At 31.8% G+C, this 72,089-nt stretch overlaps 3 protein-coding genes and 2 long non-coding RNA genes across 5 annotated transcripts; 2 read left to right on the top strand and 3 right to left on the bottom strand.

Moving 5' to 3' along the window:
• Positions 1–21,256: 21,256 nt before the first annotated feature.
• Positions 21,257–26,564, bottom strand: LOC141537925 (uncharacterized). Its single transcript, XM_074259131.1, has 2 exons — positions 22,685–26,564; positions 21,257–22,626 (listed from the first exon to the last, which is right to left on the bottom strand). The coding sequence occupies exons 1-2, from the start codon at positions 26,562–26,564 to the stop codon at positions 21,257–21,259; spliced, it is 5,250 nt and encodes a 1,749-aa protein (XP_074115232.1).
• Positions 26,565–33,356: 6,792 nt separating this feature from the next.
• Positions 33,357–34,364, top strand: LOC141538200 (uncharacterized). Its single transcript, XR_012481028.1, has 3 exons — positions 33,357–33,710; positions 33,790–33,967; positions 34,032–34,364. It is a non-coding gene; the product is annotated as an uncharacterized LOC141538200 (long non-coding RNA).
• A 5,762-nt stretch (positions 34,365–40,126) lies between these two features.
• Positions 40,127–41,304, bottom strand: LOC141538224 (uncharacterized). Its single transcript, XR_012481032.1, has 3 exons — positions 41,051–41,304; positions 40,426–40,477; positions 40,127–40,335 (listed from the first exon to the last, which is right to left on the bottom strand). It is a non-coding gene; the product is annotated as an uncharacterized LOC141538224 (long non-coding RNA).
• A 14,645-nt stretch (positions 41,305–55,949) lies between these two features.
• LOC141537924 (uncharacterized) lies at positions 55,950–58,480 on the bottom strand. Its single transcript, XM_074259130.1, has 4 exons — positions 57,222–58,480; positions 56,833–57,153; positions 56,650–56,763; positions 55,950–56,071 (listed from the first exon to the last, which is right to left on the bottom strand). The coding sequence occupies exons 1-4, from the start codon at positions 57,667–57,669 to the stop codon at positions 55,950–55,952; spliced, it is 1,005 nt and encodes a 334-aa protein (XP_074115231.1). The 5' UTR covers positions 57,670–58,480.
• A 4,474-nt stretch (positions 58,481–62,954) lies between these two features.
• Positions 62,955–63,948, top strand: LOC141537857 (uncharacterized). Its single transcript, XM_074259043.1, has 3 exons — positions 62,955–63,060; positions 63,453–63,674; positions 63,781–63,948. Exons 1-3 carry the CDS (start codon positions 62,978–62,980, stop codon positions 63,941–63,943), a joined length of 468 nt encoding a protein of 155 aa, XP_074115144.1. The 5' UTR covers positions 62,955–62,977; the 3' UTR covers positions 63,944–63,948.
• Positions 63,949–72,089: the final 8,141 nt, after the last annotated feature.

The raw sequence follows: 72,089 nt of genomic DNA, 5'->3' as shown, positions 1-72,089 counted from the left end.
TGAAATCATTGACAGTAGATTATCACGTAGCTTGCCTATTCGCGAGGCTCCATTTACTATTGCAGCAAGAGCTAAAAAGAATCTGGCAGAAGCTAATAAAGATACTCCAATAGCTCAGCAGTCCAGTAGTGCTTCAACTGTTCCAGTTGATGCGCCAATGAACGATCATGATGGGGAGTTTATAAAAAATTATCGAGCCGCAGTATTAAATCGACCGCTTAAAGAGTATAAAGATAATATTTTAGGTAAACGCAGTTTATTGGATGATCTAACGATTTCTCGCTTCTTGCTAATGTTGGAAAACAGAAATTTTACAATAGATTTACCTATAACTGCTGTAAACCCCTTCAGCAATCAACTTCAGACAATGAAGTAGTGATCATTGGTGGACAGGCAGATAATGAGCATTGGTGTTGTTTCCACTATAATGGTCGTCACGTTGCTATTTATGATAGCATGAACCGAAATAATTCAGATCTGTTGTCTGACATGGAAAGAAGATACCTACAGGTTCGATATCCACAACAATATAAACGAAAGGAAATATTTTTCAAAGTTGTAACTCGACAACCTGACAATACTACGTGTGGAGTGTATGCTGCTGCATACGCTACTACTATTGCATTAGATGGAAATCCATGTACGATAAATTATTCTAGAGATGCTGCAGCGATGCGAAAGCATCTTTTTCAAATAATTTCTCAGAATCAATTAGTACAATTTCCTCGTATATCCTAATGTTGAACCTATCGTTAAGCAATCAAAATTATACAACTTCTCTACAGATATTTTATTCATAAATTTTGTTTAAAAGTTCATCATGGAATTATTTTCATGTATATCAGATGTATTAATATACATTTATACAAAAAATTTAAGACAATTTTTATAATAATTGGACTTCTAAACGTAGATTGCTGTAGCGTTTATGATGAAAAACGATTATTATTGTTCTGTACCGTCTATAGATTTGAAACTAGATAGCTATATTTCAGTTTTCATGTAGAAATCACCTATAGACCAATTTAACTGCTACATGGAGTAGTGAGAGTTATATATGTGATAGGTCAACTCCAATATGCTCGATGAAGCGATTATCTTACCTCTCACATGTGCTCTTATTCATACCTGTTTTAATGAATAAAAATTTTCATCTCCATTTTCACAGGCGTACTGGGCCGTAGCAATGACATTAAGGCCTAGTTAACGAGTGTGTGTCATTGCCTACACGAAACGCCTTTCCCCTCAAAAATTTCCTTTGTCTCCTTTGTCTTCCACTCCTATTACCTTTGTCGCTTTCACATTTTCCATCATCTTTTAGTAGTTTAATGTGAATCTTGAAATAGTTCAAATTCACTATTCACAGTTATGCTATAACGGTGACCCTAACGTAGGGTTGCTTCTCTCAGAATCGTAGATAATTAGAAGAACCCATAAGATGCACAAATCGCTAATTACAACTTTGTTTCTCAAGAGGGGAGTTCTGTGGTAGTTTGGCTCTAACATGTTAGATGGAGCAAATATCGCGGTTCTCACATGCCTGTTTAAATATTGAAAAATTTCCATCTCCCACTCCACAGGCGTATTGGGCCGTAGCAATGATGTAAAGGCCTAGCTGACGAGCGTGTGTCATTGCTTACACGCAACGCCTTCATCCTCACCTATTTCTCGTACATCGCTAGTTTTTCTATCTCTCTCGGTTTCACAACCTTCAATCATATCTTAGTAGTTCACTGTAAATTTTACAATCATAGCAATAGACTATTTACAACAACTCTAAATATAAATACATATTCGGGTATGCCAAAATTCAATTTCCATGAAAAACCTTTCAAAATCGAATTGTTGAGTTCTATTTTTAACAGGAGCTGTGTTCGGGAATTTCTTGAGACACTGTGGGTTGAGACGATTTATTTCATGGTTATAGAATTTTTAACAGAAGCTTAGTTTGGGCACTTCCGGCCTAAATGCGGAAATTTGAACCGAAATGCCATTGAAACTTTGCTACTATTTTTGTCATTATTCGAAAAAAATATATATTATAAATTGCGTGTGAAATTTATATAATCAACTCAATTATAATCTGTAAGGAATATTCGGAGGACTTGAAATTATGTGTATTTCAAATAAAATTGTATAATTTTCAATCAAAAAATTTAATTCAATCGTTCGATACTTGATTTTTTATTAAAAATTTTGTCTTCAAATAAATAATTATTCTTTTAACTTTCCGCCAAAGGGAAATTGAAAAATTTTTTTAATTCTAGAAGTTATTGGTTTTACTCCGTTTTGAGAAAATTAGATTTTTATCAGATCTCAACGTTTTGAGTTCCTACAAAGCTGTCCTAACTATTCCCGCGATGGTATCCATGTGGTTGTGTGTGTGTGAGTGTGTGTGGGGGGGTATGTGTGTGTAAACCTCTCATAACTTTTGAACAGCTTTACCGTACAGATCAGGATAAGTGGCGATCCAAAGCATATCATTACCTTTAAATTTCGTGAAAATTTTAATTTATTCCGTTCGCTAGATTTTGAGCATCTAGGTATTAAATGAGCGGGAAGTTGCACGATGGCCTTTACGGTCTACCGTTTTTCTAATTTTTTTTTTTTGGATAGTTTTTGATGAAATGAAATAATTATTAAAGACCAATAAACCATCTCGATCGCAACCAAAAATGAAAAATCAGTTGATTAGTCACTGAGTTATCCTTGTCGAAAATATTTGGAAAAAGAGAATTTTTACAATTTCTATAAAATTTTTGATTTAATCAGTTTGTTCTCATAAGCATAACATAAAAATAGAAAACTACGTAGAACACTGCGGACCACGTGAAAATCAAACCACTCATTCAGAAGTCATAGCAGTTTGAAAATTCAAAATAACAGCTTACTTTTTGAGCTCGGAAAGCTCAAAATAATATATAAATTATATTTTTGAGCTCGAGGTACAATTTTGAGCACTCAGGTATGGAATTAGGGCGTTGTACACGGAAAAACGTAAACTGTAGAAAAAAAAATTTACTATTTATGCACGCAATTTTACAATTTACGATTAGAAAAAATACGATATTACTATTGTAAAAAGTCAGATTTAAAATTTTCAGTGCTGCCTCTATATCTTTCCAATAGAACTAGAAAAAATTTTACAATAGTTGAATTGGAATGTTTCTCAATTAGTGTGAGTGATGGCCGTGCACAGCGCTAGACTCTGAGCTTATGTAAATGTTAAAGAACAGAGGTGCCAGCTTGCTTCGGATAGCGTAGAGGAAGAGTATCTGGCTGCCAACAAAGAGGTCTGGATTCGAATCCTGGATTGGGACGAAAATATCCCATGTTTTTTTTCAGTCGCTATACTAGTACTCATTAGTCCAATCTTCTATCTCTCTCCCTCGCTAAAATTTCTTTTAAGAAAACCGACAGTGATTTTTTACAATAGTTGAATTGTAAAGTTCACAAGCACTTATTGTATAATTTGCTCTATAGTATTCGACTCCTTTAGATTCTTGCTAGTCTTGTTTGTTGGATAAAATTTACAATAGTGGATTGTAAAAATTAAAAAATAAGAAGTATAGTCTACCACTACTATTTTATTCATTAAAAATTACAATAGTGAAATAGTAAAAACTCCTTCAATTTTCTTTCCGTGTATAAAAAAAAAATTTGAACGGTGGCGAAATTCCGGGCCCTAGACTGGTCACCTCTTTTTTAGTTTCTTGCTCGCGCTTTAGCGAGTCAGGCTATACGGGTGACTATAGTCTAGGGATCAATTACAAATGAAAATGCAACAGATGGAATGAAAATGTTGCTGTAGGAACCAAGTATGATGAGATATTTTCAAACAACTGAATAATGCAGTTCTCAGCTACTTAAAAAAGTGTTTAATTAATACAAAAAAGTATAAAATTTCAACGCAATTTTTTGACGCAATGACGCAAAATTTTTTACTGTGTATAAGAGACGATGAATGGGCCGAGCTTCTGTTGATCGAGTTTTGCTCAAAGAGAAGGTAAATTATACATTTATTTTATCCGTATCAAATAATATCGTAATTTTATATAAATCCGTTAAATTCATTGATAAAGCATTAAAAATTTCAGAAACTACTTGGAATTTTCATTGGACATTGAAAAAAGGAGATTATGGAGAATGTAAGCCAGTCAAAGTGGGCTCAAGAAATTTAGCAACCGTCCCTGAATAAAAAAGGTATTGAGACAAAAAAAAAAGTATTGAAAAGTATTCGATTGACTAGAAGACCAATACGTTTCAATATTGTTTTCTTTGTCTCAATACTTATTCTTTATCAGGGGTAAGAATCAATGCTGTGATATTCTACTGTAATCTAATCAATGACTTTTCGACGCGGACACCGTTAACATTATCCGAGAAACAACTTACAATCATTATATGTTATTGTTACTTTATTATAAGCTTTACAGTTCCCAGATTAGAATTAATTTTTTTTTTGCTGGAACAAATTTCATGTACTAAATTTCTTTTTCTCAGTCTCATATTGATTTGAGTGAAAAGAAACATTTTTTTTCATCAGTATAAAAGTTCTAGAAGAAAATTTTTTGTCAATATATACACGGAAAGAAAAATATAGGAACTATTCCCATAATATTATGGGAACTATTCCCATAATATAATGGGAAATATTCCCATAATGATATAGTAATGGTTCCTATATTATTGTGGGAACTATTCCTATAATGGTATAGGAAGGATTCCTAGAATATTATAGGAATCGTTCCCATACCATTATGGGAATCATTCTCAAAATACCATAAAGCAAAATCTTCGTGCGGAGTGAGTTCGAAATGATTCCTATAATATATAGGATTTAAACCTATACATAGATATTGTGGAAATCATTCCCATAAATTTTAGGAATAGTTTTCGTAATCATACATAATCAAGAAATGACCTTGTATCTCGTAATGTATTGACATTATTTAAGATAATCTATTGACATTATCTATTGACATTATTTAATAAGCTTATTCCGATGTTGCACTCATCGAGACCTTTCATTTGAGCACCCACATCAATTTTTCATATATTTATATATATTATATATATGTATATATGAAAAAAATATCAAAAATGCATGTGGGTACTCAAATAAAAGCTCTTGATAAGTGTAACATCAGGATGAGCTTACATCTTTAAAAATATCAATAATTAAGAAATGACCTTGTATTTTGTGAACTATTGACATTTTTGAAAACATAAGCTCGTTCCGATGTTACACTCATCGAGTCCTTTCATTTGAGCACCCACATCCATTTTTCATATATTTATATATATTATATATATGTATATATAATAAATATTTCAACAATGCATGTGGGTACTCAAATGAAAGCTCTTCATGAGTGTAACATCAGGATGAGCTTACATCTTTAAAAATATCAATAATTAAAAAATGACCTTGTATCTTGTGAACTATTGACATTTCTTAAGATATAAGCTCATCTTGATGTTACACACATCAAGACCTTTCATTTGAGCACCCACATCAATTTTACATATATTTATATATATTATATATATGTATATATGATAAATATATCAAAAATGCATGTGGGTACTCAAATGAAAACTCTTGATGAGTGTAACATCAGGATGGGCTTACATCTTTAAAAATATCAATAATTAAGAAATGACCTTGTATTTTGTGAACTATTGACATTTTTCAAGATATAAGCTCCCCCCGACATTTCATTCATCGAGACCTTTCATTTGAGTACCCACATCAATTTCTCATATATATATATATATATATATATATATATATATATATATATATATATATATATATATATATATATATATATATATATAAAAATTTATGATGTTACACTCATCAAGACCTTTCATTTGAGCACCCACATCAATTTTACATATATTTATATATATTATATTGTAACGGATAATTTTTGAGTGTTTTTAAATAATAAAAAGCACTATAAAATGATACTACTGCGACACGAACGTCCCCGTTGCTCGAATCTGAAGCTCGCCGAAGTCCAGGGTCAAACGGGGATTACCAAAAATATACCAAGATATAAAGTAAAAGCCAAACACAAACTCAGTTAGATGTAAATAACATAAATAGAGTAACTAAATCTAAAATAAACTCCAAAAGTCCAACAGGTTATGATAAAGAATATAATAGATAAATTTATTTATCAAAATCATTTAAATAAATTGTGGACAAGATTTACAAAAACTCACGTGATACAAATTTAGGTTATATTAAATCCCAAAAGCTAAATAAAAAAAAAGCAAACAATCTCCAAAATAAACTTTCGTCGGTAATCGCAAGGATCCGATTAAAACTGTCAAAACTGGTCTTTTCAAGACAATTCTACACACATTCTTGCTCCCGTGAGCGTCCCAAAATCGCGAGCTAAAACTCCAACAACTAAATACCCGCTCCCCAGGAGACTAGCCGTCACCCCTGGGCCTAAACAGCTACCCTGAGAGCGAATGGAGAATGTCCTCTTCGCCCCCACCTACACGGCTTATGATCACCTACTGGATTTTTGACGGATGGTCAAAAATCCAGGGAAGTCAAGTCTTGTCAAGAGTTTCAGAAGTACTTACCAATGCTCTAGGCGAGCCAAGGTAATGTCCCTCCAGGAGTTATTGGCGGAAGAATATTCACCACAATAACACTCTGTCCCAAGACTTACTTTTCCCTGATAAAATTTTGGGACTTTATCATTTTCCAAACAAAACTCTTACCACAAACCGGAATGATCGTTTTTGCCATCTATACAATGTTTACAAACTATTATTCTAATTGGCAATTCTTCCATTATCTATTCATTCGGTTCGTCAAATTCTAAGTTTTTCATTTTGACTTTGAAGATTAAATATCGAATGCATTCGATCACTTCAACATATTACATACAAATTCGACAGAATACATTCCCATACTAAATTGGCTCGGGACTTAGAATAATTTATAAATTGGAAATTTACCATAATTTGGTTCCAAAATTAAGTTACATTAATTTTCTTTCAATAAATTTTTACACAAACAAAAAAAAACATAATCACAAATAATAATCATCGCAGACCAACTCATACTTTATGATTAACTAATTATTAACTCATCTGAACTATTAAACATTAATTGTTTTGAACAGAACGATATTAACTAAAAAAAAAATATATTTCTGAATATTTATAATCAAAACTAAATTAAATAACTAAATATTTCCACACGTCTTTAGTGAATAATAACTTTTCAATAGTAATAATTATTAAAATAATAATACTGCACTCGTAAACAACAACTTAAATCAAGAAAAATGAATTATTTACAATGTTAAATAATAATTTAGCCAGAAAATACGCCCGTCGACGTATCAGGCGAACATAAGTAACGAAGAGTAGGTAGCCGTTGTCGCTTCCCTCTTTGCTCCGTTCACCTCTCGTCCTCCCTTCTCCAAACATCAGTCCCTTTCCCCACTCCCAATTTTCCTAGCCCTATTCCTCCGCTGTCTCTGTCTCACAACCTTGGTCATAATATATATGTATATACGATCAATATATCAAAAATGCATGTGCGTACTCAAATGAAAACTCTTGATGGGTGTAACGTCGGGATAAGCTTATATCTTTAATTAAAAACGACCTTCGTTAAAAAAAGTACAGTGCAATTTAAAGAAACTCATTATTCCATGAGGGAAAATTATATTTATTTATAGTTTATAGGTCACGACAGTCACATAATAACTGCATGATCGCTAATAATAATCATAATAATAATAATAATGTGGTGGTGGACATGAACTGAAAATTAAAATTAATTTTTTTTTTTATTCTAATTAATATTAGAAATAATTTTTATTTAATATAAATATCAATTTGATGAAAGAAATAAATAAATAAATAAATAAATACAGTGTAATCTCATGTCATTATGGGAACTATTCCTATAATAGTATAGGAATGATTCCTACAGCATTATGGGAACTATTCCCATAATCGTATAGGAGTCATTCCTATACTATTATAGGAACCGTTCCTATACTATTATGGGATTAGTTTCCATAATGATATGGGAATAGTTCCCATAATAGTATAGGAATCATTCGTATACCATTATGAGAACCATTTCCATAATGGTATAGGAATAGTTCCCATAATTTTCTTTCCGTGTATAGTAAAAAATTCATATTGAAAAAAAAAAAAACAAATTATTTTCTTTTCAGTATTGAAAATCACGCATAAAGATTGAATTTTTAAAGAAAAAGAACTGAATTAGAAGAATGTCTCATTTTCAAAAAAATTAAAATTTTATAAAAAAACTAAGTTTGTCAAATATTAAAATTTTGTAAAATATTAAAATTTTTATAAAAATTCAAAATTAAGAATGCTTTGTTAAAAAGATATTTTGATTATTATTTACAAGTGAAATCAATCCCATCTAGGGCCGTAAGTGGGTGAAAAATTAACATTTTTTATTATTCTTATTTTTGCTTGTTTTTACGGCGGATTGATGACAAAACATATCTCAAAAGCGAAAAATAAAGATTTCAATAGCTTTTTTGTCTTTAAAAATTGGAAAAAATATTGGCTTTCATGTTTTCGTATAAAATGGCTAGTTCTTCGTTTTTAATGTTTTTGATGGATTTTTTTTTTTTTTAAAGAACATCAAAAACAAACAATTATAAATAAATTGTTCAATTTAATAAAAGAAAAAAATTCACTCCTTCAATTTAATTATTAATATTAATTAAATCTGTCTTGGAGTGATAGCCATTTCTGCCAGAGTCCAATCAATTAAAAATTATCCACTCTGCATTGGCTCTCAAATCACTCCGCATTCATTTTGAAAACTTTTTACATTATTTATTTTGCAATACTATAATTTTCGATGTGATTATAATTTTTGTACTGTATATATTAAACTGACTATAAACCAAAATACTGCGTTCCTTCACAGCTATTATCATACAGGTGACTGTAAGTATTCGTTATTTTTTTTAGTCAGACGAAAACTATAAAAAAATTTTCAAGTGCAATTGCAAAAGAACTATCACAAACAGGAATCACTGGAAACAAAATTTCCATAAAACTTTATCCGTCTGTAAAGTACAAATTGTTCGGGTTCGCTTAAAGTTATTAACATTTTTTCTAAAATATTTTCAATAAGTTTCATTTCCTCTTATTATCCAAAAATTTAAATGGCAGTCACATTTTTAACTTCCCGCTAAGAAAATCGAAGATTATCATAAATCGGGAAGTTATTGGTTATACCCCGTTTTGAAAATCGAGTTTTCATCTGATTTCGACGGTTTGAGGTCCGAGGAAGCTTCCCTGAATGTTTTCACGATGATGTCCGTACGTCTGTCTGTCTGTGTGTATATATATATATATATATATATATATATATATATATATATATATATATATATATATATATATATATATATGTGTGTGTGTGTGTGTGTGTGTGTGTGTGTGTGTGTGTGTGTGTGTGTGTGTGTGTGTGTGTGTGTGTGTGTGTGTGTGTGTGTGTGTGTGTGTGTGTGTGTGTGTGTGTGTGAACCTCTTGTAACTTTTGAACGGTTTAACCGATTTTATTGCGGTTGGTGCCATTCGAAAGGGCTTGACCAAACTTAGATTTCGAGACCTTCTGAGACCGATTTGTATAGATAGATTTTGATAAATCTCCAAAAAACTGAAAAAAAAATTTTTTTCAATTGTGTTTTTTTTGGAATAACTCTTGAACAGCTTCATGGATCATTTCAAAAAAGTAAACAGCTCTCGAGCTCAAAAAACTACGTCTTGTGCAGCCAATCCGGTCAGAATCGATTGATTTGTCCAAGAGATATCGTGCGGAAAAGAAAACCCAAAAAAATGTTTTTTCCACATAACTTTAACATTACTTATCAGATCATTTTTGGTAAAATAAATCAATTTTTATAGCTCAAAAAATTGCGTCGATCGCCGCCTAAAACGTGAAAATCGTTCGATTGGTTCGAGAGATATCCTCGACAAAATGTTTGGAAACAAGTGTTTTTTACCATAACTCTGAAATTTTTTGGAATAACTGTCAAATTGCTTCACTGATCAATTCTAAAAATTAATCATCTTTTAACATAAAAAAACCACGTCAATCGTCGCCAACCGAGTAGCAATCGGTTTATTCATTCAAAAGTTATTGCGGTTTAAAAATTTTTTAAATTGTATTTGATCAAATTTCTATCAGACTTTTGAGCTTGAAGAGCTCAAAAGCATTAAAATAATATCTCTTTACTCTCGGAGAACTCAAAATAATATATCAATGGTTTTTTTGAGCTCGGAAAGCTCAAAACCATCAATAGTGCAATTTTAAGCACCTAGGTACACTAATAGAAAATTTAACTTGACTCAAGAGCAAAACTGTTGAACCAAAAACATCAATTGGAAGAAAATGAATTTTTTGAGCCAAGAGGAAAAATTCTTGAGTCAAAATATATTTTCTTAAACCAAGAATTATATCTTGACTTAAGAATTTTTCCTCTTGGCTCAAGAAATTCATTTTCTTCTAATTGATGTTCTTGGTTCAACAGTTTTGCTCTTGAGTCGTTAAATTTTTTATCAGTGTACGAAATGAGCGCGAAATTGCACGGATGGCTTTCAGGGTCTACCTTTTTTCTAATTTTTAATGTAAAAATCTTATTTATAATTCTTCAGAGCTTCTAAAGATGAAATTTTTAAATAAAATTTTCTTGTTGTATACAACAATCATTTGTAATTGATTTGTTACAAAAATTCTTAAAATTACCAGATATCTCTCAATATCAGTATTATTCAATTACTTACATTATTCATATCAATTTCTTTTTTTAATGATATATAACTTTTTTTTTTAAATCATACGAGAAAACATTTTTTTTTGTATCCCCCTGGTGGTTTAGTGACTTAAGCTCTATTGTTGAATCAGCTGCTAGCAATCAGAATGAGACAACCATTTTTGGACAGCTAACAGCAACATCGTTTATGAAAAAAATTAACTTTAACTGTCGGCACATTTTTATCATTTGCAACATTGCTGATTTATTGATTATTTGGTAAGTAAAAATTTATATAGCGTATATAATAAAATCTAGGCACAATATATATATATATATATATATATATATATATATATATATATATATATATATATATATATATATATATATATATATACATTTATATATAACCTCATTTTCAATGCGAGTTCTGAAAATACTACAGACTTAGTGAATAGAAATAAAATTGTTTGTAAAATAATCTAAAATGGCAAGTAAAATTAATTTTTTAACGACGGTAAGAATAATTATAATAATTTCCGTTTCTATTAAAATTTCATAATCATACCTTTAATAATAGAATCAGTATAAAATAAAATTATTTTCCAATAAATGAGAATAACAATTTACAAATAATTTTGATTTTAATGTGTTGATTTCGAAAATAATGAAAGTAATAGGCTGAAGATTGTGATTATATTGTAGGATTGGAGTTGAGTGAGGACACATATTTTTAGTTAGTTATTTTGATGCATTATCTTAAAAAACATGCAATTGACTAAGAATATTACTATAATGTTCAGTATTAAAAATGATGTAAATTATTATTTTGATTATTATAGAGAATAAAAATCGGCTGTAATTCTGGTAAAGGTAATATAATAATAAATAAAATTATGTAGAAGTAAATATGGACAAAAGCAATATCAAATTAATTTTTTTATGAGTTGAACTTGCTATTAGTAGAAAATAGATATTTGATTCTTTGTCTGTAATAAATGCAGTTTTATTTTTAATAACTAATAGTTAAAGGTAAAAAAAAATTGAATAGGCAACTTTTTATCAGTAATGCCAAAAGCTTTAGTTAGAACAACGAACTTATATTTCAAATATACCGCGGACATACTTTTTGTACAACACGCGCGCCATCATAGATACGAGAGTAAAGCGAGAACCAACGGAAACGTATGAAGTTAGAAGAAAGAGTGCGGTCCACAAAACACTTAACATAACCTTCAAATATCTTGTGAGTTATTATTTTAAAAATAAAAATTAAATGTATTTATAATAGCGCAACACTTTTTAAAAATAATTTATTACTCGAAGTGAATTTTTATGTGAATTATAAATTAATAGTGGCAGTGTGCAGTTTTGTTTATGCCGAATGTCTTCTGTAATAGAATGTAAGTTCTCAAAATTAATGATAGAATTTTTATTAATTAATATCTCCAATTATGTTGGTTTTGGAAAAATTAAACTTATTTTTTAAAAAATCAGCAATCTGAAGAATAATATTGACTTTAAATTGCCAAATTATTCTACATCTTCTTATGAGTCCTCTTTTGTTGTTACTGCCATACGATTATGGGAAGAACTTCCTGCTGACTTATTGCGTGCGGCCGACATCGGGATTTTCAAAAATAAAATGTTCGACTACCTTTTTAATTTAGATCTCAATTAGAAAATTTTGCCGAGCTTTTCTCAGAACAAATTGTCTAAAGTCATTAAGTTCTAATGTTTCATTCAATTCCTACGGTACAGTTAAATCCAATCTTTAAATAAAACCTAATCCTTAAATAAAACTAATTTTAATTTAATCACTTAAAGCCAACCTATTTCCGAAACTTGCAAATATGACTGAATTTTTATTGTTTAAATTAATCATAAAATTTGTATTTAAAAATCTCCTGTAATTTATTTTGTAACATATTTTTGTATATTATTTTGTTAATTGCCATTCGGCCATCTGGCCTTGGCATAAATAAAGTATCTATCTATCTATCTATCAATCTTAAAGGAGAAAATATTTTTTTGTAGAATGGCGGTTACAGCTAATAATAGTATTGTTGTAGTGTAAATGTAGCAAGTGTAAGTCAATTTGTATGATTGTCGAAGCAACTAAACACAATATTAACCAACTAATAGTAAGAGTGGAATCTGGAAATTTTTTACTTTCTATTAGTTGTTACATTTGTTTGATTCAATTTTTATCAAAGACTAATTGTTCATTTAAATTGCAGATTTTGGAGAGAAGGAAAAACAAACAAATATTGTAAGCCATTAACAGCCAAATATTTTTTAATCGAAAAAACGCAGTGGCTCGCTTACGTTGTAATTAATGAAAAAAATTAGTTCAAATCAGATATGCTAAGAAGGATACCAAATCCATCTCAGTAATTCTACTGAACGATTTTTAACGAGCTCGAGTATAAGATAATACCCCAAGGTACTGTAAGGACAAATTTTAAAAAGAAACTTATGGCTGAAGCGATGTTAACTGCCAAGAAAATCTTATAAAATCAGCCTAACATGATAACTTACATAGCAGCTGAAGGATTCTAATACAAAGATTATAAACATATGTCACCAAGTGGACAGCCACTGTCGTCAAGTTGAATTAACCATCCGTCTTCGCCATCAACTTGTGCTCACAGAAAAAAATTTTTTTTTATCGCTCAACACTCCAGTGCATCGAATTATGTGTTGTACAACAAATAAAGTAGCTAAGAGATCACAATTAATAATACTGTGAAGATTATTTGAGCTCACGTAATTATTCAAACGTTGAAAGAAATAAGTAAAAAAAAACTTTATGAATACCCTGAACGCGGTAAAGACAGGTAAAATCTTTTTTAATACAGCTAAACTATAAAAGAACCAAAATATTAACATTCCTCTTTTGTTTAGGTCACCAGATGTAACCAGTATTGATGAGGGATTAATCGGTATCGAAGACGCAGTGTCGTCGAAACATATGAAGATTGTCGTTTGCAGAATTAGTGGAGCTAGAACCGTAAGTCTTCTGAAAAATTTTTGATAACAAATAAGTAAATATTTTCCTATGTGAGAAGAGAAACAATTAAATAGTATGAATAATTATCATGAAAAAATAATTTAAAGAATTTTTGTGAATGCACAGCTTATGAAATGAAGAATCTCATTTAAATATATTTATTTATTGAATAAGTTTTTCAACTCATTTAACAGTAGATGTTCACTTGTAGACAGATACAGAAATTAATTTAACAAATTTCTATAGCTACGAAGATGGTGACATGAAAAAATGTAGTTAACAGTTCTTCTATTCATTTTAAAAATTTTTAAACGAAGTAAACAGTGAATATGCAATCGTAGACAAATGAACTAAGTAATGCTTAAGATTGATATTAGTAAAGAGGTAAAAAGATAGAAAATTCGATGTGAAAATCATTTATTTATTAAGAAAATGGTAATCGGTGCAATAGAATTCATTTCGACAATTTTAGTATCAAATAAACAATTAATGTACACTCACGGGCCAGTAAACAAATTAAATTTTAAAATTGATATAAGGACGGGATTGGTAAAATCAAAAATTATATTGAATAATTAACATAACTATGTAAATCATTTTAACAATTATAGACTCGAATAAACAAAAAATGTGCACTTACGGGCTGACAAAAAATGTAATTTAAAAAACTGTAACAGGTATGAAGATAATGACAGAAAAATTACAAGTAAAAATTTAATAACTTATATGGAAAATTCCGAATGTTACCAAGAAGTTGAAATGAAAAATAATATTTATAGAATATTCCGTGGACGAAATAATTTTATTTCGAGTAAAAGTGGTTCGATGAAAAATTAAATAAAAAAATTTGATCGTTTGTCGAAAAATTATGAAATAGAATAAACTATAACTAGCCACTTGTGACGACAAACAGTTAAAGAACGGAAATATCGATAGATATAAAGGTAATAAAATAGAGAAGGAAACTAAAACGCTTGTTTAGTTGGCTAGTAAATTATTCATTGTAAAAATCAATAAATTAGAATTTGCTGACGCATTAGCAAACTTTTTGAAGAAATTCTAATGAATAGAGGTAGTTAAGTGTAGAATTATATATTAAAATTTATTTATTTATTGCAAAAACTCAAGTATCAACAAAAGTTATAAAATAAAAAGTTGTCTCCCAAAAAAATGTTTCTATTTTAGAATTATTTAAATCGAATAGACGAATAATGTGCTCTTGCCAGCAGAAAACGAAATAAATTTACAAAGTTATTATGAATTTTAAGATGATGAAGTTGATGGGATTGATGAAAGTGAACATAAAATGAAAAATTTTAATCAATGATTTACGTAATATAAATTAAAAAATAATGGAAAATATGGAGGCAATAAAATGAAAATATAAAAAGTAGGAATTTGTTCATTGTAAATGTAAAGAAATTGGCATTAGAGCAAAATTAGGTAGATATAATTTTTTTTTTTTTAATTTATTTCTTTTTTGGAAAATTATTATCTCGAAATAAATCAAAAACTGTACACTTGTAGAAAGATGACCAAATAAAATGATATACTTGTGGTTGGTGGAAAAGTGATGGTGCTGAAAATCAAATTCAATAAATTTTTCCATGTATTAAAAAGTTTTTATCGGTACGAAGGTGGTAAGATAAAAAATAGTTTTTGAAAATTAAAAAATTTAATGGAAAATGGAAAAAAAATGCGTTCCCAAAACAATAACAAAATAAGATTAAAAATTACAGTAACTGGAAAAATGGTGGAACTAAAAACCGAATTCAAAATAAATTTCACGTACTAAAAATTTTAAATTCTGCTGCGGTAGTAAGACGAACAATAATATTTGAAAATCAACTAATTTATTGAGTAATTATTAAATAAAAATAAAAAATAACTGCACACCCTAGAAACTAACCTTATGAAATTAAAAATTGTAGTAGGTAAGAAAGTGGTTAAACTGAAATCAAATTTAAAGTATACTTCATGAATTACAAAATTTTAATGGCTGCGAAGGTGTTGAGTTGAAAAATTGAATTCAAAAATATTTCAAGTTTTTAAAAAGTATATTATTGTAAAAGTCTTGAGATGACAAATTATATTTGTAAAATTTAATAAGACATTGAAAAATTATTAAATATAGAAAAAATAATTGTGCACTCGCAAAATGATTCTAATGCATAATCATGTATACTAATTTTCATGATATCAGAATTTTTTTGGGGCATTACAGTTTGATAGTGGTAAATTGTATTTATAAAAATTTGAGTCGCTATCTGTGGTAAGATAGTTAGTGAGTACAGAAACCCAAAAATTTTTAACTACATTTCGAAATAAATCAACTTACTAAATCGACTTAATACTAGCGCATTACTAGAGAGAGTTATTACGCCTTCATCATAGAGAAATTATTACAAAATAATCAAATGTACATAAATTATTATTTATAACATTGATAATAGTATAAACTTTGTAGTGAAAATTTGGCAGGGGTCAAAGTGATCCCGGGAAAAAATGATCAGACCTGACCATGCCTGTTCATGTATGATCAGGCCTGAAATTAGACCTGATCATGCCTGTTCATGTATGACCAGGCCTGAAGTTATACATGATCATGCCTGATCAGTTCTGTTCATGCCTGCTCATATCTGGAGTACTAAATACGCTCAGGCCTGATCAGGCCTGTCCATGCCTGACCAGACCTATCCATGCCTGCTCATGTCTGTTCATGTCTAAAGTGTTAAATACGTTCAGGCCTGTCCATGCCTGATCAGACCTCTCCATGCCTGATCATGTCTGAAGTGTTAAATACGCTCAGGCCTGTTCATACCTGTTCATGTCTATTCATGTCTGACCATGCCTGTTTATGACTGTTCCTCTCTGACTATAGTCAGAGATAAGATAAAAATTTTTCTTTGACAAAAAAATTTTTGGTCATCACAAAAAGTGCAAAATTATTTTTAACATTACGTTTATTTAAATAATTTTGAAATAAAAAATTTATTACATTTTCTATGGGATGTTATGGTCTGCTCTGCTCCTGCCTAATATGAAAATCATTACTTATTATATTATTTAAATAAATGTGATATTATAATGAGATTCGGTTACATAAATAAATTAGGACTATCAAAATATATTATAAAACCAATTTTAACATTATATTTATCATAAACTTATTCGATACTCTATGTACTTCATAGAATTGTTACATCTAATATAGCAGCACAGAAGGCGGGAAATTCAAGGCAAACGGATAACACCAGAGTTAAACAGCATTGAGCATGGTTGGTAGTTGGATGGTTGACCGCTGGTGTTACATCCTTACAATAATATGTAATTATTTTTTTTTTTATTTTATTTTATTATAGAGAATTGCGTATGACTCTATCAAGTACTACAACCATAAAATTAAGCAAAATAATTAATTAAAAATAGTAATGGGTTTTCAGACCTGACCATGTCTGATCAGGCCTGATCAGGTCAATTCATGCCTGATCAGGCATGGTCATTTTTCATGTCTGATCAGGGCTGAAGACTCATGCCTGTTCATGTCTGATCAGGTCTGATCATTTTTTCCCGGGGAGAAATTGCTTTACATGTTATTTGTTTCTCGACATTCTTGAACAATGATTTTGAATGAAAAACGATGATAGATGCAACTTACTTCTCTTCAACAAATAATTTTGATAATAATGACAGATAAACTTGCTTAATGATTGTCATGAATAAATTTGTTCATTAATGAGAGTAGTAAGAAAGTCGCAGTTATAATAAGAAATTCAGATTATATTCATCCATCATCGACAAATACAATTTATTAAAGCTTAGAGTATAAAATAAAAATTATTCAATTCCTCTTGAAAATAAATATTGACTGAAAGAGGTGCATAATGTTAGGTTCGTATAAGCAGTTACAAAATGATTGTTTGATACTTTTAGCGTATGAAGAGATTATTTTACGAAACTAGTACCTTTTTTTTCTGTTATTTTGGCAAATAAATTATTTAATAAAAATGAAGTTGGAAATAAGTTCGTTAATGAACGTAGAATATTAAGAAATTAATTTCTTAATAAATTAAGAATATTATAATAATAAACTCTATTAGCAGTCCAATAAAACACAATATTTGAATTTTAAAACGGCAATCTTCCAATGAATGAATCAATATTCACACGGTTGGTGGCATTTGAGCACAGGAAAAAGAAATATTTGATCGAAGTAAGATTTATTTGTGCCAAAAATATAATATATTTGGATATGGCCAAAAAATATTTATTTCTGGTAAATATATAATATATCTGAGCGATTTAGTTGCGTAAAAGAAATAGATTATTCATGGTAAAGATATGGTTTATTTATGGTAAATAAATCGTAGTTGACGACAATAATGAACTTTCAAAATTTACAATAACCTTAGAGTTAGCTGTCACTTGATCAATTTTTAATTTTATTTAACCAATAAATTAGTTCTGAATAATTATTATTTGAAAATTGCATTTTTAATTTTTAAAAATTTCTACGTGTCCATTTTTTTTCTTATTTTTTGTGCCATAATTTATTTGTTAATAAAAGTTCTGAAAATTATTAAATACCTGCTAAATTAATTTTATCAATTTATCAATTTTCAGAAATGATTATGGCTTTGAAATAAAAACAAAAAAAAATTATTTTCTATTCTTTTAGTTGAATAATATTCTACGAGTCATAAAGAAATATTTAAAAACACGACTCGAATAAATTGATTTATTTGAGACAAATAAATCTTTTTTTCTGTGAGGCAGTACTTGAAGCTCCATGAAGAATTTTCAAGTTTAAATTGACTGAGCCAGAAATTTTGAAGTAATTCTAGAAAAACACTTTTTCGACAACAAGCTTTACAATGGTGAAGCCATTTAAAAGTAATTCTAAAACAACCACATTTGAAAAAATTTTTTTAAATGTGATTTTTTTTTGTTGGCCCAAAAGATTACTAGGTATAGAGTAATTATGTTTTATTTTTTTTCTGGGTCTTTTAATTATTTCATTAATCAATAATAATTAACAACAATGAAAAATAAATAACCTTGATTTTATAATTCACCACACAGATTAAAATGAAAGAAAAGAAAAAAATTTTCTAATTAATTCAGACTATTTTCGCAAATATATAAATAGTATGAAAAAAATTAAAAATATCTGATAATTTATTTGTATAAATAAATGAGAGTTTAGACGAATAATAAGAACATCAACTGGATACTCTTGTTGCGATCATGGGCAAGGCTAGAAAATTCAAAGTTAAAAAATTTTTTTTAATTTTATTAGGAATTAAAACAAAAAATTTTAGACTAGTCAATAATGATAAAGCTAAGGTATCATTTTGAACAACCATTAAACAAGAAACAATCAGCTAAATAATTGAAGTGTATATGATCGAGTTGTATCTATGTACTGCAGGCTTGAATGAGGTTTGAAATGAGAAACGCTTCAAATATCCCGCGCACATGCTTGGCGTTCGACACGCGCACTGTTGGTGAATTAATAGAAACATGTGAAGCTCGAAGAAAGAGTGCAGTCAACAAAACACAAACAACCTAACCTTCAAGTCTGTTGTGACATCTTACTTATGATTTAGTCGCTTGGAAATAATAATTTTAAAAATTAAATATAATTATTATAGATTAACACTTTTAAACGATTCTTTGATGCTCGAGGTACATTTTCATGTGAGTTATAAATTAATAGGGACAGTGTAGAGGTTTGTTTATGATGTACGTCTACTGTTATAGAATTTAAGTTTTCAAAGTAATGATGAAATTGTTATTGACAAATATGTCCGATAGTATCAGTCTAAAAGAAAACTATATTTATTTTTTATTTCTTGTAAAGCAAGAAATTTTAACAGAGGATATCTTCTTCAATAGGGTGGTGGTTAAAGTCAATACAATATAATTATTAATAGCTCAAGCTTTCATCAATTGTTACATTTATTTTTTAATTTGTTTGACAAAATTTTTATCAGAAACTAATTGTTTATGAAAATTACAGATTCTGAAGAGAAGAAACAAACAAATATTCTAAACCATTTAATGTCAAATATTTTAATTGAAAGAAGATTAACTAAACTGGCTGACTTATTTCAACGATCTGAAGTATGAGTCAATACCCTAGGATGTTAAAAGGACAAACTTTACAAAGTATCTCTTCGCTTAAGTGATATTCTCCGCAAGGAAGATCTCATTGGATATGAAGTTTATCAGCAACGAGGAAGATATCGTTCGTGGCGCGAACCGAATTGTAAAAATACCGTTGCGCATAAACGCTAAGTCGCATTGAGTGATTGTTAGGTTCATAATCAGCCTAACATGACTAATTATGATGGATATCGAAAGGTGACCACCAAAATTTTAACAAAATAAGTACTCTCCAGTTGAAGTATCCCAATACAAAGATTGGAGACACATGCCACCCAATAGACTACTTCTGTTGTCAAGCTGAATTAACCATCCACCTTCATAATCAAGCTACGCTTATAGAAAAAAAATTTTCATCAATATGAAGCACTCTCTAATGCTCTACATTATGAAAAACAAAGTTCATTATATGATGCAGTGAATATTGATGGAACATCAAAGTATTCAGATAATAGTAAAGACATTATAAATAATTAACAAGATATAAGGTGAAAATGGTAAGTATAAACAAATTAATGAAGACGCTGAAAATGATCGAAATAGGTAAAGTCTTTTCTAATACAGAATATTTATAAATGAATAAAAACACTAACATTTATTCTCTTTTTATGTCAACAGGTGCAGCAAGTATTGAAGAATGATTACACGGTATCGACGAAAGACAGTCCTCGAAACATTCGAAGACTATTGTAAAATGTATGAAATAGCGGAAAAACTCAGGATCAGGTTTAGGTCTGGATATCTCAATTAAAAAGCTTAAATTAGCATCAAAACTAACACTAGAGATTTATTTACAATAAATACACTAAATATTTAATTTATTCAATAGCGGATCGTTAATAAAAAGGCGGATTTATAATACACAGCGTGGTCAGCAAAAGCGAAGCCGATTGACACGTGGTTGATCACACTATCGGCACAGAGAAAGCGGTGAATTAGTTGCACAAATAACACAGTTTATCTGTAACAAGCTAGAGCGAAAGATTAGATTTAATTTAAGTTAATTAAATTAAATAATTAAGCGAGATGCGGTTATTATACAAAGCGAGGTTTTTTTAAGAGTTAGAAAAAGCGACTTGTTCAAACTAAAAAAATGGATGCGAGCGTCAAAAAAATTAATTAATCTTCTTCCTCGTCACTTTCGTGAAGAAGACTAATTGCGCATGTCAGCGGAGTAAGCGGCCAATCGGAAAATTCCGTCTATCGATGTCGCCATTGATAGCCAATAGGAACGATCGATACACATGGCGTGATCGTGACGTCAGAATATATATACTCAGGCGCAAGTGTACCAAAATTTGCGGAAACGAGCTGCCATCAGGCTCGGCTCATGATATTGGGCGGCCCCCAGGAGCGAGTTCATCGCTACTGGGCCTTGTTCACCGAACATTCTCCCCGGGTTGGCGGCTGCGTCGACAAGATCATCGTCTTCGTACATTAGCGGTAGTACACAGAGCTTTGTAATTGGGCGTACTAGCTCTGAGTTAACTGTCTTAACAGTTACCACGCGGACTTGCCCATCTTCTCCTGGATGGACAGCAATTACTTTGGCTAATGGCCACTTGGTTGGCGGGTGATCCTCAGTGGTGATCAGTACAACTGAACCCACTTTGATCTGGTTGCGCTGATGATGCCACTTTGAAATGGCCTGGTAGCGGTGGATACAATCCTGGTAGTAGCGGTTCCAGAAATGTTGAACCATTTGCTGGACTTGTTCCCAGTGCGAGAGCCGAGCAGGTTGTAAGTCTGTCAGCGATGGCTCTGGGACTGCGGTCAATGACTGTCCAATTAGAAAGTGACCTGGAGTTAGTACAGCCAGGTCAGCAGGATCTTCATTCAGCGGTGTAAGCGGTCTGGAATTCAATATGGCTTCAATTTGAGCCAGTAGCGTTGAATATTGCTCAAGCGTTAGTATCGATTCTCCGATGGTTCTTCGGAGGTGAAATTTGATTGATTTCACAGCGGCTTCCCATTTTCCTCCAAAATGTGGAGCTCCAGGCGGATTGAACTTCCAGTTCGTGCCATCTTGAGCTATCAAACTTGATAACTCTCGTAATGTGCGGGATCCTGCAGTAAATAGTCGTTTCAGCTCTTTATCTGCTCCTACAAAATTGGTTCCACAGTCTGAATATAGCGTGTGGCAGATACCTCGGCGACTAATGAAACGGCGATAAGCGGCGATGAAAGCGGCAGCGGTGTAGTCAGTGACTATCTCTAGATGAACAGCTGAGCTGAACAGGCATACAAATACTGTGATCCAGCCTTTGTATGTTTTTGCTCCACGTCCTTGAAACGTTTTCAGTATGATGGGTCCAGCGTAATCGAGTCCTGTATGCAAAAAGGCTCGAGTTGGCTGTACTCGTGCGGCAGGTAGTTGACCCATCAGCTGTTGAGCACGTTCTCCACGATGTCTCGTGCAGATAACACAGCGTAAGATAAATGATCTGACTGGAACACGGCCTCCAATGATCCAGACAGTCTTGCGTAAATCAGCGAGCGTAAGCTGAGTACCTCCGTGAAGCGTTTTGCGGTGCGAATCATCAATCAAAATTGATGTAAGCGGTGAGTGTCGTGGTAGGATTGCTGGACGCTTTTCTTCTAGGTCCAGCAATGCGTTTTTCAAGCGGCCACCGACCCTCAGGACCCCTGATGGTCGATGAACGGAATCAGCTTGGTGATGCTGTTATTTTTGGCAGATCATCACCATCTTGTAGCGTGTGAATCTCTCTAGCGAAGTATTGGCCCTGAGTGAACTTAATCAAGGTCAATTTAGCGCGCTCCAGGTCTGTTGGAGTTAGCGGGTAGGCCAGCGAAGATTGTGGAACTCTTTTGAAGCGGTCGATGACCCGATGCCAGATGCTGAGCTTCCTAAGTAATGGAAACAGCTGTGTGTAATGCGCTAGTAATTGTTGGAGCAGGCACTTTTCTGCTCTCCAAGTTACTAATGTCAGACCTTGGCGTTCTTCCCGATGCGTTGCGTTGTCAGTTGGAGGCTCCAGAGTGGGCCAAGAGGATTCTGGTTTATGAAGCCAGGATGGTCCATGCCACCAGAGAGCGTGTTGCTTTAATTTTAGCGTAGGTATACCTCTTGAAGCGCAGTCAGCTGGGTTTTGTTTTCCTGGAATAAATTTCCAGGAGACATCTCGAAGCGTTTCTTGGATTTTTTCCACTCTATTGCGGACGAATGTCTTCCAGCGGGTTGCTGGACTTTTAATCCATGCGAGAGTCACGGCGGAGTCAGTCCACAGGTTGATCTTGACATTTTCTAGCGACTGGACTTCTTTGACATGAAGTATCAGTTGAGTTAGCAACCAGGCGGCAGATAATTCCAAGCGAGGAATTGTCATTGTCTTCAGTGGTGCTACTTGCGTTTTTGAACACAAAAGTGAGACCTTTGTGTTCCCATCAGCGTCAGTGACTCTCAAATAAACTGCGGCAGCCATAGCGTTTTGTGAAGCGTCAGCGAACCCGTGCAATTCCGTAGTTGCTCCAGGTGCTATATTATTCCAGCGTGGAATGCGGATGGATTCGATGTTTTGAAGATCCTCGCGGTATCCAGTCCATTTGTGGATGAGGTCTGGTGACAATTGTTCGTCCCAGGACACTCTATCTAGCCACAGATCTTGCATAAAGATCTTGGCTTTGACGACCACTGGTGCGAGTAGTCCTAGCGGGTCATACAACTTAGCGATCTCTGACAAAATCGCTCTTTTTGTCTTCGGTGTCTCTGCGGGTAGCGTGTATTTGAACTGGAGAGCGTCAGTATGCGAATTCCAGTACATGCCCAGGACTTTTACTGGCGCATCACTGATTTCTTTAAGTGGTGTATCTAGCTGCTTTTCTTGAGCGACTTTAGCGAGTAGTTTTGGACTATTGCTAGCCCATTTGGCAAGCGGGAAGCAGCCTGCGGCACACAGTGCTTTTGTTTGCACTGCAACCTTGATAGCGTCTTCTTCGTTATCTGCTCCACCGTAGATGTCATCTACGTAGCGCGTATCCAACATTGGAGCAACTGCTAGCGGAAAGCGGTGTCCTTCATCCTTCACAAGTTGAATCAGGACTCGTACTGCGTCAAAAGGTGCACTAGCGGTACCGTAGGTGACTGTCTTGAGACAGTAGGCGTCTACCAGGTCATTCTCATCTGTCCAGAGAATGCACTGAAGCGGCCAATCAAGTGAGTCGATCTCAATCTGTCTGAACATCTTGGTGATGTCAGTAGCGAATAAAATTCTGTAACAGCGAATTCTCAACATCACGTCAAAAATGTCAATTTGCGTTTTGGGTCCTGCGTGGAGAATGTCATTCAATGAAATTCCTGTAGATGTTGCACAGGAACCATTGAATACTGTGCGGAGCTTCGTAGTGGTGCTATCAAGTTTCAATACCCCATGGTGAGGTAAGAAGTAAGCGTTTGCGGGCAGTTCGTTGATTGAAACTAGTACCATGTGTCCTAGTTGGATATATTCTGCCATGAACGCGCGATACATATCAGAATAATCCTTTTCTCGCAACATGCGAGTAATTAATCTGCGGAGTGACCCCATGGCTGCGTTGATAGAGTCGCCAAGTTGACTCTCGGGGGCTTTAAGCGGCAGCCTCACTACATAGCGTCCATCAGGCTGTCGATAATGCGTTTGACGAAAGTGAACTTCACATTCGTCCTCCTCAGCGATGTTGAGCGATAAATTTCCTGATGGTACTTCTTCCTGTTCCCAAAACTTAGCGATAGCGTCTTGTAATTCTGTATCAAATGACGCATGTAATGCTGCGTGTTGTGTTGAAGCGGTTTTAGCGGTGACGGCTCCATAGACAATCCAACCAAGCGTGGTGGATTGTGCAATCGGAGCATTGCGAGGTCCTCGTTGAATCTCTGCGTTCATTATCTGTGCGGCTGGTGATGCACCTAGAATAATATCTACAGGACGTGGCTGTAGATACTGCGGGTTAGCTAGTTGGAGATTCTCCAGATGCGGCCATTTCGGATCAGCGATCACGAACGATGGAAGATCTACCGTCAGCGTTGGTAGTATATGCATGCTGACATACATTGATGCGGTCGCATGCAGCGAACGAAGCTCAATTGTGCTCACACCTAGTGAGCTTCCTGCGGAGACATTGCCAATGCCCTTGAGCATGACCATGTCACGATGTAGCGGTTGTCCAAGCTTTTTGAAGAGCGTCTGTCTCATAAAAGAGAGCTCTGAGCCTTGATCAATCAAAACTCTGGCGGTAATTGGATTACCACGATGCGGGTGGACCTGGACTAAGGCGGTAGCTAGTAAAACTTGAGCGGAAAGCGGATCTTGAGCGGTGTCTGCTTGTTGCGGTGAAGCTGATTTGAGTGGTGCATCTCTGTGGATGGAAGTGTGGTGACGTTGACTGCACTTCCTGCATCCTTGAGCGGTCTTACAATCAGCTACGCGATGTGGGCCCAAGCAATTGTAACACAAGCGGTACTTTTCGACAATGTCGATTCGTTCTTGTAAAGTTGCGGCCTTGAAGGTCGGACAGAACAGCATATAGTGCTCCTCCGGGCACAGCGGGCAATATCTCTGAGGCTTGCCCTTATATTGTGTAGCGGTGTAAGAAGACTTGGGCTTCTGATGATCCTTATTGCGTGAACCTCCAGGTCTTGGACCTTCAGCGTGCTTCTTAGGCTCAGTTGAGGACTCCAGGTTCTCCCAAGCCCTGACCTTGGACTTGAGGAACTCGTGTAGCTGCGTGTAGGTTGGCATGTCATCAGTCAACCCAAGACTGGTCTCCCAGTCCTCTCTTACAGCGGGCGGTAATCGGCGAAGCGTAAGATGGATTATCATAAGGTCCCAGTGTTCAACTGGAACACCTTGGGCTTTAATAGAATCCAGTGCCTTCTGGTTTGATAACAGCAAGGCATCTAGTTTAGCGGCTGAGCGGGAGGGAACTGACTCACTGACCAAGAGGTCTTCAAGGTGAGATGCGACTACGCGGCGTGGATTGGAGTAGCGGCTCTTCAGCAGGTTCCAAGCGGGCTCAAAAGACTCATCAGTCGATGACATATTGCCTATGAGCTGGTGTGCTTCGTCTTTGGTGAAGGTCTTCAAATAATGCATCTTCTGGCTGTTTTTCAGAAGAGCATTGTCTATAACGATGTCTGAAAATAGCTGACTAAAAGATCCCCAACGTTTAAAGTCGCCTGAGAAGCAGTGGAGCTTGATTTTAGGGAGTCCAGTGCCTGATGACCCTCCCATGAAGGTTGTGCTGTTCAAGGCGATGTGTTGATGGTGTGCGGCATCTCGAGCGTCAATTTCATCCTGAAGAGCGCCTATGCGGTTGGCAATGCGGGTGTCCATGAGTCCAAAGGCGGCGTGAGCGTCAGTGTATTGATTTCCAGTATGATAATCATGCTGGAGCACCTCTTTGTAAGTTGAGAACAGTAACGAGTTCAAGTCCGTAATATCTTGCCAAAGTTTTGAGCCTTGTTTGGCTACGGACTCCAAAGCGGTCATGGACAACTTACTGATTTCTTCATCAGTCAAGCGGTTGTTCAAGGCGTACAATGCAACCAAGTACTGCTGTTGCATTGCAATTGCACTCTCGAAGTCCATATTTGCGGTTAATTAGGCCCGAAGTCGAGTTTTCAGTCTAATAAAAACGAAGTGTTCAGCGTACCGGTGTACGTATGACTACCAGGAGCAGCACCCGATGTGCTCCGCGATGCTCCTGACACTCGACCTTCCTAGCGGTAATAAAGTTCACTCAACAATACACAATTTTTAAGCGGAATAATTATTTAAATTAATTAAGATAGAGCCAGCCTGATCCGGCTCGAGGGACCAAATGTAAAATGTATGAAATAGCGGAAAAACTCAGGATCAGGTTTAGGTCTGGATATCTCAATTAAAAAGCTTAAATTAGCATCAAAACTAACACTAGAGATTTATTTACAATAAATACACTAAATATTTAATTTATTCAATAGCGGATCGTTAATAAAAAGGCGGATTTATAATACACAGCGTGGTCAGCAAAAGCGAAGCCGATTGACACGTGGTTGATCACACTATCGGCACAGAGAAAGCGGTGAATTAGTTGCACAAATAACACAGTTTATCTGTAACAAGCTAGAGCGAAAGATTAGATTTAATTTAAGTTAATTAAATTAAATAATTAAGCGAGATGCGGTTATTATACAAAGCGAGGTTTTTTTTAAGAGTTAGAAAAAGCGACTTGTTCAAACTAAAAAAAATGGATGCGAGCGTCAAAAAAAATTAATTAATCTTCTTCCTCGTCACTTTCGTGAAGAAGACTAATTGCGCATGTCAGCGGAGTAAGCGACCAATCGGAAAATTCCGTCTATCGATGTCGCCATTGATAGCCAATAGGAACGATCGATACACATGGCGTGATCGTGACGTCAGAATATATATACTCAGGCGCAAGTGTACCAAAATTTGCGGAAACGAGCTGCCATCAGGCTCGGCTCATGATATTGGGCGGCCCCCAGGAGCGAGTTCATTGCTACTGGGCCTTGTTCACCGAACAACTATCATTTATTGAATTAGTAGAGCATGAACCGTAAGTCTACTAAAACATTATTCATTACAAATAAGTGAATATTTTTTTATTGACAAAATTATTGAATCATATTATCAGTAAATGTGCGATTGTAGATGGAAACACAAATAATTAAATAAATTTTAATAACTGCAGAGATGGAAAAATGAAAAGATATAGTTAAAAATTCCGTTACTTTACAAATTATTGAATTAAATAAATGATCAAGGTGCACTTGCGGATAAATAAACTAAGTAATGTCTAGAATTATTATAATATTATATGAGTGACAGGGTGTTGAGATTGAAAATTAAAATTGAAAAATATTTATTCGTTGAGAAAATTGAAATAGGTATTAACGTAGTTAAACAAAAAAATTAATTTTTGAATTTATATGGAAAGTAAAAAAGTGTTAGAACTAAAAGTTAAATTAAAAATGTATTCCATCTATTATAAAAAATAAATTGTACGTAGGTTGTAAAGAAATTTGAAAAATTGCAGTCAATGAAAGAATGGTGTAACAGGAAGTTAAATTTAAAATTAAGTGAAAATTAGCATAGCAGAAAAATAGACAGAGCTAAAAATTGAAATTAAAATATATTTTATGTATAAAAAAATTGAATTGATGCTAAGTTGGTAACCTGAATAATTCAATGTTTAAATTAAATTACTTATTGAAATTTTGTTATATAACAAACTAAAAAAAAATTACAAATTTATATTAGTGTGGTAGTGGTGAGGTAAAAATGATCTTAGAAAATCAAATTACACATTAAAAAATTAGAAAGCCGGATAAAAAATAATTGTGCATTCAAAGGCAGATAACTAAATAAAATCAAAAAATTGTAGAAGTTGAAAAAGTGGTAGAAATTAAAATCAAATTTAAAAATTCATAATTGGTGCACAGATGATTTAATGGAAAATTATAAACTTTGATGTAATGGAAACATTAAAAATTCATATTAGTGCGGAGATATTGAGGTGAAAAAATATCTTGGAAAAATTAATTATTTATTAAAAAGTTAGGGAGTCGGATGAAAAATAATTTTGTGTTCAGAGGAAGATTACTGAATGAAATCGAAAAATTGTATAAGTTGAGAAAGTGGTGGAATTAAAAATCTAATTTATAAAATGTTCAAAAAAATTTTTAATTTTGATTGGTCCAGAGGTGGTGAAATAACAAGTGAGATTTACAAATGGAATAAATTAGTAAAAAATTTCAAAAATTAAAAAAAAAAAGTATAACAAAGCTTGCAAAAAAAAACAAACAAATTCGAAAAATTGTAGTTGGTAAAAAGATAGAGTAATAGAAAATGAAATATTATTGTTATTAAAAATAACCGTAAAAATTAGTAATTTGGAAAAAGACCGGACTAAAACTCAAAATTAAAATATGTTTCATGTATTGGAAAATGAATTGATATTAGGTAGGTGATTTGAATAGTCCAATATTTAAATTAAGTTATTTATTAAAAATTTATTATAATATTAATAATTTATTAATATTAATAATTTATTATAATATTATAAACGGCGCACACATGGCATAATGAAAAATGATGTTCAAGAAATATTAAAAATATTAAAAATTTGTATTAGTGCAGAGGTGGTGTGGTGCGACATTATCTTGGAATTTTTTAATTATGAAGAAAAAAATAGGAAGTTCGACAGAAAAAAACTGTGCATTTGTAGGCAGCTAACTTTAAATTTAAATGTAAAAATTATAAGAATTAGCATAGGTGAGAAAGAGACGAAGCTGAAGATCAAAATTGAAATATGTTTTATGTATTAAAAAATTCAATTGATGCTAAATTGGTGACCTTAATGGTTGAATTTTTTAATTGATTGATTTATTCAAAGTTTCTTATGTGTAAGAAAAATCTGCACCCTTAAAAAGACAACCAAAGAAGTTTGAAAATTATAATATGAGAAAGAGAAAGGTCTAACAGACATTCAAATTAACAAATTAATTCATGTATGAAAATATTATAATTGGTGTACACATGATATAATGAAAACTTATATTCGAGAAATATTCAAAATATTAAAAATTTACATTAGCGCGGAAGCGGCGAGGTACCAAATTTTCTTCGGAAATTTAATTATATATCGAACATTAGGAAGTTGTGTAAATTGTATAAAAAAAAATTGCGCGCTCAAAGACACGTAACTAAATCTAATCGAAATATTTTAGAAGTTGAATAAGGGGTGGAACTCGAAATCAAATTTAAAAACTATTCTATAGATTTAAAAATTTGTATTGATGCGGTGGTGGAGAGATAACAAGTAAGATCTTTAAATGAAATAAATTATTGAAAAATTTCCACAATATACAAAAAATATAACCAACCTTTAAAAAAAATAAATTCGAAAAATTGTAGTCGGTGAGAATGTGTTGTATTAGAAAATTACATTTATAATTGTTAAAAATGAATGTTAAATCTAGCTTAAGTGAGAAAAAAGCAGCGCTAGAAATGAAAATTGAAACTCATTTTATATATTGTACAACCAAAATTAATGCTAGGTGGTTGACCTTAATAGTTCAATTTTTAATTTAATTTGTTTATTACAATTTTTTAATATGTAAAAAACAATATGCACGCTTAAAGAGACAACCGAATAAATTTAAAAATTTCAGTATGTGAAAGAGCGAAGTCTAACAAAAAATTGAATTTACAAATTAATTCAAGTATCGAAATATAATAATTGGTGCACACATGATATAATAAAAGATAATATTCAAGAAATATTGTAAATGTTAAAAACTTGTATTGGTGCGGAGGTAGGGACATAATAAGTAAGAACTATACATAAAAGAAATTACAGAAAATTTTCAAAAATATAAAAAATGAAAATCAAACTTAAAAATAAAATCGAACAAATTTCAAAAAATTGTCAGTGAGAAAGTGACGTAACAGAAAATTAATATGTAATAATTATTTAAAATGAATGTAAAAATTATTATCTGTGCACACGTGGTGTAATAATGAATTATCGCTGGTTAAAAAGAAACATTGAACCTATGGTACTGTATATCTGCATTGTATGTACTTATATACAGATATACAGTTTGTATAATTCAATACTTTTTTTTAATCAAGGATATTTGAGAAATATTCAAAATGTTGAAAATTTGTATTATAGTGGAGGTGGGAAGGTGAGAAAGTTTTTCTGGAAATTTAGTTACATATCGAACTTTTGAAAATCGTTTAAAAAATAACTGAGCACTCAGAGTCAGATAACTAAATCTAATCGAAATATTGTAGAAGTTGAGTAAGGGGTGGAACTCGAAACCAAATTAAAAACCATTCTATCGATTTAAAAATTTGTATTAGTGCGGTGGCACTGAGACAACAAGTGAGATTTTTAAATGAAATAAATTATTAAAAATTTCCACAATATACAAAAATATAACCAACCTTTTACAAAAATAAATTCGAAAAATTGTAGTCGGTGAGAATGTGTTGTATTAGAAAATTACATTTATAATTGTTAAAAATGAATGTTAAAACTAGCTTAAGTGAGAAAAAAGCAGCGCTATAAATAAAAATTGAAACTCATTTTATGTATTGTACAACCAAAATTAATGCAAGGTGGTTGACCTTAATAGTTCAATTTTTAATTCAATTAATTTAAAAAAATTTTTTTAATATGTAAAAAACAATAATCTGCACACTTAAAAAAAAACCGAATAGATTTAAAAATTACAGTATGAGAACGAGATCGGTATAGCAAAAAATTGAATTCACAAATCGATTCAAGTATTAAAATATTATAATCGGTGCAAAAGTGATGTCATGAAAAATAATATTCATGAAGTGTTTAAAATGCTGAAAATCTCAAGTGGTGCGAAGGTGTTGTAGTGAAAAATTTTCTTTAGAAATTTCATCACATATCGATAAATTTGGAAGTCATATAAAAAAGTAACTATGCAATTAGAGACATATCTTGAAATAAAAAAAATTATTGATACAATTATTTTTACATCGCTCAAAAAATATATTTTAGAATTGTTAACAATGAATGTTAATATTTTAGTAAGTAAGATAAGACAACGCTGAAAATCAAAATGAAAAAATATTTCATGTTTTAGAAAACTTAGATTAATGCTAAGTGGTTGATTTTAAGAGTTATATTTTTAAATAAATTTATTCAAAGTTCTGTATATGTCGTAAAATAAGATCTGCATGCTTGAAAATACAATCGAATAAATTTCAAAAATTACAATATGAGGAAGAAAAAGGTCTAACAGGAAATTAAATTCACGAATTGATTAAAGTATTAAATTATTATTATCGGTATACAAGTGATGCGATGAAAAATTATACTTCAGAAGTTTTAAAATGTTAAATATTTGTATTGGTGCCGAGTTAATTCAGTGAAAGATTTTCTTTGCAAATGTAATTACATATCGAAAAATTAAGAAGTCGGATAAAAATAACTGTGCATTCAGGGTCAGGTAACTGAATAAAATAAAAAAATTATAAAAGTTGAGAAAATAGTGGAACTGTAAATCAAATTAAAACAATATTCATCAGTTTTAAACATTTACACTAGTGCAAAGGTAGAGAGATAATCAGTGAGATCTATAAATAAAATAAATTATAGAAAAATTTCCAAAATATAAAAAAATTAAAACCAAACTTCAAAAAAAGAATAAGTAAATAATTTCGAAAAATTATTGTCGGTGAGAAAGTGGTGTAACAGAAAATGAAATTGATGATTATTAAGAATGAATGTAAAAATTATAATTGGAGCACTTGCAATGGAATGAAATATAATATGTCAGAAATATTGAAAATATTAGTAATTTGTTTTAGTGCGGATGTGGTAAAGTGAAAGATTAACTTTTAATTATAAATCGAAAAATTAGGAAGTATGAAGTCGTATGAAAACTAATTGCGCGCTCAGTAGCACGTAAATAAATCTAATCCAAAAATTGTAGAAAATGAGAAAGTGGTGGAACTCAAAATCAAATATAAAAACTATTCTATTTCTATAGGTTTAAAAATTCAAATGTGCGGTAGAAGTGAGATAACAAGTGAGGTCTTTGAATGAAATGAATAATTGAAAAATTTACAAAATATATAAAAAAATATAACCAACCTTGCAAAGAATCAAAAATATAGTCGAAAAATTGTAGTAGGTGACAAAGTGTTGTAATAAAAAATTACATTTTTAATCGTAAAAAATAAATTTTAAAATTAACTGAAGTGAAAATCAAAATTGAAACACATTTAATGTATTGAAAAACTGAAAGTAATGTTAGGTGGTCGATCTAATAGTTCAATTTTTAATTTTATTTGTTTATCACAATTTTTAATACGTTAATAACAATAATCTGCATACTTAAAAAGACAACCGAATAAATTTAAAAACTACAGTATGTAAAAAGAAAGGTCTAGCACATAATTAAATTTACGAATTAGTTCAAGTATTAAAATATCATAATCGGTGCGAGCGTGATGAAATGGAAAATGAAAATAATATTCATGAAGTATTCAAAAAGTTGACAATTTTAAGTGGTGCGAAGGTGTTGTAGTGAAAAATTTTCTTTGGAAATTTCATTTCATATCATTACATATTAGGAAGTAATAACTGCGCAATCAGAGGCAGGTAACTAAATCTAATCGAAAAATTGTAGAAGTTCAGAAAGTGGTGAAACTCGAAATGAAATTTAAAAATTATTCTGTCGATATAAAAATTTTGATTATTGCGGTGGTACTGAGATTACAAGTGAGATGTTGAAATAAAATGAATTATTGATATAATTATTGATACATTGCTAAAATATAAAAAAAAATAATATTATAAAACTTCCAAAAAAAAAAAATTAAATAAATTCAAAAAATCGTAATCTGTGAAAATGTAGTGTAACAGAAAATAAAATTTGATAATTATTAAGAATGGATGTGAAAATTGTAATTGCTGCACACGTGATGTTATGAAAAATTTTAGTCAAGAAATATTTAAAATGTTAAAAATTTGTATTATGCGTAGGTGCTGAGGTGAAAAACATTCTTTGAAATTTGAATTATGTATTAAAAAATTAGAAAGTTGGATAAAAAATAGCTGTACATTCAGAAGCTAGTATCTAAATAATATCAAATTTAAAATTTGTTCCATGTCATAAACATGATATAACTTTAACAGATAGTATAACTTCAAAACAGGATTGAAGATCTTCTAGTGTTTTAGTTAGTACTTGTTTGTCAATATATCTTCGTTTAGCTCTTGTTTTCTATTCATGAATTTTAACTAATTTTTTTCTTTCAGGCTTATGGAATCAGAAGTCTTATCATCGCTGGCATACCTTCAATTTCCTTCTTCAATACGAATAGATATAGCCCCTAACGATATATTTATTTCACATAGAGGAAGACGCGGAATAATAACTTGTTTCGTAAAAAGTTCAATTCCACTTATGAGTTTGTTCTTCTGATAAATGCTCAAGGTAAAGATATAACAATTATGAAACTTGCAATTCAAACACACTCATAACTATTGTTAATTTGCAGGTACAAACAATGTCAATGTTATCAACTATCATTGTCACGGCTGAGCGTATATTTTCGTGCAAAGACTGGGTAGAAACAAGTATGAATTGAAGTTTATATTTCTTGGAGACTGGATTATTTTTGGTATGTAAATTTCTGGTAATTATTTGCTAGGTCATGTAGTAAATAAATATGCATGTTGTAAGAATAAATTTAAAATAAATTTTTTCCGAAACACCTTTTAGGAAACTAAAAGTGCGTTGAAAATCTATATGATATTGACACAATAGAGTGTAGGAAATTATTTAATTTTTCATTAGTTTGAGTAGCTTGATAAATTTGCATGTTGTAGAAATAAATTGAATAAATTTATTTTTCCCAAACACCTTTTAGGAAACTAAAAGTGCGTTGAAAAATCAATGTGATTTTGATACGCAGTTAAGGGAAGTATCTTAATTATCATCATTATTATTATTATTCACTGGCCTGAGTAACACGATAAATTTTGATGTGCTAAGAGTTGAAGGCAACGATTTTTTTTTCTCGAACATCTTGTAGGAAGCTAAGTATGTTGAGAAATCTGAAATAAGTTGTAAAGCCAAAATTTGATTTTGGTATACTGCTGTTTAAACAATTATGTTGTTTTTGCCTATTTATTGCTAGATATTTTGCATACTTTTGTGCAAGCTCTGGACTAAAATTCAAAATTTTTTTCTCTTGAGCATCTTTCACAAAGTTAAAAGTGCTTCGAGAGAGTGATACGATTCCAAAACAATGCCGTTCAGAAAAATGATCTACTTCTAAACAATTATTATTATTTATTCACGTTTCACAAATAACGATACTGCGAATTGTATTTGTAAATTTTTCTTCATAAACACAAAAATCAGGTTGCAAAGTATTTCCATTATAATAAAAAAATTATATTTTTACAAAAAATTCTTTGCATCGTCTGAATTTCAGTTATAAATTATCATGATGAAATTTTTCGAGAAACCTAAACATCTCGAAGAAAAAAAATTTTTTTTTTTTTTATGAAATTAAAATATACATTTTTTCACTAACGCATCATAAATTTCTCTATTTTCATTGAAATACATGTGCTACTACACACATTTGTGTTTCAAATTATTTTCATCCAAATGATATATTCGAATATTTTATTAAATTTCGACGCAATTCTGAAATCATTTTATTACTTTTATATGAAATCATTTTGATTTCCCGATATCAGTAGTAGACAAATACTTATAAACGACTTAGGTGTCGCTAATCAACAGTATTAATTTGATCCAGAAGATAATTTATTTTTAAATGAATATTTTGCCGCTGGTGGCGTTTGCTGTCATGGGTGCAAACCGAGTTACCGACAGATCACTATCCTACAGGTTCTTAATGTGTGAAAATACATTTTTCCGAATTTTCGGAAGTAAACATAACAAATTTTGTTAAAAAAATAAATTTAGTAGAAGACAATCTAAAGATTTGTAATATGTCACAATAAAAAACTCCAAGTTAGTCGGTTTTACAGTTTCATAACAACCCAAGTTAACATACGAGTCTGTGAGAAATCACTCCAAGGATGAAAAAGCTCCAGAAATAATTTTTAAGCTTTGAAATTCTATACGAGTCAATAAAAAATCTGTTTTAATTCTAAAATGTGTATTCTCTGAATAAACAAATTTTTTGCTCTTTCAAAATGAAATAGATAAATTTCCCTTGAATAAACCAATGTTCATTTATTTAATTTAATTTTTATCGATTCATGTTTGGCGTAATTATAGCTCACATATATTTAAATATTATCAAATTATATTTACCATGGTGACAGCAGGTTCTAATGCTTCAAAAATTACGTTATCTGACAAACTTTCCTTAATATTTTGTTCTTCATCAATTTTTAAGGCTTTAATCTCGATAACTGGCTTATTTCGATGATTTACAGATTGCAACAGTATCGGCTTTATTTGAGTTGATTTAATTTGTCTACAATTACGTTATTGATTACGTATTATTAAGTATTTGATAATATCATTAAAAAAGTCTGTTTTTTAAGTTCTATCTTATATTAAGAATTTAAATTGCAAGTTTCTAGAAATTATTACTCACTGACTCGATAGACGCTTTATACGCCAATCATATTTTGTTCGTTTTGGAATAGCCATTACACTCCCAAAAGTATTATATTGTTTGTAAGGACCTCGCTTTTTTTTTCGACTTGCTAATTTTACGTTTTTTGAATTATCTCCAATTTTTCTTTTTACTGACATCTTAGTAATGCAGATTTCGTAGTTTGATATAAAAACACCTAACACAGATATTCAATTTAAAGACACGCTTCTGTTTATGTGTGAAGTGAGCGTTCTTTTTTTCAAATAAAAATCAATTTTCATAACTTACGTCTGACAGCTGTCATAAAACTGTGGTTAAACTAAGTGCATCAATTTTGATTCACGAACTAATTCAACTTATATTAATCATAGGTGCCTTTTTATCAATACCTAAAATATATATTGTTTAACGTTGCCCTGGTATCCTAAAGTATATCTCTTGATCGCATAATTTATAAATAAATACATTTTACAAAGCTTGCGAAATGACTACGGTTGAATCGAAACAAATATTAGCCCTCGTACAATGGGTTGGGGGAAAATTTGATAAAACATACACTCCAGGAATTCCAATCGAGTGGATTTGTGATTTTGATGCTAAAAATTTCAATCCCTTGGAAGACAAAGAAACCTATTTAATTGAATGGCGTCACAATAAACCAATCAAACAAAAAAACGGGTGGAAAACTTTCGATGCACGTGTTGTAAAAATATCTTGTAAATAATCTGAAATATATTCATTTATTTACAATTTTTTTTGTTACAAACTATTTATTCACAGTTTAATTAATTAGAGGTTATTTATTTACAATGTATTGATTGATTTTTTCTTTTCATTTAAAGACAGCATAAAAGTATTGAACAACGAAGTTGCTCTGTTAGAGGGCAGCGTTACTCCATTAAAAAGTAAAAAAAATCCAATAAAATTTCCAAAAAAACGTATTTCAGAGAATTTTTCGGATGATGATGAGATTAGAGCATCCACTTCAACTCAATCAGTAATATTTTAGTTATTTACTTTTGATAAGTATTAACGGTAATGTTTGCCGAGTTTTTATCGCTGTGATATTATAATTTACAGCCAAGTAAAAAGTTAAAAAAAAGATCAAGCGTTGCAAAAAACCTTAAGAAGGCTGCAAGTGGACGAAATATTCCACCCCTAAGTAGTTAAACAGGGGGGTGCTACTCAATCGGCAAAACAGATTTGTGGGTTCGTATCCATACTAAGGGATCTACAATACCGACTGTAGGTTCGTGACAAGTATCATCTGTAGACGTGGATGACCTGTTTTACCGACAGTGGGTGTTGCTTGCGGTAGATATGTATGGCATTATGGATGAGGTTTTTATCGAGGTTATAGGTGACGCTGGTGGGGAATTCTGTCGCCATCTTACTATCCACCATTTTGAATCCGCCATTTGGTGGCTGCTATCTCGTGGCTGCTATCCGCCATTTTGAATTTGAGTTCAACATTTTGAGGTTAAAAAAGCATCCTCAACTATTAACCTGTCTTCGGCTCAGCCATAACAGATCAATAGTTCAGGATTACGCATTTGTAGTATGGTATATCCATGTTCTATATATTTAAAATGAAGTTATGTCAACTACTTGCGAGAAGGATTTCACGCAACGCCATCTGGTGACAGCGTGCATTACTTCTAACCGCGTAGTAGATGACTCATTCTGTTCTAGAATTTTCTAACTGCGTAGTAGATGACGTCATCAGACAGGCTTAAACCTGTTCAAGGTCATATAACTGCGCAGTAGATGACTCATTCTGTTCTAGAATTTTCTAACTGCGCAGTAGATGGCGTCATCAAACCGGTTTTGAGGTAGAGGAGTGGGGGTAACTGCGCAGTAGATGACTCATTCTTTTCTAGAATTTTCTAACTGCGCAGTAGATGGCGTCATCAAACCGGTTTTGAGGTAGAGGCGTGGGGGTAACTGCGCAGTAGATGACGTCATCAGACAGGCTTGAACCAGTTCAAGGTTGCGTAACTGCGCAGTTTTCTTTGTTCTATTTCTAACTGCGCAGTAGATGACGTCATCAAACCGTTTTTGAGGTAGATGAGTTGGGGTAACTGCGCAGTATCCTCTAGCTATAAAAGCAGCGCGCTATAACCGTACTTCACAAAAACGAAGTACATGTCTCCAGTAAAGTACGAGCTGGTGGTGACTACAAGTTGAAGTACTAGTTCTTGGTGATATACATCTTCTACCTATCAGTATTACTAATTGTAAGTATTCATTTACTGTCTAATCAAAATATGAATTGAATGAAGAATCATTCAATTAATTAAAAAAATTTTTACAGCAATCAATCATGGATCTTACCAAGATAAATGAGGTTAATTGTCTTACTGGGGTTCTTCCTGTTAAAAAAATGATCGAGTTGGAGTTTAATCGAGAATATAAGATTAACGGTATCAAAGCTATTACAACTCAGTATGGAACTAGGATTGTTGCTAATATAAACGACGAATTTAACATTTATCTACCATCAAGAACTATTCAACATCTAAAAGATGATAACTTCATGAAGAGTTTGAATGAATTAATAGATTCAAACTATCTGTTTCTGCGTTATCATGGTGGAAAATATAATAAATTTGAATTTATTAATTCTAGTCTTGATGTAAAAATGACCAGTGGAATTATTTAATCAATAAAATATTGGATATCAATATAAATAATTCATTGTTTTTATTTATAATCCCTCGTTTTAAATGTAAGTTCAATATTTATAATTCAAATGTTAATGTAGATATATCAGGGATTATATTTTTAATTTAAATTCCCGCGCCTCTTACAGTAGTGACAACTACTATTAGTTTAAATTCTACACATCTTACAACAGTCACATATACTATGTTTATTTATCGCGGGGAATGTGAGTGGCTCAAACAACCTTCTCCACCACGATCTTTTACCATGCCACCTTTAGGAGAGTAGTGAAAGGTGTTTTCCAATAGTAATAGTATGCTACCGCTGTTGGACTATATCCCCCACCCTCAACCATTTACCTATGCCCGGCGCGTCTTAATATTTAAGTTACCTCTTATTATTCAGGAATTTATTATTATTTTTTATACGTAAGCCATAATATTGTTAGAATTATAATAATCTGATTTATGATAAAAATTTTAATTATTCGATTTTATATCTTTGTTAATTTTGAAAGTCAATATTTTTCAAATATTTATAAAGAAATATATATTATTATCTCAATTAATTGATAAAGGAACACAACGTATAATTTTTCTTAAAAAAATGATTATTATTATTATAATTAGATTTATGATGAATAATTTTTAAAATTAATTTTATATCTTTATTTATTGATTTTGAAACTCAATATTTATAAAGAAATATACATTATCTTAATTAATTAAGGAACATAAAACATAAAAATTATTTAATCATCATCTTGATCATTCTCGAAAAATCCTTCATCTTCTAATACATTGTTGGTATTAACCTGCTGAATCGCTACAACAATTGCTTGTCTTTGTCGGTAGAAATTTATCATTCTTCTAAATAAACCACTTATACAATCGCCAATTGCCACATAATCATCATTGTTTATCTGGATATCTGCTTGCTTCATAAAAGTCCATGTCAAGCATTGATTGCTGATAATAATGTTTGTTGTTACTTCATCGATTATAATTTCTGAACCATCAATCTCGTAATCATCATCATGCAACAATTTTAGAGATATGTCTCGGAAAATTAAATTAATTATTTGGCTAGATGTTCTTACTCTGACCCATTCACTTGGAATTAAGATGCTGTAACAAAGCTCAGGACCCATCGAAGGATACACTGCAATAAATCAAGATGAATTTTAATGAATAGATAAAAAGTGTATAATTGTAACATATAAAAACTCACCTGGTAGATGCAGCCCATTTTGCACCACATACTAATCATAAATTTCAGGGTACATTTCAATCAATAGATCACCTGAAAATATGTACCGATTTGGTGATGGTTCAAGATCTCCAGGTTCCTTGAACCACCAGGATAACTCTTTATGACTTATATCTAGAACTGTTGCAAGGTTGTTGATAGTTATGATGGAATCATGAAATTTTTCACCTCCCAGAATTAACGCACCAAGTTCTACCACTATTAAGTCCCATAAGGTATTCGGATCAATTGTATACCATTCTACAGGGAATATAATTTCATATGATAAGATATTACCCATCTACAAAAAATTATTACTCTATTAAATAATTTTCCAGCTTTTTATACAATATTTCTTAGATTAAATAAACTCTATTATATGTTAAATTACCTTTTTACTGTTGTTGTTGTTGCTGTTGTTGGTTTCAAGTTTTGAAATATTTCTAAAAATGATAGATTAATTAACATATTCATGAATATTATCATAGTTATTAGTATTATTATTATTATTATAACCGTTATTATTAATAAATATATCTAATAATCATAGGAATTATATTTAAAACTAGCACTTATACATTGAAATTATTTTTTTATTTTTATTAAAAAATAAATATTATTATTATTATTATTAATTTGATGATTAATTTTCGTATAATTTTCAAATATTCTACATGTGAAAATTTTTGTAATAATTTATCCAATAAAAAAATTCTAAAAATTTCCAGATGTCGGCTAACTTAATTATTAATTATTGATGATTATATTATAAATGAAATAATCAAACATATGGAATAAATTTTAAACAATAATGATGTTAAATAATTGTTATTTTAATTGAACACAAGCATTGATATTTTTTTATTGAAAATTAAATTATTGTTATTAATTTGATAATTATTAGTGATTAACTTTATGACATGATTAAATAATAATGAATATAAAATATTGATAACATATAGATTGCAATTATTAATTGACGAAATTATACAATAAATAGTAAAAAAATAACTTACGTTATGAATGTTGTTAACGTTTTTACAAAACTGACGCTTTACAAGTTTTAGCTTGTCTATCTTCACATAATTTTCATCTACGCATTATTTTCTTTCTTCCTATTATAAAAAAGTTCCATAACATCGACCAATAGAAACTCTTAGGCCCAAAACGTATCATGCTGATTGGTTCTTTTATTAAACATACACTATACACAACCGGCAAGTTGGTATTTTGATGTATATGAACAATTGACAATAAACATTGTCATGTAGAAATTATTGGATATATATGATAATCATTTTCAGTATACCTAAATGCAAAATTTGTTCAAAATAGATTTATTTTTTCAATAACATATCAACCTATCAAAATTCTGCTACCGGTTAACGTTTGGCGCGCAGAAGTAGCCAGTTTGAATAATAAAAATTTTTCTCGTAACTGTTAGAATAACTCAATTTCGTATTCGAAAATATTTTTATTATTAATATTATAAATAAAATAAAAAGTTATTGTAATTTTATCAAATTAATTTAATGATAGTCGGTAAAGTTTTCATATACACTATAGTTGATGTTTAATCGATGACAAGACTCATACACTCACGCCATCTCTAGTGTCAAATAAGCATCAACTGTGGTGTATTTTGATTGCACTTGGAAAAGTTGTTTTGGAATACAGCAACATCCGCGCTTCTTCAGAGATGAATATTACTAATTATTTCTCTCAAGAACTATAGTTTCGATTCTAAAAAACGTTTTTATGAAGTAAAATTACTCGGTAAGATATAATGTCAAATCAGCGTCATCTCGTGGAGTAAAAAAAATCAATTCAGCTTAAAATTATTTGAAAATATATATTTATTTGAAAATTAAAACTACTTGATCGGGGAAAATAAAAAGATTAAATTCATATTTTAATAAATTTATTGATTATTAAGAAACCAATCTTTTAAATTTTTTACATTTTCTAGTGCACATAAATCAGTTAAATAATAATGATATTTACAGAAATTATTATTACATATTTTCATGCTTTTCAATGATGGACATTTAAAATCATCAAGATCAATTACAATTTTGTTACATTCAACGTGATTTTGAATCCATAACTTTTTCTCGATACCTTTGACATAAATAATTTTTTTATTACAAGTTAAATAATTGAGAACTTCTTTGAGCTTGTAATATGAAGTTGTTCCAGCATTCCAACCGATTCCATGATAATTTCGGATCAGCCAGGTATTCAGACGTTGATAGTTGACTGGTAACACCTTCCAGTGATATGGCGGTTGAAATAGTGTGTATGACAACTCTTCAATATTATCAATATCATGTTGAATTGTTATTGAGGCCAACTCCTTAACAATGAAGCGATTATCAGCTCCTCTGAATCCTTGAATGTTTACAATGATCTCCATTCTTACTGCTCTCGATAACGAGAAGTGACTGAATGATGACTCTTAAAGTCAACTCAACCTTTTATAACCCGATCTCTGGATTTACCCCCACCACTCGATAATCTTATTGGTCAATTATTTCTTCTTGGTTAATTGATAATTTGATTGGTTATTCAAAGTACACAGTAGATTTTTCAACTATGTAGTATATGACACTATCCAACAGTTCTGAACCTGTTCAAGGTCTCGTAGCTGTGCAGTTTTTCTTTGTTCTATTTCTGTTGGGTAGTAGATGACGTCATCTCATTTTTACAGGTTATGTTTATGCTTTCCCGCCATTTAACTCATTTTACAGGTTATGTTTATCTTATATATTTTTATACTTATTATAGTAAGGTTTATAGTTAAAAACGCAAAATTACAAAAAGTTTTTTCTTTATTTGCTATTTTTAATTACATTAAGTTTATTGATTATTTTTAATTACAATAAGTTTATTAATCAGTACAGGTTCAATAATTTTATTTAATTCTTGTATTCGTCGGCGAAATCGTTCTCCGTCTCTTGCTGCTTGTTCCCATGGACCTTTCCTCGCTTGTCTGGATGCAAAGTCCCACACATACATGTAACGTATGGTGGGCTTGGGGTCAAACTGTACCATTAAGTAAGTTTTCTCACAGTGCTGCTGATGGGATTGTACTCAACTATTCGGTCGTGAATTATTAAGCAGTAAGCAGCAGTTTGATTTGGAAACTGTGCTGACGATTCAAACTCCAGACGTATATCCACAGGTCCAGACTTGATTGACTCGTTCTGCTTGGAACAGTTAATTATATACAGAGGTGCTGTACTTAGAAATTTTTTCTTAGCCAATAGCGGTTCAGCTTCTTTCCCATAGTAAGCACTTTGTGTACATATCATACATCAAGGCATACTGATTATGCACAATGTTGAGGTTCAAATTTCCATATGGATAACTCTGAGAGTTCAAGAACAGCTTAATGTCTCTTATGCTGCAGTGATCAAACTCGCTTGCGTTTTGATTCGATTGATTCTTTCTTGGTGTTCGGAATCCAAGGATAACAAAACGAGGTTTCTCAAGCTGATTTGTTGTTTTGATTACCCAAATATGCTTGTTGGTAGCTGGTAGCAGTGGATACTCATACAATTCCCAAGTCCGGAAACTGATTGGGATAGCTGGATCGGAGGTTATGTAATTCAGCACCATAATTTTTGCTTGTCAGACATTGTTATGTATGGTACAATCCACTCAATTTTTGAATCGTAATTGAAACATTTTCATTCTCAACGGTAAGAACATAAGCATTTTGATCAGTATTTGATCTGATCAGTATCAATTCATGCTTGGCATTCACGATAATTCGTTGATAATCTTCAGCAAATCCAAGAATGAAACTCAGCGGTACTGAGACATCAAAGTAACCGCTATTATCAGTCAGCTTGTTGTCATCTTCATTAACAATCCAACCAGCATTTTCCAGAATATTTTGTTGTCCCGGACTCAGAGAAGCGTATCCTTTCATAACACTGGTGATACCAACATTCTTACATCTATCGATTTCTACACCATTGAGCTCATAACGTATCTCTTCAAACATATGACAAACAGCCATGTTGACCATCTTCGTAGTAGCACTTACAGCAGTACCATCAGCTTTCCTCATTCTTCCATAAAAATGTAATGTGCTCTTGCTAGGGAGCAAGCACAGATCTTGATGTTGAACAGCAATCCTGATTTCATCACTGTTGTTGAATATTGATGATGCATATGGTAAGTGTGAATGAGCTTCACAGTGTGCAATAGACTCATCGAAAATAAGATTTCCGCCATGGTATCACACAAGCTAGACAACAAAAATTTATTTTTATCTTGTGAATTTTCCACGTAATTTTAACCCTGGACTTTTTAGGAACTTTGCGTTCTGATATGTTAACACTTTCAGAGATTGATGTTGACTGGTAATCTTTGGACATCTTGTAAACCTTTTATACCCACTACCAGTCTTTGTCTCATATACGATACCCATTACAGACTTTTTATATGCAGTCTTATCATTATAGTCTCGCCACGGATATTTGCTATTCTCCCGTCTTGATCAACAATGCGGAGCCTCAAGTTGTGTATTGCTCGTACGGCGACTGGTAGGTAAATGATGTTTGTTGGCACTTCCACTATCTTATATCCTGCTGGAACCCTCGGGAAAAATTCATGGATTGTGTGATTCTTCTCACCATTGATGTACGATCCAGTAGTTATATTGCACTCGACTCTCAGAGCATTGATTTTCAATATTTTGACTGGTAAATCAGATTTATGTGCTGTGTTAGGTTCAAGCACGCGGTTGGTAAATCCAAGTAATGATCCAATGGAATCTTCAGGCTCAAAATTTATATATTGATCACATCTTATTTCACTTCTCAACTCATTGTTGTTTGCTTTTAAAGTGAAACTTAGTTCAGGTAATGTCTTGTTTATATAAGTTTCAATATCTTTAATTTCATAACTCCCTGTTGGTATAGTTATTTCTTGAAATCTCTTGATTGTACTTCTTTTGGATCTTTTTGATGACACATAAAATTTATTAGCACCAACATCAATATTTGGTATTGAATTAAATGTCAGGAGCTTAACGAGTCCAAGTACATAATTTTTGTTGGTGATAGCTCAATCGGCGGAAAATAATTTGCCTCCAGTATGGAGGAGTTTCCGGATAGTGTCAAGGTGAATGACTCTGCCATGACTGACGCTTGTTGTCCCGACTCACTTCAATTTATAGTTGTCCAGCCAGGAATTTTAAGCACAAATGTCCACATATGATTGTATCAAAGTCTTGATATCTTTTATGATTGTACTTTACGCTACCTACATCGAGATATTTCATCAAGTCTTGTGGGGGTTGTAGATTACCAAAACTGTCAAAGTAAATTACTTGATTATGATTCTTCTTGTATGCAACCCAGTGAGTTCCAGGTCCAAGTTTATCATCTAAATTTATTATTGCTGATTCGTTTGTCTTTGGTCCAGATTTTGGAAAATCATTTCTCATAAAAACTCCTCGAAAATTTGGAATTTTAAGCAGCTTGACATATTTTAATAAGTCGATGTTAGTCAGTGCTCGATGTGGTAGCTCTACTGGTTTTTTGACTTCTTGCAGCCAGCTCCTTCTGGGTATTGTTTCAGATAAAGTCCCATACCACTGCGGTAAGGTTTGAGGTATAATCCTCTACCTACAGCTATTTCCTCAATCTTCAAGTTGTGACGCTTCTTTTCAGCTAATTGATTTTTGGCTGCGCTGGCATCGTTCACAGCTTTTGCAACACCTGCAGCTCCACCTATTAGAGCACCAACCGCTGATAACCCTGCAAACAGGGGAATCAAGAATGGAAGTACTCCACCAATCTTTGATGGAACTGGTAGAATACGAGGCAATCGAACGTTTTTCTTCCCACCAACTTTCTTGACAGCTTTGCGGGCACCTCCAAGAGCTGTTTTAACTGGATCTCCACCAGGCTGCATAGACTTTTTAGCTTCATCAACAATCTGTCTCAGAGCAACATCCTTCTTCTTGGTTGTCTTTCTTTTGACTGTCTTACGCTTCATTGTTTTTCTTTTAATTGTCTTATGCTTTGTAATAGGTTTTTCTTTTTTAAGACCCATACCGAAACGTCTTTTCAACTTCATGATTTTATTCACACTCCAAGCAGCAGCTTTTTCACCAATAGCAGCGTCTCTTGCTTGAAATCGTTGCCACGCTTTCTCAGCAAGGATTTTATCAGCCTCGTGACGGGCTTCCAAATTTTCACGATTTTTAGAGTAAGCTATATCGTGTTCCTTACACGCAGAGTCCAAAGGATTTATGCCTGGATCACCTCGAGCTAACCTTTTGGCTAACTTTGTTCCCGGACCACAATACTGATATCCTGGTATGTGAAGTTCAAGTGGAAGCTTATTGATTATGTTTTTGAATAAACCTTCACCACGTCTGCTCTCAGACATGTCACATCAAAGACTGACTCGCTTATCTATATAAGCCGGTATATATACCTCTTGAGCTCAAAATCTAATCAGCAGTCATGGGCAGCAAATCAAGAGCTCAGTTGCCAGTTATCAATTTTGATCAAATTGTTCAAGGGACCGGTGTGAAACTCAAACGACACGGTGCATTACTTCCCAACAGTATCCGTGCAGTGTTTTGCGGACCATCAAACTGTGGAAAGACCAACGCTCTACTATCCCTTATTGTACATCCAAACGGTTTGAGGTTTGAGAATATATATCTTTACTCAAAGTCTCTTAACCAACCAAAGTATCAGTTCCTGGAGACGCTGCTTAAACAGATTGATGGTATTGGATTCTTCACATTCAGTGAGCATGAAGCTGTAATCAAGCCTGAAGATGCTAAACCTAACGCCCTGATGATATTTGATGATGTTGCTTGTGAAAAACAAGATCACATCAAGGCTTTTTTCTGCATGGGTCGACACAAGGATGTAGACAGCTTTTATCTCTGTCAAACTTATACACGAATACCGAAGCATCTGATTAGAGATAATGCAAACTTTCTCGTGCTATTCCGTCAAGATGAAATGAATCTGAAGCATATTTATAATGATCATGTCAATACAGACATGTCGTACAACTCATTCAGAGATTTATGCTCGGCATGTTGGAATAAATATGGGTTTGTGGTAATAGATAAAGACAGTGAATTGAACAGTGGTAGGTATCGCAAAGGATTCGACTGCTTCATTAGTATAAATTGAGGTACTTTAGAGTGTGATAGTCATACATGCTGTAGACGTTAACCTGTCAACATGAAGCCTGAAGAAATATCAAAGCAGAAAGATATTCTGCATCAGATATCTCAAGCCAGCAATGCCATCCGACGGAAGCACAAGATGTTGAAGTTGGGTAAAGATACAGCTGAGAAAGCTATGGAGGAAATGTTCAAGCCTATTGTGACACCACTCCAGAGTATAGTTGAATCTTCAAAGTTGAAAGGGGAAAATATTAAAAAGAAGAAAAACCACAGGTTGAAAAACAAGAGGTTGAAAAATCTTTATATGATGATCCAGAAGTATACAACAGTTTAATAACAGATAATGAAAGTTCATTTGAGAATACAGCACTTGCTATTACTCAGCCACCACCATCAACAAGTACTCCAGCTCGTAGAAATCCTCTTCTCACTAATTATCTACAACGTTTAAGTAAAAACATAAAGATAATGATATGAGATATGGTGTACGCAGAAAACGCGGTGAAATGCATATGGGTGATTCACCTATTTCATTTGCAAATGATACAATAACTGTCAAAGAAAAAAATTATCCAATAACTCCTGGGTTGTTGGAATTATTATTTAGAAAATCACCAGAGGATGCACTCATCACCCCAGATGATAAGAAAAAGTACTTGGACATAATTCAACATACCAACGCTCATAGGAAAAATTATGACCCAAATCGTACTATTTATGAAGATACAACAATCAAGTTCAATAAATACATTGCTGATTTTATCACCAAGTTCGGTAAAGGGTTACCAAAATATATGATTGCAAGAAAACAGAGATTACCAATGGACTATGTTTACTGGGATGATCCAAATGAACTAGTTGATCGTTTGCGACTACTTATGGCATCTCAAGCTGCTGGAAATCCAAGTCACACGAATGAAATCATATCAATTATTGAAGAGCTTAGGGAGGCTGGAGTTATATATTAAAAGCTTCTGAAATATTAAATCATTCACACGCTGACAGTCAAAGTGTTCATAACCATGAGCATCGATATATTTGGACGTCCACTGGACAATAACTTAGGTCAACGAGGGCCAGCTGGTAGAGGTTTCAATGTAACTTCTGATGGAAACTATAACATTGAGAATAAAAGGCTGTGCAATCTCGGTAATCCTTCAAATGAACATGATGCGGCGACAGTGCAGTTTGTACTGAGACAGATGTCTGAACTGAATAAAAGTATAGACAGTGAACAGAAAGAGATTATTTCACATTTACACTCTTAAATAGTAATACTGAAAGCTGCTGTGGGAAATTTGCAGACGACTATTGAGGAAGTTAAAGCAGTACTTTCCTCTCACCAAAATAATATCAAATATCTCACTGAGAAACTCAATGAACGACAAAAAGACAGTGATAGCTGAAGAGCTTCACAAACCAGCTCGCAGGAACTATAAACGTCGTCATGTTGACATCCGCGGTCTCGACGAGACTTGGCAAGCCGACTTGGTTGAGATGATTCCATATGCAACAGTCAATAAAGGATACAAGTATCTGCTTACAATCATAGACATATTTTCTAAATATGCCTGGGCAGTTCCAATTAAATCAAAGAGTGGTGGAGATGTCACTAGTGCTATGAAGTCTGTACTCCAGCAAGGTCGTGTTCCTAAGAATCTCCATGTTGATCAGGAGTTTTACAACAAAGAATTCAAAGATCTGATGAAGCAGTACAAGATAAATCTGTATTCAACATTCAGCAATCTCAAAGCATCCATATGTGAACGTTTCAATAGAACACTCAAGAATAAAATGTGGCGAGAATTTACAGCTCGTGGCAGCTACAAGTGGACTGATATACTTGATGACTTGGTGAATACTTACAACAACACCAAACACAGTACCATCAAAATGAAACCTGTTGATGTTACCGCTGCTCAGGAGAAACAACTATTGGAAAATATATATCAACCACTGAAAACCAAATCGAAGCAGAAGTTCAAAGTTGGAGACAAAGTCCGAATCAGCAAGTACAAGCATGTTTTTGACAAAGGATACACGTCAAACTGGACAACCGAGATGTTTACCATCAAGTCGGTGCAGAACACGAATCCAACGACGTACAAGCTCGTGGACTATCAGGATCAACCAATTGAAGGCGGATTTTACAACGAAGAACTCAGCAAAGTCAAATATCCAGATGTATATCTTGTTGAAAAAGTAATTAGAAAACGTGGAAATAAATACTATGTTAAATGGCTAGGTTTTGATACTAAGCATAATAGTTGGATCAATAAATCTGATATGTAAAACACAAATTATATATTGTTTTTATTTACAGAACCTTAAAACTATATTTACATTGTTTTTAATATTACAAAACTTTTTGTCTCTTATTATTATTTTCATCATCTACAATCTTTCTTTTCTTAAAAACTAGTGAGCCTTTATAACCCCAAGGCACAGTATCCGTGCTTGCCTCAATGAGTTGACGTTTGTCATCAGCCCAACTGAGAGCAAGTTTCTCTTGCTTTACTGTGTGCACTTGATGATTTTTACTTTTTATCATATACTGCTCTTTTCTTAACAATACATTTTCAAACAGACATCGTTTGAAGTCATCAAACGTGATGGTCTTCAAGGCTGATCCTCCGATACCCTTTGCTCGTTTCTTGATCCGATCTCTTTCCTTCTCAGGATCATGGATTTCGAAGGCGTACAGCTTGGCTCTGAGACCCACGAACTCGGACATGATTTTTCCATTGTTCTCGTCCTTCATGAGTCCCAGAACCTTTTTATTGACAAGAGGTATGTTGAAGACATTGTCGAGTGGGTAATCGGAGGTATCAAACCTTGAAATATCACGTTTGATGTCTTCATAGATGTTGGGTACATTAAATTGGTAAATTAAACTGTCAGTGTCAGTGTACAATAATTTAGAGGTTTTTGCATAATTTTCAAGCACATAATTATAGTGGAAGTCATAAATAAAAGTCTTGGATAAATCTAATATACTAAAGCCTACATATATTGGTTTGTTGAAGCAGACTCTAGCTTTTTTAAGTTCTACTATAACCATGTCTTCATCGAAAATTGTAAGGCTGTGGAAGTTAGGTCTACATACTAAATCGGATACATTATATCGACCTTGCCACTTCGTTCTCAAATATACATCTTTATATTTTCTTACATTTTCCATCGTCTTTCCGAAAACTGCGTTATTCATTAATTTATAAAAATTTTTTTCAAACTCATTTTTGATAGACCGGGAGCAGTATAGAAATGAAGTGCATCGAGATTGTACGTCTTGAAACAACTAAGTCTAAAGTTTTCAAAGACATCAGCCAGGAGAAGTACATCAGTCTTCAAGTACAAGTCTGAGTACTCACCTAACGTATTGATACCGATTTCATTCCAAACTACTTGAGCAAAAGCATAATTATCATCAGAAATAGTTGAGTTTTTTAATTTTGAATAAAATGATTCTTGGTCAGGTAATTGTCTCTCATCTAGTCTGTCAATGCTGTCAATGTACTCATACGGGAATACACCCTTACGTATTGCTAATTTAAATTTGTTAGGGTCAGGGTAGTGTAGTCGCGTAATCTGTTTGTCTTTGTCATCAAGGTATGAAGCTAATTTCTCTAAACTGGAGGTCATGAATCTAAAAGAGTCAATAAATCTTAAAGAGACTGAAGTATTTTTAACTGATTTTGTGAAAGAAATGTAACGCTCTTTATTGATTGGTAATAATGAAATTTCACCCTCAAATACTGTAGCTAAGGACTTAATTATGAAGTGTGAGTCGTAGCCGGATAAATTATGAAAGACAATTGGGATAATTGTAGATTTTTGATAATTAACGTTACATGATTTATGAGCTGCGTTTCTATAGTTACCGGTAAAGTGACAATGATCATAGACTTTATCTGTCGTAGAAGTGATTGGTTTTTCACAGATGTGACACTCAGTTGTCTGGTTGTGTCTATCTTGTTGCTCTCTGGTTAGGGGTTTCATTTTAATGGGATTCTTTAGAATTTTTCAAAGTCTAGAGCTAACGACTCTAATTGTTTAACGAACCAGTTGATGCAATCAGGAGAACGGTTTAATTGGAATCTAGACAGTGTGTTGTCATAGCTGCAATGCACATAGTAAGCAATACTGTGTGGAACATGTTTATGAACTATCTTTTCATCATCTCCTGGGGGTTCGAGTGTGCATTCAAGATCCACGTAAACTACAAACGGTACAGTATCTTTGGACTTAAAATCTTTGAATTTCAAAATTTTATTTTTTTCACTGGGAAATTCCATGCGGACTTTGTTAGATTTAAAACAATCTGCTCGGTGTTCTAAATAACATTTTTCTAATTTGAAATGATTCAAACAACGATCACAAATGTACAATTTATGTCTACCTAGAGTTATTTGACTTTTAATTAGTCCAGAAAGATTATGTATCAATGCAAAGTAATAGACTGACTCAATATTATCTAAATTATCAGTATAATTTACACTTTTTTTAATCATTAATAAATGAATTGTCGGTATTTCTGACTCGAAGTTACTTAAATATAACGGGATGATAGTACTTTTTTCAGACTTTTTACCCGTGAATTCTGAATCTATGCCGTATACGTTAAAGCTAAGGTCATTCATTTTTTCAAATTTTGGTACATCATCAAGTTTAATTGGAAATTGAATACCTTCATAGTTTAATCTAACGCTGAAATGACGGTAACTTGTAGGGTCGCCTGGAACCAATACTGGTGGATGCAAGGCAGCGTTGACACACCACAAGAAGCAGAACTCATCATTGTTCTGGATGTTCGTAACCGCATTCTTCTTGACAATATCTTTTGGCAATCTGACGAAGGTAGAGTTTCCAACTTGGGTTGGTGTGAATCGTGACATGGTCACCATCAAGCTGTTCGGTCCAAGCAGACTCCATCCGGAACCCTCATGCTCAAATTCTTCAATTCTTTGAAGTAATTTGTCGTAGACATGTTGACTAAACCAATCCTGAAGAGATGTGGCAGGGAGAATCTCACGGCTTTTAGTAATAAAAGATTTCCGCTCTTCAATATCTTGTTGATGTTTCCGGAATGTGCAGAAGAATTCCATATTCACTTTCAACCCTGCCAAATCTCTAAAGTCACTCTGCACCTTGTTAATGATGGTGTCTCGTGAGGCCTGGAGGAATGTTGCTGGATCTTTGTGATGCTGATTGATAACACATCCAGTCTGGATGTTGCCAGCAAAAGCATTCTCCAAGTCCTTCCATTTGACTCCTTGGTTGAGATCTCCACCAACAACTTGGTTACCGAGTCTGGAGAACTGATCGGGAAACCAGTTGAGTTGGTTGATGTGCGCTTGAACACTTCGTCTCACTTGAATTGTTGTTCCAGGATCCAGTAATATTATGTTGAAGTATTCAATGGTCTCGTTACACACTCGTGAACACCTTTCACGATGTTCATCAGTCAGCTGCTCTCCCAACAGATCAGCATACGAGGTTGCAATTGTATCCACCAAGTTTTTTAAAGCCTCAATGAGGTTAGGTTGGGCCATCTTGGAAAGACACACACTTAACTACTATCTATTTACACAATATTATAGGTTATGTACACTGTAAGTTATGTACACAGTTTATAGGCTATGTTCACTGTTTATGGGTTATATACTGTTTGTAGGTTATATACACACTGAATTTACACGAGAAAATACACTGTTGATAGGTTATATACACTGTTTATAGGTTATGTACACTTTTAAAGGTTATGTCACTGTTTATAGATGATGTACACTACACAATAGTTTTTGTACACTGGACTATACTCGCGTACTTCACAACATTGAACTTCACTATATTTTATAACACTGAATATTGTTTAATCACGAGAGATGTACTTCGTTTTTGTGAAGTACGGCTTGAGCGCGCTGCTTTTATAGCCAGAGGATACTACGCAGTTACCCCCACTCCTTTACCTCAAAAACGGTTTGATGACGTCATCTGCTACGCAGTTAGAAATAGAACAAAGAAAACTGTGCAGTTACGCAACCTTGAACAGGCTCAGACCTGTATGATGACGTCATCTACTACGCAGTTAGGAATAAAGCAAAGAGAACTACGCAGTTACCGTGACCTTGAACAGGTTCAGACCTGTTTAGAAGTAGACAGAAATCTCGACAGATGGCGTATCTTCTCGCATGTACTCCTCATACGTACAGTTTGAATATATTAATCTTTTCGGAATATAAACAATGAAATGCACCTGTGATCTAAGCAACTATTATTGATGCTGAGATCACAGGTGCATTTTTTAAGAAAATGGTGAATTCACAATTCAAAATGGCGGATAGCGGTGACCAGATGGCGGATTTCAGATAGCAAATTCAAAATGGCGGATTCAGAATGGCGGATTTCAGATAGCAGCCACCAGATGGCGGATTCAAATGGCTGATAGCAGCCACCAGATGACGGATTCAAAATGGCGGATTCAAATGACGGATTCACAATTCAAAATGGCGGATAAATTTTAAAAATGGCGGACAGTAAGATGGCGGCGGAATTCACCACCAGCGCCACCTGCAAAACCTCGACCATATCCTCAAACTGTCGATAAAACAGGTCGTCCACATCTACAGATGATACTTATCACGAACCTACAATCGGTAATGTAGATCCCTTAGTATGGACACAAACCCATAAGTCTGTTTACCGATTGAGTAGCACCCCCTGTTTAACTACTCCCCTAGTAAGATAATTTTTCTAGTTTAGTCATAATTTTATTTTATTAATTACATTGTTTTTTGTATTTTGTGATAAGGTTTTTGAGGAGGAAACTATCCTTTCGAGTAGTGATGATGACATTCCCGAAGTTCTCCAGGACAATACTTCTGTCAATCATCAAAAGCATCGTAGTATAAATTTTTTCTTGAAAAATGTTTTTTCAAAACTATTAATGATTTTATTTTGTTTTATTTTTTAAATTAACAAAAAACACTAATTATTAGAAAATTATTTGAAATATTGATAATACTATTTATAAACATAACGATATAAATTTCAGATAGTGAAATGATAATAAATAAGTTTTCGGAACTGTGTGCCGAAGTCAAAGACATAAAACAGACTCAAGCGGCTTTGATTGAACGACAGAACAACCGTGCAAATCATCATGGTGATGAGGATGATCCAGTAAACATTTTATTTTCTGCAAAATAAATATAAATATAAATATTCTCAACAGCTATAGAGTTGTGCGTCAGAGCTGATACACACTATAAGTTTACGCTGAGAAACTGATTTTCTTGACTTAAAATAATATTTTGAACGACAGAAAATTTTAGTAGTAAAATAATTTTTTGAAGCCAAGAAAATTTTTTTCTCGAGAACTTAGATTTTTACTTTACAATGGAAGTCTTCTGAAATTTTTTTTGTTGTTTTATACAGTGTATTTTTTTCTGTTGAAATTTATAAATTTCTTTAATTTAACTTAAAGTAATAAAATCAGAATTTTCATTTTTCTTTAAGATTGAAATTGGTCACCAAGGATCGAATGTATTTGTTTCTCGCAAACAATGGGATACTGCAGATACTCGTGATACATTTCATGGAATGGGTAAATCGTTAGTTGAGGCACTTTTTCCGGATGAAGTTTTATTGGCTAGTAATTTGCGTGGTGGTTCCAGTAAAATTAATAAAAATGCTCCAGTTCGCCCGGCATTAGATAAGAATATCATTAAAGCTGTTGAGGGTATATTTTTCTACAGTAACTAATGCTTTGAACTTGAACTGCTTCAAAATTAAAAAATTTCAACATTTGGATAATAATATAAAATATAATATATTAATGAAATATATGGGGTATTCCATGCCAAATCGACCACTTTTGACCCCGACCCTTTTCGATTTGGCCGAAAATTTTCCATCCTTTTCTACCCTATAAAAAACGGTTCTCAGAATTTTTTTGAATTTTTTTACTTAACTCCAAAAAAGTTATGAATTTTTCAAAAAAATGGCTTTTTTATTTTCAAATAGCCATAACTTTTTCAAAACTAAACATTTAGGTACCTTTTTTTTTTTTTAATTTTTGTTTTTTAGATGTACTTTCCGATAAAAAATATTAAAAAATTTTTGTAAGTCAATACATATGGAATTTTTCAGTTTTTTGACAAAAATCAATGATTTTTCGAAGTTCGACATTTTTTTTTTTTTATTTTTTTTTTCTAAAATAAACTTTAATCAATTCCACACTTATCCCTGTAGAACCCAGATTGGGCCGATTTCTCTTTCTATTTTTTTTATTCAATTGAAAAAATATTGTTAAATTTTCAAAAATGGAAAAAAAATTTTTTTTCATAAATTTTATTTATATAATGAGATAAATACAATTCAACGATTTTACGGCATTACATTCACAATTTAGAGGCTTCATCGATGACTGTTATTAGTAAGATCAATAATTGATGCAGCTAAAATTAATTACTTTTCTCTCTGTCGTTTAAATATTTTACAAATTCTGTGTTCATTCGAATTCGAAAAGTTTTTAACTAGTAAACAACCATTTTTGTCCGGAATTATACAATGTAGTTGTTGAGTTCCTGTAATCGGTTTCGTTTTCAAAAATCGATCATTTAAATCATTTACTGCTGTGTCATAATCTTCTTCTGGGGAAAACTTCACTATAATATTCGGCAAGTTATCCGGTGCAGAAGCCCATTCAAAAAGTTCTTCTGGTGTCGTTATTTGTTTGTCTACCGCGAGTTGGAGACTTGCTCTCGCTGCAAGTCGTTTGAGAATACCACCGATTCCATCACACGGACCTTTCCCATGGGCAGTCGCAAAAAATGCCATTCAGCAGGAATATTAAAATCATCTTTGTGGTAATATAAATTTACAAAGTTTTTAAAGTTTTTAAATTGTTGAGGAGCTCCATCAGAAAAATAATAAATCTTGTTACAACGTTCAGGAAGACTTTTCACGTAATCAGTTATTATTTCGATGAAAACATGAACAGCAACGGCATCATGTTTGTTAGAATCTGAGATAATTACAAAACTTTTGTGTTCAAGTTTGTTATTTACTGTATAATAAATAACGACTGGAAAACTGTTGCGTGATTATTATTCCAGTGAAAACCAGCTGCCGCATTTTGTACTACGAAGGCATAATTTTCTGCAAAATCACAAATAATAACGTATTCGTTTGGTTTCAATGTTTCTTTCAATGTCTTCAAGAATTGGGCTTGCTCCTTAGCAATGAACGAATGAGGTAGAAGAATTTCTAACTCACTACAAAATTTTTCCACAAATTCTTCTGTAGGCTTAATAATAGTTTCTAAACTACTTCTCGGTTTTGATATCCAATATTTATATGTAATATTCTCGATTTCCCGGTCCTCAAAACATTTTAGTAAAATTTTACTCAACTCATCGACCCCAGGACAGTTTTTACATCCACCTAAATAACACTGAAAAGATGGATTTTCACATATAATCATGCTCAAGTAATCGCTGTAGTGTTTAATGGGCTTTTCTGTGTTCCTTGTCAAAGAATAAATATTTGCACCTAAAATAACAGTAATTTAGTAAACTTAAAATTCACGCATTTATAATTATTAATTAATTTGATAATTACCAAGCATCATTAACTTTACGTTTTGATGAATCGTACACACGCAGATGGTGTGTGTTCCACTTGCCCCTGCTAACACACAATGTTTTGGTCGCAAAGAAGCGAATTTTGAAAATCCAATTCTCTCAGTAGGATTTATTTCACAGAAACATTGGTATAATTCTTTTAAGTTAGACAGGATAAGTCTTTTTTGGACGTGTATCCGATTACCATCATCACTTCGAATTGATACAAAGTCTTTCATACCGGGCATTTGAGCACTATACTCATCATCGTTGTAAAAATTTTCAACTTTTAATTTTACCTGATCAGTAATTGTCCTCCCTATACAAAAATGTTGAGTAATTTAGTTTTCAAGTGTATTTAAAACATCGATTTTACGCTACCCATACCTAATTTCGATTCAGGTGTAGAAAGTAAACCCGTTTCTTCAACCAAATTTTTTGCTACTCTTGACAAATGTCTTGATGTATTCATAGTTTCACAAATACGTCTCTCACTCCATTTTACAGGTAATAATGTTAAAATTTGTATTTTCAAAGACTTATCAGTTTCTTTATCGTTGAATTTATCATACAACATTTTAATTAGAGAGCGAAAATTTTCACCATCGTCATCAATCGATTCTTCATCTGAAGAAGAAAGCAAAACTTTTTTAAAGCTGTCGGATACCCGATTTATTTTATTGTTCAAAAATTGATTATCATTCAATTTTTTCGATGGAATCGGTGATTGATTTAACAATTCTAATGCATGGTTTATTACGGGTAATTGAGTTGCAGCGCTAACTTGGGATTCTGAGCTTGATTGTGATGCTTTGGGTTCGCTATCAAATGACATGGAACCTTAAAAAATAATAGTGAAACATATAGCTACTAGAAATGTATTCAAGTAACGTATAAATAATTAAAAAAACTTACGGAATGATAAGGATAATGGGAGATCCATGGCAGTTGTATTACTATCATTATCAGCCTGATCATTGTTGTCATTATTGTCACTATAGTTGTCTTCACGGTCACTTACATCAGCACTAGGATCATTACGAGCATTTGTTTGTTGCTTCACTAACTCTGAAGCTTTTTTTCGACATGAACTGCATAATAAATAATTATCATCTAATCCTAACGTTACTTTCATAATATCAGTCGCCGGACGTAAACCAATTTTTTTAAAATGAGATTCCAACTCAAAAGGATTACAACACCGATCAAACACCTTTTTTGACGCCATAAAGACAAATTAAAAAAGCGCTTATAAACTAGAGAAATTATTTATTTATACAACAAATGTAATGACAATCTTTTATAAAACACTAGATTGCACAAAAGATTTATAGGTTATGTTTTAGATCTCAAAATGAAAAAGCCGCACTTTTAATCAAAACATACTAGCTTATAGCATCTAGTTTACTGGCTATAGGTAAGTCGATAATTGTTATCCCTAGTTTATCGATCTAATTGATATATTAAAATTTGAATCTTACTAAATACAGTCATCGATGAAGCCTCTAAATTGTGAATATAATGCCGTGAAATCGTTGAATTGTATTTATCTCATTATATAAATAAAATTTATGAAAAAAAATTTTTTTTCCATTTTTGAAAATTTAACAATATTTTTTCAATTGAATAAAAAAAATAGAAAGAGAAATCGGCCCAATCTGGGTTCTACAGGGATAACTGTGGAATTGATTAAAGTTTATTTTAGAAAAAAAAAATAAAAAAAAAAAAATGTCGAACTTCGAAAAATCATTGATTTTTGTCAAAAAACTGAAAAATTCCATATGTATTGACTTACAAAAATTTTTTAATATTTTTATCGGAAAGTACATCTAAAAACAAAAATTAAAAAAAAAAAAAGGTACCTAAATGTTTAGTTTTGAAAAAGTTATGGCTATTTGAAAATAAAAAAGCCATTTTTTTGAAAAATTCATAACTTTTTTGGAGTTAGGTAAAAAAATTCAAAAAAATTCTGAGAACCGTTTTTTATAGGGTAGAAAAGGATGGAAAACTTTCGGCCAAATCGAAAAAGGTCGGGGTCAAAAGTGGTCGATTTGGCATGGAATACCCCATATAGAAGAAGAGCTCCAGTTGTTTTGAAACACGAAATCAATATAACATTTTTATTTCGACCAATTATTTATTTTTTTTCGTTGAACTTCATCAGATACTAAACAATTTAAAGGAAAAAAAAAATTCAAAAATGTCAATTTTTGAAAGAATATTTTGATCCCTGAAAAAAAGTGTTTGGAAAAATACCAAAAAAAAAATTAAATTAATATTTCGGAAATTTTTTAAAAATTGTTCAGTTTTTGATACGCAAAAGAAATTTTGATTTTGGACACTTTTTAAATACAATTATCTTTGTTCAAACGATATTTTTTTCGCTAAAGGTAAAATTTTATCATAAATCCGCCGTGGAAATGAATAATTTAACAATAAAATTTCCAAAAATGTTTATTTATCGATTTTTTATGGCTAAAAAACAGTGAAGCTCCCCTTGTATATAATTACTCATATTATACAATAATATTCTGTATGATATACAACCGTAATTCAAACCAATCACCAACATTTTAACCCTTGAATTTCTTAAGTTATTAAACGTGTGTAATTACAGAAGCTGTAATGAATAAATTTTGTCGACATTACAAGCGCGGGTTATTTGGAACAGCCATCAACAACATGCTTGAAGACAAACGTCGCAAAAATCGAGTGGCCGCTGAGCCTAATGAAGTTGAACACGAGAATCATTAGGGCCAAACATTGAATGAAGTTTATTCAATCAATATGATTATTTATTCCACAAATATTTATTTATTTATCAAACATGTTTATTTATTTAATCAAATTATTGATATTTGTTAAATTAATTAATTAAAATAAATTTTGAAATTCAATAAACTTATATGGCAATTACTTATACATATACAGGAATTAAAAAAATAATAATATTAATACATAATATTAAATATGATTAAGGATATATTATAAAATATATGACTTAAAATATATAATATAATATATTTCTGAAAATATACAGTAACATATATATTCAAAAATATATAATAAAATATATGTTAAACAATATATACAATAATATATGATTTTAAATATATAACATTATATACATAAATAATCTATGTACAAAACTATAATAATTATATATTTAATCGGCGAAAACAACTATATGTTATTTTATAAAATTTTATATACAATTAAATATATTATCATATAATTTCCATATATTTTCCAATATATTTTTTTCATATATTTTTTTTTCATGCGGGTACATTTAAAAATTCAGTTCTCCAATACTTCAAGCATGAATCGAATGATTTATGTCAGGTCTTGTTGAGTACATTCTCTAGTTTCTATAAAAAAATATCGTATACCCCTAGACGGCTGAACCTTGTTTTATTTCATAATTAAAAACAATGACAATTCCAGTAAAATTACAATTTTCAAATCGTCACCAAACATTTCATCTTAAAGTTAATGACTTTTCAAAAATTGCTTATTTTAACCGCTTAGTACACATTTCTGACTACTCCAAATTACATAAAAAATGCAGGAAAGTGTTCTGTTTTATATCTAGAATAATTCCTCAAGTGGATTTTTTCGGCCCAAACTCTGGCAATTTCCTATAAATATTTAAATATTCGTAAAATCGATGAAAATCATTATTTTCCAATTCAATTATGAAGTTGCTTATTCTTTTTTTTATTGCTTATGCTGGCCATATTAATTTATTACACGATTAAAATTACGTAAATGTAACGTAAAAAACTCAACAAATATTTTTTCAATATAACCATTATATACTGCGTATATTTTTATTTTGAAATTTTTCTTTTTGATGTTTAGTTTTTTCTATTACATGTGAAAATGTGATGTTTTTTAACTAAAAAACGATCAAAGTTAAATAGTATATATAAAACTTTCGGAAATCATTTAAATTCTACAGTTCATTACTTTTGCCATCTAGCAGTCAATACTGTAAACGAATATTATATTAATTATTTTCCGAAGTTGCAGTTCTGTATTTCTCACACTTGTGTACTATGTCAACCGTTTACTAATTTCATAACCGCAATTTCGATTAAATTTAATTTTATTCAAACAACTAGTGGAAATTATTGGAACATTTTATTACCTCTGTTGTATCCAAAATTTATTACCCAAATTTTAAGAAAAATGGAAGTCTGTGATGTAGGAAAACTTACGTCTACTAAGTGTCACTTGACTGATTACTCCAATTTGAAAACCCTACATAATATTGATCAATTTTCAAATGAAGATCGTTTACTATTGAAGCTTAGACTCAATAATGCTAACAATATTTCAAAAATTTGTGATCACCATAAATGTGATTATTTGAATTATTATAGTGTGAAATTTCGTAAATGTTGTGATCCATTCCAAATCCACAAAAAAAATGTTCGTGGTGACTTAAGAATTTTAAGTTTGGAGCTTTGTTTGAGTATTTCAACTAATCTTTTGTTGAAGCTTATTCCTGGTGATAAAATATGCAAACGATGTGAAAATAATTTACGTCAAAAAATCTCATCTCAAGAAAAAAATAATTGCAGTACATCGCAAGAAACCACTGACCAAATCGATATGATTCAAGAAGGTACTGTTTATGATGAAAAAGAATTACGACGATCTGCTCGGCTTAGAATTTCAGAGATGAATAAAACTACTACCCAAGAAATTATTCATTGTTCTCAGAGTACTAACTCTACTAATTCTATTTGTATAACGTCGAGTGGCTCTGAATTTATGACTGCAAGTCAAGATAAACAAGATATTAATCACATTTTGAGTACTCTAGATTTACCTTTATATGAGCAGCAAGCACTTTATAAAACCAAACATCAAGTTCAAGCTGAAAATTTAGTTCAGGCGGTCTCTGATAAATTCGCCGAAAAATTATCTCAAGTAGCAGACTTGAATATAACAATACCCGATCCAGTAAATACTAATTTATATCAAGATAGTTTTGCGTTAAGAGAAATGATTATGAATTTGAGATATTTCTATGACAACGCCAAAACTCTTTCGGAAAAATTGGAGTATTTATCTTTGTTACCAAAACACTGGACATTACCGAAAGTTTCACAGTATTTCAGTTGCACGAATTATATGTGGTTAAAGTTGAATAAATTTAGATAAATGCAAGGTAAGTTATCAAGAATTAACAATTATTTTCTAATGCATTGTAATTTGGTCAATATTAATCACAAATTTATTTATAATCCAGGTTATCCAGAAAATCTTAAAAACCACGAAAGAAAAAAAATTTGAAAAGTGATGAAAATTCATCTACTTATCCTGGAAAAAAGGATTACGTTACTACTAAAAATGAACAAGGGCAGATAACTTTTATTCAGAAAAAATTATTATTGTATACAGTACATGATCTGTATCATAAATTCATTGATGATAATTCAGGTACTAATGAAAAGTTACCTAAGTTTTCTTACTTTGCTTCCTTGAAACCAATCGAAATTATTCATGCGAGAGATCCTGGAAGCCACATCATCTGTGTCTGTGCGCAACATGAAAATGTAAAACTTAAAATTTATGCTGTAACTAGAAAAATTAAGTACCGTGATTTATTACACAGTACTGTTTGTAACATCGATAATAGAAATTGTATGCTTCATGAATGTGATGATTGTCCGAAAATATTGGGAATAAAAAAAGTCTTTGCAGAAAATGATATAGAATTTGAGAAAGAAAATATCAGTTACAAGAGTTGGATAGATGAAGGAAGTCGAGCATCATTAAAAACTGTCACAGAAAAGACTGATGATTTTAAATCAGGATTTTATAGTAATATTTGGAATTTGACTCAACATCATTATGTAGCAGATGCTCAAAAACGATATTTTAGTTACTGCAAAACTAATTTAGAAGCAGATACATGCATTATTATGATGGATTTTTCCAAAAATTACTCCTTCGTCATTCAGAATTCTGTTCAAGCTTTTTATTACAATAACTCTCAAGCAACTATTCATCCTTTTGCTATATATTATAAAAATGACAAAAATATAGTATCGAACATGAATTTTTGCATAATAAGTGATACTACGGATCATTATGCATCAACAATACACGCGTTCATAGACAAATTGATGTCAACGATAAAAGAAAAATTAGGCTCGATTAAAAAAGTCATATACTTTTCAGATGGAGCACCAAGTCAATACAAAAACAAGTAATAAGACATTTTAATCTACTAGCAGTCTGTTGTTAATAACGTATTTTTTTTAATTAAAGTATTCTGTTAAGCGCAAAATATTCATTATTTTTTTCACGACTAATTAAAAAAAAATGTTGGATTTATATTATTGTCACTTAAATTTTTCGAATATTACTTTCTGATAAAATACAATAACAACTAAAACTGTCTAAAGTACAAAATATCTATTTAATATTATTCAAAAGTTGTAGATGAGTAGGGACTAATGTTTTTCGTTGTCACTTAACATTAACCCGTATTAATTAAAAGTACAAGTTGAACAAAGTAGTCTGGATGTAGAATATTCAATACATATATTACGCCTTTATCTATCCCTGCCAACAATTGATTTTTATACTTAATTTTAGGAACCATCTAGCAAATATATACTGCCATGATAAAGACTTTAACATTAAAGTGACATCATACAATTTTTTTGCGTCAAGTCATGGTAAATCTCTTTGTGATGCAATTGGTGGGATCATTAAAAGATCCGTTATGCGATATTGTCTACGAGCTTCACCAGAAGAGCAAATTACAAATGCCTTACAAATGTATGAATACGCAGTTCAAAACTGCAAGAATATCGGGTAAATATATTTTTTTTAAATTCATCCATAAAAATTGATATTAAATATTTAGAATAAAATTGTTGAATTAAATAATAATATTAATGAAATCAATGTTGACTTTCAGAGTTTTGTGGGTGCCACATAGCGAAGTAAACAAGCATGAAAGAAAATTAAAACGTCGATTCTCAATGGTAAAAACTTTAACAAATACAAGAAAATATCATTGTTTTATACCAGTTGAAGACAATTTTTTCCAGGCAAAAATTACTTCATTTGACGATTGTTAAAAAAAAAATAAAAGTTCTATTGCCAAAAAAATAATTGTATCATGAATAAAACAATAAAATGAGTATTATCAATAGTGTGAAAAAAGCAGTGTAGTTTTTAGATCTTCAAATACTTTCTCAGTAATTTCATCGCTGTTTGAAGTTACATACTAACATAATTAAACATTTTTTTCATTAATAGTGTTTTCTCAAATTTTATTAATAAGTGCATAAGAATTGTGAGCCTCCTTATGTAGACACAGAATATGTTGTATACATAAGAATATTTTTAATTATTAACGTGAAAAATATTTTTTATTTAAAAAGAAAAAATTCAAAATAAAAATATACGCAGTATATAATGGTTATATAGAAAAAATATTTGTTGAGTTTTTTACGTTACATTTACGTAATTTTAATCGTGTAATAAATTAATATGGCCAAAATAAGCAATAAAAAAAGGATAAGCAACTTCATAATTGAATTGGAAAATAATGATTTTCATCGATTTTACCAATATTTAAATATTTATAGGAAATTGCCAGAGTTTGGGCCGAAAAAATCCACTTGAGGGATTATTCTAGATATAAAACAGTACACCTTCCTGCATTTTTTATGTAATTTGGAGTAGTCAGAAATGTGTACTAAGCGGTTAAAATAAGCGATTTTTTAAAAGTCATCAACTTTAAGAAGAAATATTTCCGATTTCTGCATGTAAATTGATCTTATGAAGTATATTACTCAAAGGGCATACATCAATGAAAAAAATGAGACCCCAAAGAAGAAAATCGGTTGAGACTGAAATTTTTGGTGACGTTTTGAAAATTGTAATTTTACTGCAATTGTCATTGTTTTTAATTGTAAAATAAAACAAGGTTCAGCCGTCCAGGGGTATACGATATTTTTTTATAGATACTAGAGAATGTACTCAACAAGACCTGACATAAATCATTCGATTCATGCTTGAAGTATTGGAGAACTGAATTTTTAAATGTAGGCTAAAAATATGATTTTTGAACCTACGAATGGCTCGTTCTCCTGACTTATAAGGATTAGAGGGTTGAAATTTGGTTTGTGGGGATACTTTATAAGATACTTCAAGAATCTTAAGTTTCAGCGAAATCGATTGACCCCTCCCGAGAAAATGTTCGAAAAGTAATGGAACTACTCATATACAGGGTGTCTCAGAAGTCGTGAGCCACCGGACAGGGTGTGGTAGAAAATTGGATTCTGAATAGAAAAGTCCTTTACCATTTTTCGATCAGACCCATAGAAAAATTACTACAAATTTATGAAAATAGACCAATGAGGAGCGCGGTTTAGCGGCAGAACGGTAGGCGCAAGAGCGAGCGAGTGGAAGCGCGACAGGCAATGAGTGCGCGCTCGCTTGCACACGTGTGATATCATTGCTCAGTTATAGCGGGATGCCCGCATGCAATAATAATGATCAATGATACTCCTGTAAATAAAAAAATTAATATTAGAAAAATCATCCCATAGACAGCCCCATAAAATAAAAAATGTGCGATTTTTTGATAATTAAAACTCAAATTTTCGGTGTCACCGAAAAATAAAAAAAAAAAAAAGCCAACAGTCATATTCAATGATACCCCTGTAATTAAAAAAAAAAGAAAAGTTATAAAAGTACCCCATACACTCTGAGATACAGCCCCATAAAGCCAAAAATTTGCGATTATTTAATGATGAAATTCAAATGATCAGTGTGCACTTGAAGTTAAAAAAAAAGCAATAAAAATAATCAGTGACACTACAGTAGGTGAAGAAAATTTTTAAAAATAAAAACTACCCCATAGACAGGGAGATACAGTCCCATAAAGCCAAAAATTATGCGATATTTCAATAATTAAAATAGAAATTTTCGACGACTACTCAAAATTTCAAATAAAAATCTAGGACTAATAGTTAACTATACCCATAACAATCAGAAAAAATTAAAAATTACAAAAACCACCCCATAGACACTAAGATACAGCCTAATAAAGCCGACTATTTCGGGATTATTTAACATAAAAATTAAAATATTCACAGTGCATTCGAAATAGAAAAAAAATACCAATCAAAATTATCAGTGGTACTTTTGACCATCAGACAAATTTAAAAAATTGTCAAAACACCCCATAGATATCGAAATATGACTTGATAACGCACAAAAATCGGGATTGCTTAGAAATTAAAATTCAAATTATTGGTGCCCATTGAAAATCAACAAAAGAAACCTTTTGTACTTATCGATTAAACTCCTGTGTATCGAAAAAATTATTATTTAAAAACCACCCCGCAAACTCCGAATTATGATCCCATTAAGCTGAAAATTTCTGATTTTTAGTAATTAAAATGCTACTTCTCGGTGTCCGTTGAAAATAAATGAAAAGTATGAAAACTCATTTTCAGATATACTCTTGTAAGCAAAAAAAAAAAATAAGATTTGAAAAAAACACCATACACTCGCGATTTGTCGATTTTTATTTGACGTAAATTGAAATTCTCGGTGTCCACTTAAAATAACAGAATTACAATAATCTTCCTATCTAATGTAACCTCGGTCATACACAAAGATATCAAAATTATGGAATCCACCCTATAAACACCGAGATACACCCCCATAAACTGGCGATAAGTCGATGTTTAATTTACTTTCAATGAAATTCTCGGTGTCCACTGAAAATAACAAAAAGAAAATAATCCTTCTATTCAATTTAACGTCAGTCATACATAAAAATATCAAAATTATGGAGTCCACCCCATAGACACTGAGATGCGCCCCCATAAAGCCGCGATTTGTCAATTTTTCATTTATTTAATTTGAAATTTTCGGTATCCACTGAAAATAAGCCAAAGAAAACTATCCCACTTTCCAGTTCAATCTTTGTCATGAATTAAAAAAAGAAAATTTCGGAATCCACCCTATAAACATCAGGAGACAACCCTATAAAGCCGCGATTTTTCGATTTTCCATTGATTTAAATGGAAATTCTCGGTGTCCACTGAAAATAACTTAAAAAAAATTATTGTACTTTTCAATGTAACCTTTGTAAAGAATTGAAAAATCAAAATTTAAGAATCCACCTCATAGACACTGAGATACACCCCCATAAAGCTGCGATTTCTCCATTATTTGTGAAGTTAAGTTGAAATTCTCGGTGTCAACTCGGAATAACTCAAAGAAAATTATCTTTCTTTCCAGTTTAACCTTTTTTATGAATTAAAAAATCAAAATTTTGGAATCCACCCCATAAACACCGAGAGGCAACCCCACAATGCCACAATTGTTCGATTTTTTATTGATTTAAATTGAAATTCTCGGTGTCTACTCAAAATAAGTAAAAGAAAATTATTGTACTTTTTAATGTTATCTCTGTTATAAAATAATAAATCAAAATTTTAGAATCCACCCCACAGACACCGAGATACATCCCCATACAGTCGCTATTTGTCGATTTTTAATTGACTTAAATTGAAATTCTCGGTGTCCACTTAAAATAAAGAGCATAAACTCATTCCACTTTCCAATTTACTCTTTTTAATAAATGAAAATATCAAAATTCAAGAATTCACCCCATAGACCCCAAGATACGCCTCCATAAAGCCGCGATTTATCGATTTTTTGTGGATTGATATCGAAATTTTCGGTGTCATATGAAAATTTGAATTTTAATTATTGAAAAATCGCGAATTGTTGGCTTTATTTGGATGTTTGTTAGTGTCTATGCGGTGGATTTTCAAGAGTTAAGTTCTTTTATGTTTTTAAGGGTGTAATTTAAAAGTACAATAGGTTTCTCTTGTTGTTGTTAAATGGACACCAAGAATTTCAATTTCAATTACTAACAAATCACAAATTAGCGGATTTATGGGGTCCTATCTCGCCGTTAATGGGGTGTTTTTTCAAATCTTATTTTTTTTTGCTTACAAGAGTATATCTGAAAATGAGTTTTCATACTTTTCATTTATTTTCAACGGACACCGAGAAGTAGCATTTTAATTACTAAAAATCAGAAATTTTCAGCTTAATGGGATCATAATTCGGAGTTTGCGGGGTGGTTTTTTAAATAATAATTTTTTCGATACACAGGAGTTTAATCGATAAGTACAAAAGGTTTCTTTTGTTGATTTTCAATGGGCACCAATAATTTGAATTTTAATTTCTAAGCAATCCCGATTTTTGTGCGTTATCAAGTCATATTTCGATATCTATGGGGTGTTTTTACAATTTTTTAAATTTGTCTGATGGTCAAAAGTACCACTGATAATTTTGATTGGTATTTTTTTTCTATTTCGAATGCACTGTGAATATTTTAATTTTTATGTTAAATAATCCCGAAATAGTCGGCTTTATTAGGCTGTATCTTAGTGTCTATGGGGTGGTTTTTGTAATTTTTAATTTTTTTCTGATTGTTATGGGTATAGTTAACTATTAGTCCTAGATTTTTATTTGAAATTTTGAGTAGTCGTCGAAAATTTCTATTTTAATTATTGAAATATCGCATAATTTTTGGCTTTATGGGACTGTATCTCCCTGTCTATGGGGTAGTTTTTTATTTTTAAAAATTTTCTTCACCTACTGTAGTGTCACTGATTATTTTTATTGCTTTTTTTTTTCACTTCAAGTGCACTCTGATCATTTGAATTTCATTATTAAATAATCGCGAATTTTCGGCTTTACGAGGCTGTATCTCCCTGTCTATGGGGTAGTTTTTTATTTTTTTTCAATTTTTTTGGTCTGCAGTAGTGTCACTGATTATTTTTATTGCTTTTTTTTTAACTTCAAGTGCACACTGATCATTTGAATTTCATCATTAAATAATCGCAAATTTTTGGCTTTATGGGGCTGTATCTCAGAGTGTATGGGGTACTTTTATAACTTTTCTTTTTTTTTTAATTACAGGGGTATCATTGAATATGACTGTTGGCTTTTTTTTTTTTTTATTTTTCGGTGACACCGAAAATTTGAGTTTTAATTATCAAAAAATCGCACATTTTTTATTTTATGGGGCTGTCTATGGGATGATTTTTCTAATATTAATTTTTTTATTTACAGGAGTATCATTGATCATTATTATTGCATGCGGGCATCCCGCTATAACTGAGCAATGATATCACACGTGTGCAAGCGAGCGCGCACTCATTGCCTGTCGCGCTTCCACTCGCTCGCTCTTGCGCCTACCGTTCTGCCGCTAAACCGCGCTCCTCATTGGTCTATTTTCATAAATTTGTAGTAATTTTTCTATGGGTCTGATCGAAAAATGGTAAAGGACTTTTCTATTCAGAATCCAATTTTCTACCACACCCTGTCCGGTGGCTCACGACTTCTGAGACACCCTGTATATATATATATATATATATATATATATATATATATATATATATATATATCCATATATCAAGTTCTTAATTATGTCGAGCTCTTTTATTAGACTCCTTATACTCCCAGGGTAGAGTATCAGTTGAATTATCAATTAATTTCCGCTTATTATACTACCATCTTAGAGCTAATTTCTCTTGCTTAATTGTACTCACTTCATGTTTGCTACTTTTAATAATATATTGATATCGTCTTATATTAATATGATTCATTAGACACTCTTTATAGTCATCAAACATAATTTTCCATACAACTGAGCTTTTAACACCTTTTGCTCTCTTCTTAATTTGATCTGCAGGCTTAGAAACATCAGGAACTTCATAAGCATAGAGCTTTGCTCTTAAAGCAACAAACTCAGTGATGATTTTACCATTGTTCTCATCTTTCATGTGACTTAATACTTTTTTATTTTTTAATGGAATATTATAAATATTATCGGGGGGATAGTCTGAGGTATCAAATCTGTCTATGTCCTGCTTGATATGTTCATAAATATTAGGTAAATTAAATTGATAAATCAAACTATCATTATCCGTGTCACACGAATTTTATTCTGTGTGCGTCCCTCTCTGCGCTTAGTGTTGGCAACAGAACCACACTCGGTGTGTCTCTAGAGTTTGACTATCTTGTATTATTTTGACTAATTTATTTATTGTATTTGACTCTTTATCACTTATATTTCAGAATTTACATATTATTATTATTAGTTCTTAAGTATTAATTTGACTTTTGTTTCAGAAAATTGTATTGAACTATTTATAGTTTATTATTTTATTATTTATGTATTTATCGCCGTAGATCTTTGCCATAATGTACTTAATCATATTATAAGCTTGTTTCAGTGTTTAGCACCAAGGTCCAACGATGGGTATCGGGACAGGTAGTAAGGAAAATGCAAAAGCATAATATTGATTATTGGTAATAGATCATAGCCCTTACTCGCATGGGTGGTACCCTGTAATATCGGCCGCGAGTAGAGGGACTTGTAAATTTTGAGAAAACGGCTGGAGAGGCCCTCGTGATCGGACACGAGGCCTCATAGTTTTTCGAAAATATAAAATTGGCAGACACGCGGGAGCCCGCATAGTGTGAGGAGTGTGGATCTAGCGCCTTGGTTTGAGTCCCTTTTCTTGTTGGTGAGTACTCACAAGTTGAGCTAAATTATTATCCGTACGTCGCGTTGTCTCCTGGCTCGAATAATTTGGTATTAAAAGTTATTATTAATTGTCGAGTCGATCCCATCGTTAGTAAGCGGGTTTGTAGTGAAATACCTGTCCCGAAAGCCACGCGTTTGGGTCCTCGAATCAGCCAGTATTGATTTAAAATTTGTAATTGTATCTTTGAGATAACCCGACTGAGGAGTTCGGGTGTATCTTGGTTCAAAATTATTGCGTAGATGATTATACAGTCCATCCGGCTAAGGAATTCGGCTCTGGACTTAATTTTAAGTAATTTGTTTAAATAAATATCTGTTTATATTATTGTTAATTTTCGTAATACACAAAATTATTGTTTCTCCCTTTTCCTAACACCTTTATATTATTTATTTCCCTGGAATACCTGCAGATCGGCCCTGGAAATACAGGGTTTGTCATTTTTCCCTGTTTGGAAAAAAATAACTGGCGTCCAAACGTGCACTAACCCAGCCTGGGTGGCTGCTGCGGTGTTGCTTAGGAGATTAAGAGCATCTCCTAAGCTTTCTATTTGTTTGTTTATTTTATTTTGGGCGACCTGGACAAAATTTCTACTTTACTCGATGTATTCACCGTCGAGTCTTTTATAGAAATGGTAAAATTTTATTACATCCGTATATAATAATTTAGATTTATTATCACTAAATTTATTTCTAATATAGTTATCATAGAAATCATAAATATATGTTTTAGATAAGTCTAAAATGCTGCAAGTAATATATATCGATTTATTAAAATATACATTAACTTTATTAAGCTCAATAATGACTAAGTGTTCATTAAAAATCATAAAGCTATAAAAATTGTATGAAGAAATCTTATTCTTAGCTCCACATCTCCCAAGCCATTTACTTGTCATCTTAACATCTTTATGCTTCCTGACATTTTCCATTGTCTTTCCAAAAACGACTATTTATAAGCTTCTAAAAATCCTTTTCGAAATCATTCTTAGATAATTTACGACAATCAGTATTTTTTTCAATGTATGGTTTGAGCCATGCTGATTGTTTAAATAGTAGAACTCGGTGGATCTTTACAAGGTTCAAACCTAGCGCAAGAATTTGCCTCAAATTTTGATAATGAATTACATATTTACTCTTTGAGTAAAGTGTTGTAGCTAATTTAGATTGCTTGCTTCTTGGTGGGGTGAAATGTTTGGGACAAAATGGTAAATCTGTATGGAAATCATGAAGTTCAAGCGGATAATCCAAATCAACTTCTAAAATATGTCCTATCTCATTATCGTTACTATTGATAAATTTAATTACATTATTAATGTCGGTAAATTCATGATCTTTAACCCACTCAAATGATCCATACGGTAAAGATGAGCACATTGCAGCTTCATAAAGATTATTAACATCATAATACATTATGTAAGATTCTGCTTGATTTTTATTACAATTGTCACCCATGAACCTATTATTAGCTTTAGCATATCGATTTGTACACGGTGAAATACCACCTTGAATTCGCTTATCAAAAAAGAGTATCATTTCAGTATCATCCAATAAATCTAATTTAACACTAGTATGCTTCAACATAGCATCAAACGCTAATCCTGGGATTGTATAATAATGTGCGGAATCTAACT

Source organism: Cotesia typhae, unplaced genomic scaffold, assembly GCF_013202065.1.
Source record: "Cotesia typhae breed Kobodo isofemale line unplaced genomic scaffold, CoteBio_Ctyphae contig_20, whole genome shotgun sequence".
Classification (NCBI taxonomy): Eukaryota; Metazoa; Arthropoda; class Insecta; order Hymenoptera; family Braconidae; genus Cotesia; species Cotesia typhae.
Note: the sequence above shows the minus strand (reverse complement) of the source record. Positions and strands in the feature narration are given on the sequence as shown.

Coding starts and splice junctions, on each gene's coding strand:
- LOC141537857 (XM_074259043.1), top strand. CDS start 62,978: ATGTCAACGATAAAAGAAAAATTAGGCTCGATTAAAAAAGTCATATAC. Junction 63,061..63,452: donor CCAAGTCAATACAAAAACAA/GTAATAAGACAT, acceptor ACTTAATTTTAG/GAACCATCTAGCAAATATAT. Junction 63,675..63,780: donor CAAAACTGCAAGAATATCGG/GTAAATATATTT, acceptor GTTGACTTTCAG/AGTTTTGTGGGTGCCACATA.
- LOC141537924 (XM_074259130.1), bottom strand. CDS start 57,669: ATGTCATTTGATAGCGAACCCAAAGCATCACAATCAAGCTCAGAATCC. Junction 57,154..57,221: donor TACACCTGAATCGAAATTAG/GTATGGGTAGCG, acceptor ATTTTTGTATAG/GGAGGACAATTACTGATCAG. Junction 56,072..56,649: donor TCAGTGTTATTTAGGTGGAT/GTAAAAACTGTC, acceptor ATTACCACAAAG/ATGATTTTAATATTCCTGCT.
- LOC141537925 (XM_074259131.1), bottom strand. CDS start 26,564: ATGGACTTCGAGAGTGCAATTGCAATGCAACAGCAGTACTTGGTTGCA. Junction 22,627..22,684: donor GATTCACACGCTACAAGATG/GTGATGATCTGC, acceptor ATCGACCATCAG/GGGTCCTGAGGGTCGGTGGC.